This window comes from Sphaerodactylus townsendi, linkage group LG16 (assembly GCF_021028975.2).
Source record: "Sphaerodactylus townsendi isolate TG3544 linkage group LG16, MPM_Stown_v2.3, whole genome shotgun sequence".
Taxonomy (NCBI): Eukaryota; Metazoa; Chordata; class Lepidosauria; order Squamata; family Sphaerodactylidae; genus Sphaerodactylus; species Sphaerodactylus townsendi.
The window spans coordinates 2,914,127-2,986,215 of NC_059440.1; the positions used below are offsets into that span (position 1 = coordinate 2,914,127).

Sequence of the window (72,089 nt, forward strand, 5' to 3'; positions counted from 1 at the left end):
GAAATAAAACACAGTTCCATCTTCATTTAGAAACAAGATCAGAAATGGAATAAAATCACTTCTGATTCCGCTATCAGAACCACTATTCTGGGCCATATGGACAACGGATGGTGGTGTGCCCCATGAGACTGCAGCGTGCTAGGGAGGGCCCAGAAGAAAGATTGCTTGGAGCAGGTTGAGAGGCTATGGGCCCAAAGCTTATCCTGTTTCCTTAAAGGATAGCAGGAAGAAGCATCGACCCACTGGCAGAGGGCATGTACTTTCAAAAGCCTCTAGTTCCGTGGTGGCGAACCTTTGGCACTCCAGATGTTATGGACTACAATTCCCATCAGCCCCTGCCAGCATGGCCAACTGTAGTAATTTGATACTTCTATTCAGATCCATTCACCTATTGACCTTGCTATCTTCATTGTTACTCCCATGCTACAGACTTCTCTGTGACTCACATGCCAGGCTACTCTAGTCAGATGGCCTCACCTTTTGACCTCACAGTATATATACTCCACTTGCTTTCCATTCCTACCATCAGATCCTCTGAAGAGGCCAGCCACAGATGCAGGCGAAACGTCAGGAGAGAATGCTGCCAGAACACGGCCAGACAGCTCGGAAACCACACAGCACCCCAGGAATTGTAGTCCATAACATCTGGAGTGCCAAAGGTTCGCCACCACTGCCTAGGTCCTCCTTTTGAGCTCTGCCTGGAGTTCAGCTGTAGACTAGAGGGCCGGTGCCTTTTCCAGAGAGTTCGGGTCGCCTGCTTGGTGGAAAACTGGAACCAGTTTTCAGAATTTGGGTTCAGATCTTGCCTTGGGTGCAGGTGTGTTTTATGGCAAAGTTGGAACCTGTAGCCGTGCGTCATAAATAAAGCTTGGCACTGCTTTGGTCTTGGGATCCTCCCCGCTTCCCCCCCGAAAGGAATGTGCCAAGTTTATCTTCCTCACAAGGGTGTTGTAAGGCAAAAGCATCTCTCCAAACACTTTGGTGCAGGATATTAATGTCACAGATGGGAAAAAAATGAATGTTAGTTTCAGTGTAATGTCTCTCAGCCCCCCCCCCCCGCCCCCCCTCAAAGGAGACTCAGCAAATGTTTATTTTGACTCCTGACAAGTGAATGTGAAATTCAGGCTTCAAAGATAACATGCTTTTGGCCTGAAAGTACTTTTTTTTGCCGCTGATGTGCATCTCGCCTCAGACACAACTGATTGTTAATGGATCCAGAGTCTGGCAGGCTGGAAGAAAGCCCGCCTGCAAACAAGACGGCCGGCTCTTTGGCACTTGACACCCGCTGATCAGGCACAAGTTTCCTCCTAACGTCTCTGTTGCTTTTGTGTGTCTGCTTTTGAAAGCGGCCTTGATCAAACACAGGGTAGTAAAATGGGAGTCTGATGGCTCCTCCCCAGCGCTTCCTCCTCCCTTTCCTGCCGCTCTTTCCTTTTCATCTTTCCCTTCTTCAACTGCTTTTGCCCGGCGGCACCCCCAGTCTCCTGGTGAGCGTTTTTCCCCGCTCTTCACCCCAAAGGGCAGCTCTGCTTGGGAAACTTTGGCCCCATGGTGCTTCGAATGGACAAACCCCAAGCTGTGAGGAGTGGAGAGCCGAATCAGTTCCTAGTTAGGCCCAGATTATTGCCAACCTGGGGGCATCCATTGAAAATGCTGGGGGGAAGAATTAGGGCTAATAAAAGGAAACACTTCTTCATGCAACGTGTGATTGGTGTTTGGAATATGCTGCCACAGGAGGTGGTGATGGCCACTCACCTGGATAGCTTTAAAAGGGGCTTGGACAGATTGATGGAGGAGAAGTCGATCTATGGCTACCAATCTCGATCCTCTTTGATCTGAGATTGCAAATGCCTCAGCAGACCAGGTGCTCGGGAGCAACAGCCACAGAAGGCCCTTGCTTTCACATCCTGCATGTGAGCTCCCAAAGGTACCTGGTGGGCCACTGCGAGTAGCAGAGAGCTGGACTAGATGGACTCTGGTCTGATCCAGCAGGCTAGTTCTTATGTTCTTAACCTGACTCAGGAAGGAAGAGGTGGGGATGGGAATTGTCTGTACTGATAGCTGGAGAATCAGGAGGGAGGTCTGTTGGAGCTCTACCTGGAGAGAAGGTCTTACCTGGAGAGAAGAGTCCAGGGGTCCCTTGAAGACGAGCAGCATCAGCTTTATTAGGATCTTTTGTGAGTCTCATCTCACTTTGTCAGATTTGGGGATTCATTGTTTGGAGGAGATTCCAAGGGGCAGGGAAGGAGGAGCTCAGGCTGAGATGCTTGCTAGGAATCCCTCCTTGAGGCCTTCAAGTGCCAGTTGCCAATCCAAGGGGGAAAGGAGGCGTGGAAGTAGAAAAGGCTATGAGAATAAGGCTGTGAGAATAAACCGTTACCCAAAGCCCATGACGAGAGAGGTCAGAGGTTTGAACAGATGATGAAATAGGATACATGGTAAACGGCAACTATTCCGCCTGGACTCTTCATTATCAATGGAGGCCCAGGTGGCCCATGTTACCCAGGTTGCGTTCTTTCATCTTCGCCAGGCTCGGCGGCTGGCTCCCTATCTCTCCCAGTCCGACCTGGCCACAGTGATCCATGCGACGGTCACCTCGAGGTTGGACTACTGTAACTCGTTCTACGTAGGCCTTCCCTTGCGACTGATCCGGAAGCTGAAGCTGGTCCAGAATGCGGCGGCCTGGCTTTTGACAGGTGGTGATTATTCAGATCATATCACCCCTGTGCTGCGCCGCCTGCACTGGCTTCCGGTGGAGTTCCGTATCGTTTTCAAGGTGTTGGTATTGACCTTTAAGGCCTTACGCGGCATGGGGCCCACATACCTACGGGACCGCATCACCCACTACGTCCCACATAGGCCACTACAATCAACGGCGGCAGAACTACTGGTGATCCCAGGCCCTGGCGCAGGGATGTGCGGCTGGCCTCGCACCTCGTGGCCAGGGCCTTTACCGCTTGGCCCCTGCCTGGTGGAATAATGCTTTACCTCCAGCTGTCCGGGGTCTCATGCGGGACCTTGGCGAGTTCCGCAGGGCCTGTAAGACGGAGCTATTCCACTGGGCTTTTGGAGGGGCCGGCCGCGGTTCCACCGCCCCCCACTGAAACTGAAACTGAAATCAAAACTGCCTGTCTGGACCATCTTGGTTGGGCTCTGATTCCACCTTGGGCCCTGCCTATCTCCTCCACTCCCTCCCTCCCTCCCTCCCTCCCTCCCTCCCTCCCTTCCTTCCTTCCTTCCTTCCTTCCTTCCTTCCTTCCTTCCTTCCTTCCTTCCTTCCTTCCTTCCTTCCTTCCTTCCTTCCTTCCTTCCTTCCTTCCTTCCTTCCTTCCTTCCTTCCTTCCTTCCTTCCTTCTTCTTTTTTTCTTTGGCCTTTAGATCGGGCACCTGTGTGCATATGTGTATATGTATTTTACACAATCTTGCTGTTTTAATTATTTATTATTAATTGCTGCTGAGTTTTAATGGGTTATTTTTATGTTGTATTAATTTGCGGTTGAAATAGCCGTGTTGTGAGCCGCCTCGAGCCCTTCGGGGAAGAGGCGGCCTATAAATTTAATAAACAAACAGACAAACAAATAAATAAATTCAGAGAGAAGAGGGCCAAGTGAAAATTCACTGATGTTGGTACAGGGTGATATGCTGGTAGGACTTCTTAGAAACAGCTGAGGAGGATTTTTTTTAAAAAAAGTTTAATTGGAAAAAGCTGAAGAAGAACTTCGAAGTGTAGATTTACTGACATATTTATTATTTCAAATTACTTTTGTGCGCCATTCTTCTTCCATTGTGGAACTCAAGATGGCATGTGTAGAATTCCCAGACGGTGTCCTGTGCAGACACTCACCCACTCCAGACCGGCTTTGATTCAGCGAGGAGTCCTCCGGTGGCCCCCTGCGTCAGGCCTGAGCCGTGGTCCGCCCCAAGGCCGCAGCCGGGCTTGATTATCCTTGCCTGGGGCTGGGAAAGGCTCCTGTTGCTTGCTTGCAACTAGTTGAATGGGCAAAACCGCTTTTCTTATCTCCAGTTCCTGGAGGAGGGAAGTGTGTGCGAATGTCTCAAAACAATACCTCTTTCTCACCCTCCTTTGTGATGCTGATGTTTTGGGAATGCAAGGTTGGGGGGAATCTGGAATGAGCCATGTGGCCATGTTCAGGCTTAGACTGGGGTTCAGGGGTTTGGCTTCCTGATCCTTGGGCTGACACAGTTCCAATAAAGCTCTTGACACTTTCCTGAGTCTTGTTTGCTGACTGGAGTAACAGACCCTTTCACCCTGAAGCCTTCATGGTAGGTTTTCTGCAAGTCCAGGATTTTGGAGAAATGAGTTTTTCTTTGCACTTTGAAGCATCTTCTGATCTGTGAGAGTCAGCATGGTATAGTGGTTAGAGCAGATGGACTCTAATCTGGAGAACCATATTTGTTCCTCCATGCTTATGTTCCTGCTGGGTGACTTTGGGCTCCAAGACCACAAGCGATGGGGTTTTTCCCCCCATGGCAAGATTTATATCCCCCCCTTCTACCCTTACAATTCCCTTTCCCTCCCCCCCCACAACAAACACCCTGTGAGGTGGGTGATGCTGAGAGAGCTCCAATGAACTGTGACTAGCCCAAGGTCACCCAGCTGGCATGTTTTGGAGTGCACAAGCTAATCTGGTTCACCAGATAAGCCTCCACAGCTCAAGGAGTGTTGTCAAAATAACACAAGTAAAGTTGCTGCAGGATGGAATGCCTCCTGGTTTGATTTGGACTGCCTTTTGTGGGTTCTGTCGTGGATGGTAACAAATAACAAAATGGTTGCCAAATGCTGTGGTAGATTTACGACAGAAGCTTCAGAGCAGCTGCTCCCACGCAGCCCCGTCACCCTCATAGTTCTCCGAGCTGAATAACCGCATCTGTGTGGGAAGGGGAGGGAGAAGAGAGAGGCTGGGACTCAAGACAACGCATAGTGTGTGGAAGAACACAGAGAAAAGCGGGAGTTATCAGTTGCCAATTGTGCTTCTCTGACTTAACCGTTAGTTTTGAACTGTGCTGGGTAGCCCATTTTGGAGTGATGATAACAACTCTGACAAAGTGCTTCCCCACTTCTTAGGTGTAAACACTGTGATGAGAGAGAGAGAGAGAGAGAGAGAGAGAGAGAGAGAGAGAGAGAGGAATGGGACAGTTGTTAGCTTGGGCAACTTGGGAGAAAAATGGGCACATCTTTCACTTCCAAGTATAGGGAAGTTCCTTTGCGCTCGCAGTGTTTACGCTATGTCAGGACCATGCCTGTCAGTATCTTGATGTCTTGCTGTGTGTGATTTGCAATTGTTTTCCTCTTCCCTTCTTCCCTTCCTAGCAATCTCCTGGCGCCAGCCCATCTTAAAAGAGGTGTGAAAGGTTCCCAGGTTCTTTGTAGTTTTGTAGTAGAAATCGTAGTGGACATTTGGTGTGGGGCGAAACGGGGGGGATTAAAGGATATAAGTCCTGGATCTGAGCTCTCTAGCTCAGATCCTGCTTTACATAGTTACTCTTCGTATCACCTGGAATAAACTGCTTTTGTACTTTCCTACGGTCTCTGTTATTTCCACATTCGAGAGTCTGACACGCTACGGGCTGCATCCTTTTAATGCAGTGGTTCTCAACCTTCCTAATGCTGCGACCCTTTAGTACAGTTCCTCATGTTGTGGTGACCCCCAACCCTAACATTTATCCATTTTACAAATGGAGAACACTGATGCAGAGAGTCTTAGGCAACCCACTGTTTTAATTCATCTGAACGAGCTGTGATGCGTGGGTGATTCATGCCCTTGAACAAGGATGAGCATCTTGCACAGCAGTGCTTCGTATACAAAAGGTGGCCCTGATCAGGGACCATCGAGAGAGCCCAGGGTTGCTGTGCAGAGGCAGACAATAGCAAACCAACACTGTTTGTCTTTGCTCTGACCTGACTGGCCCAGGATAGTCCGGTCTCATCAGATTTCTGAAGCTAATCTGTGTTGGCTCCGGTTAATACTTGGATAGGAAACCACCAGGCAGGTAGAGGGCGAACTGCCTCTGAATGTCTCTTACCTTGGAAACTTACAGGGTCACCATAAGTTGATTGCGACTTGACTGCAGTTTTTACCAGCCCCATTATAGGAGGCTGAAGAGCCTGAAGCCCCAGCGAGGTTCCTAACTTATTCTTGGAGCTTGAGAAATGCTGCGTGAAGTGCTTCCATGGTGCTGTTAGCCCACCAAGGGAGACCCCGTGGCTCCTTGGGAAAGGCCATTCTGTGCTTGAGACCATGTAGACGGAGCCACCCCTCGTGAGAGGAGCAGCGCTGAGCGTGTGGGATCCGCAGTCTGACTCTGTGTAAAGCAGCTTCACATATATGTTCAAATTCTGACAAATCCCAGTTCATGCTCACCCCTTGGGAGTCATATTCCAGCGCTTAAGCGGGTTGCTCCCAGGAAGTTATTCCTTTATGTTTTCTCTGTCTCGCCTCCCTAGATTGGCGGGGCTTTGTTCTGGAACTGTGGAAATCTTGTTTGTTTCAGGGTTACAAGGCTGTGATCTCAGCAGAGGCGGGAGCTCTTCTATCCTTCCCACTCCAGATGTGTAGACCTTCCCCCTCAGAGATGTCTGACAACAGTCAGCGCCCCTTCACAGACCCAAGTGCAGAAGTTAGATACTGCTTTCAGAAGTGCAGCCGTCTTAGCCCCTTCCGCACACGCAAAATAGTGCGTTTTCAAACCACTTTCACAACTGTTTGCAAGTGGATTTTGCCATTCCGCACAGCTTCAAAGAGCACTGAAAGCAGTTTGAAAGTGCATTATTCTGCATGTGCGGAAGGAGCCTTAGATTGCCCTGTGGAGTATTCTTGTCTCTTTGTGTGCGGATGGCAGTCGGGTGTGCAGGACTTCCTCTCCAGGAAAGCACTCCACACACACATCAGATCGGAGTGGCTGGTGGGGAACTTTGGGAACTCGGAAGCCTGACAACTGTACTGGTTCTTTTAAAAACAGCGAACCAAATTATTTTCCGAGCACCAGCTGGTTAGCATCAAGAGTGCTCTCCCTCTCTGAGAAACTGTCATCCACAGGTGCTGTCAAAACTAATCTGCAGTCTCCAATATTGAATGAATATCCAGTTTGCTGAAGTGCATGTGACAAAAGTAATCTCACCCATTCCCCAGAAATAAATAAGTCTGAAGAGAAATCTTTCAATGTATTGTCTTTATAAATATCCTTTAAATTGAGTCGGGATGACACGGTACAAGTTGATGATATTGGAGGAGTTGCTAGAATGCATTTTGTATTCCCCTTTATCGCTGAGTTTCTCTCCCCCACTTATTTTTTAACTGCATTTCTTCAAAGATGCAGAGATGTTATCGGCCATGTTTGTTCTGCATGGCACTTTTTGAGTGTGACTGAAGTTGTTCTTGATGGATGAAGACAGAACAGGCTGTCTCCAGTGATAACTCTTTGCATTGGACACCAGGTTATTTAGCAGAATTTTGCAAATTAAGAAAAATTGAAGGCAGAGCAGAACTCCCCCCAACATGCAACTTTGTATGGATCTGTGCGAAAGTGGAGGATGTTTGTCAGAATTAATAAGTTTTGAAGAAGAAGAGTTTGGATTTATATCCCCCCTTTCTCTCCTGCAGGAGACTCAAAGGGGCTGACAATCTCCTTGCCCTTCCCCCCTCACAACAAACACTCTTTGAGGTAGGTGGGGCTGAGAGAGCTTCGAGAAGCTGTGACTAGCCCAAGGTCACCCAGCTGGCGTGAGTGGGAGTGTACAGGTTAATCTGAATTCCCCAGATAAGCCTCCACAGCTCAGGCAGCAGAGCTGGAAATCAAACCCGGTTCCTCCAGATTAGATACACGAGCTCTTAACCTCCTACGCCACTGCTGCTTGAGCAGTCTGTTTTGAATTAATGTAGGTTCCTAGTTGTGCTTGGCTCCAGATAATACCTGAGGTCCTACCATGGCAGTTCCTGGGATCTTTCTCTGTTTTCTTCTTTCTCCAGGACTTGCTATGATTTTGGGAAAGCTGGGTGGTAGTCCTGAGGATTGCTGGGGGTTTGAATCAAGCCAAAAGGTCACCAGAGGTTCTGCATCTGACCCACAATGGATTCAAAACGCCCCCCCCCCCCCCCCGGTACCTTTTCTAGTGTTTATATTACAGGTATAAAAGGCCCCTTCCGCACACACAAAATAATGCGTTTTCAAACCACTTTCACAACTGTTTGCAAGTGGATTTTGCCATTCCGCACAGCTTCAAAGAGCACTGAAAGCAGCTTGAAAGTGCATTATTCTGCATGTGCGGAATGAGCCAAAGGGACAAGTTTGTGTGCTTTCAATGCAGTGTTCACTGTATGAGCTCCACCTTCCCCACACTTCTGGCTTCCGAAGCAGTTGTGTTATTGAAGCAGCTGCAACCCCTTCCTCTTTATTTCTGTTTGAATTTCTGCCTCTGTTTTTTGTTCCTTTGGTTTTAGGCTGGGATCCTGTAAAATTTAAGAATATTTCGCAGTGGGACTGGCTGTTTTTACTATGGGACAGCTGTAGCTCAGATCTTTTCAGCAGCATTGGCTATCTGGATAGATAGGTGTGGTTGGTGTTGTGCGTATGTATGCGAAACCTGTATTCTTCCCTCAGTTAACTCTTGGAGGAAGGGTGGGATAACTGTAGTTATCTAATAGTGTATCAGAAAACAAGTTCTGTGCAGAATAAATATGACAGTGGGATGTTTTGGTCAGAGTAACACACCTGGGAGACCATGTTCAAATACCCTCTCTTCCACAAAATTCACTGGATGAAATGTAGCCCAGACTTCTCTCAGCTTGACCTACCTTATAAGATTGTCATAAGGGTAAAATGGTGTGGGGGGGTGTGGGGGGGAGAGCACAATATACAATGCTTGGAGGAAGGGCTAGATAAAGGTGGGTAGGTAAATAGCTGAGATGAAGGAGGGATTTGCGTATGGTAGTAGAAGGATGCTATGGAACTTAAACAAAACTCTCCCACAATCTATTCAGGCTGATGGGAACTGATGCTTGGTGAACAGCACTTCACAATCACATCAATTTGTCCTTTATTCGTGTTTTTATCTGCTTGCAAGGCTTTCCCTCCACTGATGACCTCCGTGATTGCGCCCCTCCTCCCCCCATAGATACTGAGTAGTTAAGATGGGATATAAAAAGATAATGGAATTATGAAATACAAGTTTTCATGCAATCAATAAATGCATTCACCTCCCAGTCTTTTCCTTGTGTTAATTTTGGTGTTGCCATGGTACCTCAACATGGAGGACTAGAGGTCATGCTACGACACAGAGGACTGGCACAAGATGTGCGGATCCTCATGGAAGACAGATAATGTGTTACGCACAACCTTCAGCTGAACGATAAATTGCCTCTTTATCTGGTGTTATCCAGGGAGATCTGTGTTAGGTCTCAGAACCTTAAGCCAATAAATGGACTCTGAAGTATTGATCAGTAGCGTTTATTGAAGAGGTATCGAAACACCATACTTGGCAAAGGCAGTTCTGACAAAGCTGGCGTTCACAGCCCCCTTTATCCCCCGAAGAGACCCCCACTCCCGTTTTCCCAAGAGTTTGTGAAAAACAGTCTTTGGGACTAAGGCTTCTCAAGGTTGGCGGCAGATAGCAAGAGAGCCACCTGGCTTCCTGCCCTACGAGATAACACAGTTCCCATGGGACAGGAGTATCAGGAAAAGCCTAGTTGTCTACAAGCATGTGAAGCCATAAAGTAAAGATCAAGGAAAGAATGTGCAGATGGCAGTGGATACATATAGCAGGCTGGTTACATATATCTTTGTAGCAGCAGCAATTTGTTATTTTAAGCAGTTGCACGGTTCCGGGAATGTATCTCAACCACCTAGATAGCATCCCCCTGACAATCCGCTGCAGAGAACTGAAAGAGATGTTTCACACCACCAGTAACACTTTTTGGAAACAGACCAAAAATCACACATTTCATACTTGAAATATATTTAAATGTGTGCCACCGTTGTGGTTGCTGACTCAGGAAAGAGGGCAGAGGTGAAGCTAGTTGTTAAAACTGTTTTTGTGCTCAAATGCCATTAAGTGATTTCAAAGAGTCTTGTATGCACAGTCTACTTTAAGAAAAGGGCAGATTTTGTTTCTAAAGTTTGCAGGTAAGGAGGAACAGGTGTAAGAACTAGCCTTTTCCCACAAGGAAGAAAATAATAAGTAGGTTTGGGCTAAGACAGGGAAAGGTGGCTTCCAGTTCTACATGGCTATGAAGCCCGTGGGATAACCTTTCGATAATGATTCTCTACCTCACAGCGTTGTGATGAGAATGTAAAGGAAGGGAGAAGTATGTAGCTGCTCTGAGCTTCTTAGAGGATGACCAGGATAAAATCTTTAAAATAAATACCCTTTGGGGGCATCTTCTTACATTTAGCATGCTGTGTTTCGGCTTATTTGATTATATTGTTTCATGAAGCTTATTTCTTTATAGCATTCGTACCCTACCTTTTGATTGGGGGCCCTGAAGGCAACTTCTAGACAAAGGTTCTACCAGCACCAGAAAATAGAAAAAAATCAACAATAAAACTGTAATCCTTTTAAAAATCCAGATAAGAAGGTAATAAAAACGGCAGCAGAAACAGCTAAAAGGCTCATAAACATGGTTTAAAGGATGTCTGGATTTATGTTCTCTTTTTCCTTAGTGTTCGTAAGCCTGCCAGTGTCGGGTTGGATGTGGATCTTCATATTCCTACTTGTGGGGTGGGTTTAGAAAACAGCTCAGACATAAGCCAGGGTGGTCCAAGGGAGAGGGGAGTACTTGTTGCCTGCCAGTATTGCACAAGGTGGAGATGGGGATGTTCTTGTGGCATGATGTTTCCCTCAGCTAAAGATTCTGGGCTGTCTGGTTTACACTGTATTGATTGCATGGGAAATACACAGGACGAACTTGAATTCTTAGCATGGCAGAGCAAATACGATATCATAGGCATCACTGAAACCTGGTGGGATGAGTCTCATAGCTAGAATGCAATATTGAGGAGTATCACCTATTTCAGTGCAGCCGTGGCATGGTGGCTAAGAGCAGCAGTGGCGTAGTGGCTAAGAGCGGGTGCATTCTGATCTGGAGGAACCGGGTTTGATTCCCAGCTCTGCTGCTTGAGTTGTGGAGGTTTACCTGGGGAATTCAGATTAGCCTGTGCACTCCAACACATGCCAGCTGGGTGACCTTGGGCTAGTCACAGCTTCTCGAAGCTCTCTCAGCCCCACCCACCTCACAGGGTGTTTGTTGTGAGGGGGGAAGGGCAAGTCTCGGACAGTCAAGAATAATGTGAGCAAGAGTCTCCACTTGATTTTTACAGTGTGGACAAACCCGATCCTGGAGAGGGATGGATAAGTAACGACCCTTTGTAACGGCCGATGGGAAGGTAATGGATCTGGCCCTTGTGATAATCCATGTCTGTTGGGGTTCAGTTAATAATTCAAGATATTTGGCTATGTGCCCCTGTTCCGGTATTATTCCGACAGAGAGGGGTGAGCAAGATTTATTTGCTTACCCCAACAAGATATGATATTCCTGTTCTAGAAGTCTACTTTTTAAGGTTCGGAAAATCTCTCTGGGTGTCAGAAGTAGTTGATGTGAAAGGCCAGACTCTGGAGAGCCACTGCTAATTGGTGTAGAGTGGTAGACAATGATAATGACCTAGATTGGACTGATAGTTTGATTCACTATATGGCAGCATCGGGTGTTCGTGTGTTCAAGAGGCGAATTCCAGTCAGTTCCCCGTCTTCCGTGCCCTCTTTCATCCTGTGCTGATTCTTTTCAACAGAGCCGGCTCTGCAACTGCATATGATTTGGAGAGGAATAAATTCTCTGTGGGGCACTCATGTTTTTCACATTTGGGCTGGAAACAATTTCTGTGCTTTGTAGAATTAGTGCAGGACATCTGCCAATTCTCCCTCGGCATCTGCCAGGCTTCATCAAAACGACATGAAAAATGTAAACTGCGTGTAATTAAAATGTTTGGATTAAGCCTGAGTCTCCTGCATCAGAGAGATTTCCCCGGCAGCCCTGCATGCTGAACAAGTGGTGCAGCCTGATCGGTGTAAGTTTGCAGCGTCCAATTGCACGGGAGTGAACTGTGACTAGGCTTGCAAGCTGTCTGCTGAGCAATAAGACGTGTGGTTTTCTTCATGTTTATATCCCACTCTTCCTCTCAAGAGCTTGGCTGTGCTCGTTTCCCTTCCCTCTCACAAGAGAATGACTGCCCTGAAGTTATCCAGTGACTTTTGTGGTCTCATCAAGGATCTGAACCCAAGCCTCCCAATGTTCAGAACTTTCTGTTGCACCACACTGGCTGTCCTGGCATATGTGCAGAGGTGGGATCCAGCAGGTTCTCACAGGTTCCAGAGAGTAGGTTACTAACTATTTGTGTGTGCCGAGAGGCGGTTACTAATTGGTGATTTTGTCACGTGATTTTTGCCTTAGTTATGCCCCTCCTCTCAGCAGTAGCGCGCAGAACTTGAAGCAGTCTAGCAGGAGGTGCACCGGCGTGCGTGGCAGCCTGCGCCTGCGTGCATTCGTTTCCCGCCCAAGGACCGGCGCAGCGGCTGCGTCCTTGCCACAGCCCCGCCCAGGAATGCCCCGCCCCCAGAATGCCCAGCCACGCCCCATTGGTGTTGCGCCACAGTTTGAATCCCACCACCATGGGAACCTGTTACTAAAATGTTTCGATCCCACCACTGCATATGTGTGCATATACTCACATGCATGTACATGTCATCATGTCACTAGATGGAAATCAAAATTATCTCATGTACAAAGAGCCGTCCCATTCTCACATCAACGGAATCAGTTCTTTATTCCAGTTTATACTCCATGGGTCTGTGTGTTCTCACACATGTGTTGCATGTTTGCCTGCATCTAACAGTGTATTTCCTCTTCTTGTCATCACCCCAAGATATAAAACCCAGCCTCTCTGTAACCAGCGCCTTTGAGTACAGTGATAGGGCTGCCTCTGAGTAAGTACAAAGGACAGAGCTTACTGTGGATTCATAGCCTTAGACTGTATGAGCTGTCTCAGTAGGTAGGTGGGATTTCAGACAGAGTCTGCTTTCTTAAATAGGAAAGAATCTTTAATGCAAACGATTAAACTTGAGCACAGACATGAAAGTAGCCATCAAATCTGGAGGATACAAATATCTAAGGAAGTAAAAGGAAAACATTTACCTAACTGGGTTGCATCATGCTTGTTACCTTCGGAGGGAGCAAACACATTCCCCAGTCAAGTGTTTGAACCCAGAACAAAGAAAGGTTTCACCTTTTAACACTTCTGCCTGCTTAGGTGAATATCCCCCCCAGCCCCCACCCCACAAATCCAGAGTCAGGAATCCTGCCCGTCCTGGTGACTTCTCTGCTCTAGAACTACCACCACTGTTGCACTCTGGCTATAACCAATATTTCAAATACGTATATTTACAAGTTTATATACATGAGTTTATATCACTGTTCATACTTTTTACATATTTCATTGGTTGTAAATACAATCATTTCTTGTCGACTACATCCAACCGGTAAGTTCAACTTATTTTTTAACAATAATAACAAATAAATTCAGGGTCATCCGTATTAATTCAGGTAGGTATTTAGTTCATACTCTCCCATCAATTCAGCATCCTTAAGGTAAGTCTGTATGTAATTATATTGGCTTCATATAGGTACTTTTCTCTCAATCTGAGCTGACATTTCCCATCATGCCATGGGATTCATATAAAATGTTGATGAACCAAGATGGACTGAATATATTTACGTATATACATGTTTTCGCATTGATTGAATACTTACCTTAAGGATGTTGAACTGATGGGAGAGTATGAACTAAATACTTCCCTGAATTAATACGGATGACCCTGAATCTATTTGTTATAATCGTTAAAAATAAGTTGAACTTACCGGTTGGATGTAGTCGACAAGAAATGATTGTATTTATAACGAATGAAATATATAAAAAATATGAACAATGATATAAACTCATGTATATAGATATACGTATTTGAAATATTAGTTATAGCCAGAGTGCAACAGTAGTAGTAGTTCTAGAGCAGAGAAGTCACCAGGACGGATTGAGAGAAAAGTACCCATATGAAGCCAATATAATTACATCTACAACGTGTGAGGTTGATGAAGCCATTGAAAAACGCGGATTAGGCGCAATGCGTTTTCCTCCTAGTGTTTAAAAGTGTTTAAAAGAATTTGGACTTCTGTCTGTGTACTATTTTGGACTTATCATTTAATACATACAGACTTACCTTAAGGATGCTGAATTGATGGGAGAGTATGAACTAAATACCTACCTGAATTAATACGGATGACCCTGAATTTATTTGTTATTATTGTTAAAAAATAAGTTGAACTTACCGGTTGGATGTAGTCGACAAGAAATGATTGTATTTACAACCAGTGAAATATGTAAAAAGTATGAACAGTGATATAAACTCATGTATATAAACTTGTAAATATACGTATTTGAAATATTGGTTATAGCCAGAGGTAAGGGGAACAGTGAAAGGTAGTTCTAAGTTGATTGATGTTGACTGTTGCACCCCCCCCCTTTTCTTATGTGACTTCTCTGCTCTGCCAATCGGACCGCAAGACAGGAAACCCTCATCGTTGCCTCTCTCTGTACATTTTACAAGGTCATCACTCATCAGAAGGTGATGTGGAAATCCCACTGTCCGCTGGCATCATCAGAGTGCGACCGGGTGCATCGACCTGCCCATTGGGGCCACCAGCTCTTCCATAGGGTTGGCCACGGTGTCCCCCGTATTACTGCCCACATCACTTTCCTTTGCCTGAAAGCAACGGAAGTGTGACTTGAGGGACCGAAGTTGGCCTGCTTTGTCTAGGAACAGGAGGCATCCTTTGGAATCGAGACCCGAGTGACCGGTACTGACGATCAAGCAGCAGATCTGCCTATTGGTGCCGGTCTGGCTCACCACTCTCGCCTTGGTGCTGGTGTTCAGTGTTGGGCTGTTCTTCCAACTGCTGACTGTGGGACAATCTACCTGAAGACTGTGCTCCTCCTTGTCGCCTCATCGGCACCAATGGTCTGTCTTACTTCAGAACTGACTGTCCTTGTTGCCACGGAAACACTGCCTGTCTACCTCTCGTGCCGCAGTGACAACCTCAGCGTAAAAACACCACCATTCACCACCATCATATCCTCAACAGAGGCATTCCTCAAAGTTGACTTGCTCCCCAGAACACACCCAGACTGCCTCTTCACATCTCTTGAGGGACTCCCAAACAGGGGCACAGTCCAGATCTACTATCTCAGTTCCGGAGGAGTGCACTGAGGTCCCAGCAATGACACTCCTTGGAGCTGAGCCACTCACACTGTAAGGAGCGCTCAACTCCGCGGGATTTATTGTACTCACCTGAGCATTCGTAGTCCAACAAGGACTCTGACTCGATGCTTTTCTCCCATGAGGACATCATTGGGAAACCCTCTGCGGTGACAATCTTCGGCTGTTCTCTGAACAGCTCCATCCATACGGGCGAGCCGTTCAACCTGTCATATCGAGCAGCCCCTCAATAGGCCATGGATTTGATTACTGATGTTCTGTTTGCACCCGACAATGCACCCATAGCTACCTGACTGACTGCATAATGTAAGGAACCTCGAAGGACCCGAAATTTAGTAACTTTGAATAGTTCTTTATTTCATAAACTTCAGGAGTCACAATACACGGAATGCAGATTCTGACCTTCCCCAGATCAGGTCGCCTCTTTTACGGGCAAAACGGCTCCTCCCCAAACTCCCCAATACAGTTCCCACGAAAGAAAAAGACAAGCTTCAACCATATATGATAAGCGCAGACAGCAAGGTTAACTCCAGCAGCCACCCTGGGCATACAGCCCAGACCGTGGAATGTTCCAAGGCCAGGCTGGCTGAACAGAAACACACATCAGACCACAACCTTACAGTTGCCCATGATGAAAAACTTTCTGGACATGACCACACTGAACTGGGCAAAGCCTGCTATGGGGTTGGGTTCCAACAACAACAACAACAAGAGGAGTTTGGATTTATATCCCCCCTTTCTCTCCTGCAGGAGACTCAAAGGGGCTGACAATCTCCTTGCCCTTCCCTCCTCACAACAAACACCCTGTGAGGTGGATGGGGCTGAGAGAGCACCGAGAAGCTGTGACTAGCCCAAGGTCACCCAGCTGGCATGTGTGGGAGTGTACAAGCTAATCTGAATTCCCCAGAGAAGCCTCCACAGCTCAGGCGGCAGAGCTGGGAATCAAAGCCGGTTCCTCCAGATTAGATACACGAGCTCTTAACCTCCTATGCCACTGCTGCTCCAGAAACTGGAGAATTTGTACAGGGTGCAAATGGAGAGCTACAAAGCTGTATTTAATCATCCTCAGCCCAATTCTATGATAATGGAAGCTGCTCCTTCTAGGAATACCCCCCTCCCCCCCACGAACAGTATTCTCTGGGTTCATTTGAGATTTATTTATTTATTTATTTGATTAAGCTTTTATACCGCCCCATCCCCGAAGGGCTCTGGGCGGTGCACAGCAGATAAAAATAGTAATAAAAACAATCAACAGTTAAGGCAGCGGTAAAAGCTACAAATTTAAATTATGTAGTACATCACAATAAATGGCATAGTTGGCGTCCAATATTCCAGATTAAAATTCCCCCTCCCCCGAAAAAGGGAGGCATGGTGAGTCACAGTAGATGGTAAGTGGCCTAGATGGCTGGCCATAAAAAGATAAAATCGCTAGCGGTTGGAAGTTACCTCCAAAGGCCCGGGCGGAACAGCTTCGCCTTACAGGTTTCCTGCGGACCGAACCAAGAAATCCTACTGTGCTGGAGGGAGAGTGTTCCACCAGGCCGGGGCCAGGGCTGTAAAGGCCCTGGCCCCCGTGGAGGCCAACCGCATCGCTGAGGGGCCAGGGACCACCAGTAAATTGGCCTCCAATGACCGGAGAGGCCGTGTAGGGACATATGGGGTGATGCGGTCTCGAAGGTACGATGAGAATAAACTTAGTGACTATAGTGTCCTGCTACGAAATTCATCTCTGGGACAGAATGAGTCCTTGCATTGACCTACAAGAGGAGCACAGGCTTGCAACCGAGGCCCCCCAGCAAGAAGGAGTTAAGCCAGGCAAACTGCAGTTCTGTGATGGAGTGATTAAGTCTGTTGCTAGCAAGAAGGAGTTAAGCTGAGCTAACTTAGGTCAGTGGTGCTCGCCACGTAACTGTTGCAGCGACTAAGTGTGTTGCTAGCTCCATAGCCTTCTGATAGCATGCTTGACTAGGGACGTTGGGACTGCCAATCGATAATAGAAATTGTATTGAAGATTTCCCGTTCGATAAGACCAATTTGTTTAACAAGGGCTCGAGCTGATCAGATGATCACCTTACACTGGATCAAGACAATCAATGCAACAGCCACGTCATTGGGGCTAGTCCCCTCTCACAGCACAGTCATATAGACCCAGGTATTTCTTTAAGTACTCCTCCTCCAATGGCTCATTTCAGCTGTAATATTTGTGAGCCCCCCCATTAACCTCAGGGCCAGGCCGGTTTTAATCCTCCCCAACACCCCAATAAAAGGGGCACAGGAATACACATCCCCCCAATAGGGGACAAGCTAAGAACAAATTGGTAACCACTTGACTACTTTCCTACAAACAAAGAACAGCACCATTTGGGAAGGATAGTCAAATATCATCACCCCCGAGGTCCTGAAATCACATGTCGATTGGTGGGCCCCTCTCCTAGCCACTGTGTTCACACGAATTAACAACTCTGGTATAATTCCCAAATCCTGGTTATCGGCGATAGTGGTACCCATCTACAAAAAGGGAGCTACCTCTGACCCCTCCAACTTCCGCCCCATCAGTCTTCTATCTGTTATTGGAGCAGCAGTGGCGTAGGAGGGTAAGAGCTCGTGTATCTAATCTGGAGGAACCGGGTTTGATTCCCAGCTCTGCTGCCTGAGCTGTGGAGGCTTACCTGGGGAATTCAGATTAGCCTGTACACTCCCACACACGCCAGCTGGGTGACCTTGGGCTAGTCACAGCTTCTCGGAGCTCTCTCAGCCCCACCTACCTTACAGGGTGTTTGTTGTGAGGGGGGAAGGGCAAGGAGATTGTCAGCCCCCTTGAGTCTCCTGCAGGAGATAAAGGGGGGATATAAATCCAAACTCTTCTTCTTCTTCATCTATGCGACGCTCCTTTTACAGAAACTCCAGAAATGGGCTCAACAAATATGAACCATCGGGTTCGAACAAATTGGCTTTACCAAAGAGAAATCCCCGCTCGATCATGTGATAGTTCTAGCCCACCTAGCAGCCAAATATGCAAGCAGGCCACGTTGCAAACTCTGCTTTTTTAAATCATCGATTTTAAGGCAGCTTTTGACACAGTTCCTAAAAGACTTCTCTGAGCCAAGCTTGCTGCTCTTGGTATTGAGGACAGACTGCTCTTCCTCATAATGCACATCTATTCGGGCACCAGCTGTCATATTAGTTTCAAGGGGGCCCATAAAGGTAGCAAGGTTACCTCATAGACACTCTCTAGACGGGTTACCAAGACCATCACTGAAGCGTGCGACTTTGCTTGTGTGCAGTGCCCGTTTGGAGTCCACTCTTACGCTTCTAGAGTTCAAGCCGCGTCTGCCATGTGGACTGCTAATATCAACATTTTGGACATTTATGGAGCACCTACTTGTTCCTCTCTGATGACATTCATCAGACACTATTCAGTGGATGTCGATTCCTGCAGAGGCTGTTGGGAGAGTGGTTTCACGAGTGTTGTTTCCGTGGACAGCCCCAGGGCCACCTCGGAAGTGATTGAGGTTGCGACTCTCTCAATGTGGGGCTGCACAGAATACTCACAGAGATAAAATGCAGCGTTGCACTTATGTGTAACTGCAATTCATCCAGTTGGTTTCTGTGAAAGCGCACATCCCTCCCTCCTGCCCCATTATGGACTTCTTCTTGGCATAACTGTTCAGCATATTCAAGGACATCTTTCGTCCGTGGCAGTGGTGAAGGACTGAGGGAATGGTGGGAGCAGCAGTGGCATAGTGGTTAAGAGCAGGTGTACTCTAATCTGGAGGAACCAGGTTTGATTCCCCACTCTGCCGCTTGAGCTGTGGAGGCTTATCTGGGGAATTCAGATTAGCCTGTGCAATAATACCAGCTGGGTGATCTTGGGCTAGTCACAGCTCTTCGGAGCTCTCTCAACCCCACCCACCTCACAGGGTGTTTGTTGTGTGGGAGGAAGGGAAAGGAGTTTGTAAGCCCCTTTGAGTCTCCTTACAGGAGAGAAAGGGGGGATATAAATCCAACTCTTCTTCTTCTTCTTCCTTTTCCTCCCCTTCCCCTCACATGACTGTTTGGGTGGGAAGGGGGGGCAGGCACAACAGATAGCGGCCATTAAGATGGTGTGTGTGTGTGTGTGTGTGTGTGTGTGTGTGTGTGTGTGTGTGTGTGTGTGTGTACACACACACCATCTTAATGGCCGATATCTGTTGTGCCTGCCTCCACCCAGTGGGTTTGAGATTTTCCAGGTTGCCATCCGATGTTAGGTCTTTGCTCTGCTGGTTTACTGTTTGTGTTTTAAATTGCTTATTGTTTTTAATTGTTAATTATTATTTTAATTGTTCTACTCTTGTACGCTGCCCAGAACCCTTCGGGGGCAGGCAGCATAGTAAACAAACAAACAGAAAGAAAGAAAGAAAGAAAGAAAGAAAGAAAGAAAGAAAGAAAGAAAGAAAGAAAGAAAGAAAGAAAGAAAGAAAGAAAGAAAGAAAGACTCAGAAATGGTCAGTGAACTAGGTGAGTGTCATGGCCAGTATGAACCATCTTAATCCTGTGCGCTAACCACTACACAACTCTGTCTGTCTGAGGAACCAGTGCAGATTAAAGGATTGGCGGCCTGTGCTCCATGGGGCTTATCCCAGCCAGCAGCTGAGAGCCCCACACAGAGCTCCTTGTAGTAATCAAATCACGAGTAACCTACTCCTGTGGAGTGTGTGGGGACCCAGGACAGTCCCTCAACTGTGCCTTCATATAATGTCTGGGACCTGGTGTAAATGTGTAGCTCCGACACGAGAACAGCCTGAAACTTTGTGACTGATCAGCATATGCTGCGTCTCTGCTTCTGCACAGATCCAAAAAGTTTTATTTTTGCTAGAAATGAGGGAGCTTCAGCTTTCAAAGTGGTGGCTCCATATGGGAGCCCCTTCATATGCGTACCGCCATGGAAATTTACCATCATCTAAAGATCAGACTGTACAACCAGGAATCCCAATTTCTCCTGAGTGCTGCACAAAGCTCCTGTTCCCCTCTATACTTTGGGATCATCCCCACCCCCCCACCCCGAAATCTAGCCCTGCTGTATACTTAGAACAGCTTGTTAATTATAAGTGCAGATGGGTCATGACCAGAGCAAGGTGCAACTCATTCCCCTCTGTCTATCTTCAAGGTCGTTTCCTTAAAATCTCACAAAGTGAGCATTGTTGTCGGCACTGTCCCAACGCTATGGACTCAATCCCTCATATCCTGCTTTACTGTTCGAGGTATAATGATATTAGAACCGATCTGGGAGCTTTACTACCTCTAGCATTTATGTTTCTCTCAGACAAACTAAAAATGTCTAAGCTATTGAACAGCCCTAATGTAGAAATTTCTGAAGCAGTTGCTACATTTTTAATCCATGTTCCACATCAGGGGTCTTCAAACTATGGCCCTCCAGATGTTCATGGACTACAATTCCCATCAGCCCCTGCCAGCATGGCCAAGTGGCAGGGCTGATGGGAATTGTAGTTCTTGAACATCTGGGAGGCCATAGTTTGAAGATCCCTGTTCTACATATATGTAGCAATGATCCTGTTTTTGTATTTGGAATGTATGGTACTTCTGGTTTATGCCTAATAAAGGTTTTTGGATTGGATTGGATTGGATCAGCCTCTGTTTTCTTTCTGAAATAACATCAGCAGTCTTCTTGGACTGGGCTATGGGGCTGTAATTGCCACCTAGCACTGAGGCAACATAAACAGCAATGAGATAAAGGTAACTGTTCCATCCCTTGACATTTTTACCTCATTTATACTTTAGCAGGCAGAGGCCCAATCCATGCGGAGGGACAGACATAAGGGGAGGAAGCCAAATATGTCCCCGTTTGGTTTCTGGCCTGCTTTTGTTTCTGTAGAGAATCCACAGGCATCCGAGAACTACGGGGCGGGGGGGGGGGGGGGGGGGGGGGGGGGGGGGGAGGCTGTAAAGATCAAACATGCATGACTTGAGTGTCAGGAAATTTCAAAAACAACTCCTTAAACTATGTTGACTCTAATTACAAGGAATGTTGCAAATACTTCCTGCAGTAAATCCAGTCATCGTAAAACAAGAACACGGCTTACTGGGAACAGGTTTCGTTATTTGGCACGAACTAGCCTTATACAACAGCAGATTTCACCAGATCTGGTTAGACAAAACTCAGAAGATTGAAACGGAACGGGCCAAGCGGCAGGGGAGATGGCTTGGTACTTTGGGAGAACCAAACCGCATCCAATTAGAATGGGCACGTATTACGGTGGTTTCTTCATTCTAGAGGAGGCGCTGATGTAAAATCAGGGCAAAACCACAACACAAATGTCAAATTCTAGAAGTCATAGATGTTTGTTTATTAAGTGATGTATGAACCTTTTTGAGACCCGAAAGCGCCCAAAATTGCAAACTCTAAAGCCCACTTATTTATTGCAAAGTGCCAACACGGAAATTTAGCCTGAATACTGAGGTTTTAGTTTAGAAAAAACGGTTGGCTCCGAAGCGTGCGTTACTCGGGAGTAAGCTTGGTGGTAGTTGTTGGCATTGCTTTGAAGCAACTATGCAACTCTTTGAACAGGTGAATCATGACCCTAGGAGGGTTTACTCGGAAGCAAGCCCCATTGCCAGCAACCGAGCTTATTCCCAGGGAAAGGATCATGCTTTAGTTCTTTGAATGAAAATCAGTGGGGTTTAACAGCGCTTAACAGGGTTGCCTACACTGCTTCCCCAAAACTAGGTCTTAGGTTTAATGCTAATAATCGAGCCCAGCGGCCCAGGCTAGCCTCAGGGGGCATTTCAACCCCACATGATCTAACTTCTGTTTGTGCGCGCCCACAGAGAGTGGCTCTGAGTGCCACTTCAAGTAACCGTGCGTTAAGTTGCGCCAACACTGGCTTGGTGGCAAACCGAACAGTGGTTAACCGAAATTTTCATTGGGGTGTGTTGGGCTAAAATCTAGGCGCCCCAGGTCCGAATGCTTCCTCTGCCGTCAAATTTGGTGGGTGATCGTGGCCCAGCCTCACACACATTCACACTCTCCCTCTCTCTCTCTTCTAAGACTACCATACAGGGCTGCTGTGAGGATGACATGGAGGGGGGGCGAGTGCAGTTTGCCCCCAACTGGGCTCTTTGGATGAAGCAGAAAAATACGCTTGTAACTTAAAACAGCCGGGGGGGGGGGGGGGTCACTGTCTTGGGAGCTCAGATTCAAGCGCCAGCTCTGTTTGTCATGAGGCCTTTTAAAAGCAACGAGTTCTTTTTGTTTTGAGCAGACAGCATCTCTTCCTACAGACGGAGCCATAAATAACGTGCATCTCCATAACTGTCCCCCAAGAACTGTGTTTATGGGGCAATTTGCTGGAATGAGCGACACCATCCCATAAGATTATAAAAGGGTATCATAAACCACAGTCTCCCTTTTGGACGTTTCAGGGCTGCTGCGTCTCCGCACCGAGTGTGTCTTTGGCTGGGTTAACAACGCATCTTTTGCTTCGCGGCAGAGCGTTTCGTGAGGAGGAATGAGAGGACTTAGTCAACTTGTCAGTATTTCTTAGCTGAGAGTCGAAGACAAATTTTCCGTGGCGTTTCAAAGTGAGCTTTTATTGCGATTAACAGGCATAAATCAGTAATGAGTAAATAATGTACAATATTCATTTTCATTAGCTGTTAGCTTAATGTCATTAATGCATCGGAAATACCCCCAGGCTCTGCAGCATGAGGACAGAAGCGCAGTTTGTGTGTGGTATTTCATGGCTGATAGCTGAACAGCCAAAGAGGATCTGGATGAAAGCAGAGATGTCAGTTCGTGGGTGCCAAGGCAGCAATTTTGAATGGGAAAAATCCCCACTGTCCCTTCTGGGGAATCGCGGCAGAATTTTTTCACCTTATATGCAAACACTTATGTTTAACCTTTGTTTGTTTGTTTGTTTGTTTGTTTTATTATTATTTGTTATTATGTATTTGATTTAATATACCGCCCTATCCCTGATGGGCTCAGGGCGGTGTACAACATAAAAACATCATAATAAAATCATCATTATTATCATAAATACAGTTTAAAAATAACAATTATTTCCCAGCACAGTGTCCCACGAAACCCTTGCTAAACCCTCCCAAGAAAAGATAGTGGGTCCTGATGATGTTAGGGACCCATATGGAGCAGGGGGCAGGGGGCACCTTCAGCGGCTGGTTTCTCCAAAGGCCCGGTGGAACAACTCGGTCTTACAGGCCCTGCGGAACTCTCCAAGGTCCCGCAGGGCCCGGACAGCTGGAGGGAGAGTGTTCCACCAGGCCGGCACCAGAGCTGTAAAGGCCCTGGCCCGAGTGGAGGCCAGCTGCGTCATTGAGGGGCCAGGGACCTCCAGTAAATTGGCCTCTGCTGAGCGCAGAGGTTGTGCCGGGACATATGGGGTAATGCGGTCTCGAAGGTACGAGGGTCCCAGGCCGCGTAACACCTTAAGTTTTACTCCATGAATTGACTATTTCAAGAGTTTCACATATATCATCCCAGTAAATTTTTACAGTAACCCTGCAAGGTGGTCCAGTGCTGTTATCCTGGTCAGCCTGGTCAGCTTTGGAGGGGGGACTGAGGCCCTCTTAGGGCTGCTCACCCATTTGCAGCTGAGTTGAGGTGTAAACGTGCCAGCCCACGGTTCAGGGTTGTTTTGCCAGGAGGCCACAGCAGCCACAACACTTCATCATGGCTGAGATTCATGCATGCCATTGGGGCCACCTTTTCTTCTTGCAAAGAGTGTTGGGATATCTCTGGTAGCGTAGCGATCTGGCTGTTCTCTCCTTGACCTGTCTTAGTACTGAGATGTATCACATGAACACATGAAACTGTGTTGAATTCAGTGGGGGTCCCAGGCCCAAAAAGTGTCCAGCTATAGAGCCAGTGTAAGGAATTCCATAGAAGCAGAAATAAAAGGCTTTTGGGAGTAAAAGTCCATTTATTAAGACATCTTAGAAAGCTCAAGTACACGCAGTGGCAGGAATGGCACTTCCCGCCAGAAGCACAGGTTATAACACCACTCACCCCATCCCCCCTTCCTGCTTCCCATGGGAACGGAGTCTTCATCTCCCGCGCAAAGATAAAGTCTCCGCCGATGCATCTGGCCCATCGCCCGGGCTGTGGAATGCACTCAAGGTTACTTCAATTATCAACACCATTGAATCCTTAATATCCTGCCTCCCTTAAAGTTGTCTCTTTCCCCCCAGTGGTTATGCGGAAACGCGCTGTGCAAAGCAGAAATATGGGTGGGGGCTTCAATATTTTCGGAATATACCCATTGATTATACCCAGAGGAATATCCCAACAAGAGACTAAACATTGTAGCCGCTATGATTAAAGCTAGAAAGTCCAGGATAGCGTCATTCTCGTGAAAAGCTTGTGGCCATCAATAAGGATCGGTAGCCTCTCCGGCTGGTCGTAAGCAGGCATCGGAAGCGGGAGCCTCCTTGAGCAAGCTGGAAATGGAAGACATGATGGATGTTACCAGAGAAAGTTAGGCAAACCCAAGCGGGCAGTGACATCATTAATCACTTTAGTAATCTCGAAAGGTCCCACAAATCTCTTGCCAAGTTTGGAATATTGGCGATCGCCCCTGAGATTTTTTGTAGATAAATACACCCAAGAGCCCACAACGCAGAGTGAAAGTGACCGAAGCGAAGCGATCCGCTATAGTTTTTGGGAGTCCTTTGTTTGTTGTGGGCGGTCTCGACCGGACTTCCATCCCTCGGCTAGGGATGAAATCCATTGTTGAAATTCTGGGGGGTCCAAAGCTGCCGCTGGTAGTGTTGTGGCAACGGGCGGAAGGAGCGACCAGACTTAATACCAAGTTGGGTTTTCTTTGTACCACTATGAACCGGTGATTGTTGTAGGCGCACTTCGCGAACGGAAATGCCTTAAGCTCTTACCAATTGTCTTGGTGTGGTAGGTTGGTGTAAACAACGTGAAATACCGTTTCTAGGGTTCTGTTCGCTTCTCCTCGCCTTCGCCGCCACTTTGAACTTGGTAGGGGGCGGCGACGGCCGGGGCGGCCCCCTACAACCCGTTTAATCTGTCCAGAACTCCTGGAGATGAATTGGGGTCAGCGGTCGGAGACCACCCTTTAACGGGGGCGGAATGGAGACGGTAAACATGTTGAATAAACAGCCGTGCCAACTTAGGAGCGGAGGGGATGGCAGCACATGGAATGTAGTCGGGCTTGCTTAGAGAAGGTGCCTACCACCACCATATAAAACCGTGTTGCCATGACTTTCGTGGCAAATTCAGTAATAAAATCCATGGAGATGTGACTTCCTGCTACGGAGGCCAATACCGGGAGAGGTTTCAATAGCTCCATGGGGCTTTTCCCCGATGGTTTTGGCTTCTGCACAAAACCGAAAGTAGCCTTTTAATGTATGCTCTCACAGAAGCATTATGCGCGCCACCAGAACTGCCGGCGCGATAAATGCAGAGTTTTCAAAAAGCCAAAATGTCCAGTCGAACGGGCACCGTGGCAAGCTTCAACAACCTGCTTGCGGTGGGGGGGACGCACTTACCAACACTCCCCCCCCCTCCAAACTCCATTCTCCAAATCCACTTGGGAGTCACCTTCGGCCGCTGGTTGCTCGTGCAGCCCCTCGCTTCCCTCCAGTTCCCCGCAGGAAAGGAGCAGACCAGACTGGGAATGGGGGGGGTGGAGGAGAAGTGGACGCTGAGATCGGGTGACAGCCAACCCCAACTGGGAGGGGGAAAGAATACAGTGCGTGGAATGTCTCGTGGCGGCAGTTCCACCCCCCTCCCTGGTAGTAGGCGCTGAGCGCGTCAGCCTGATTGTTGGTTTTCCCAGGGAAAAAATGGACTGTAAAAGAGAAACGAGAAAAGAAATCGGCTCAACGAAGTTGTTTTTAAGCGGACATCTTCTGAGGGGGGTGGAAAGAGCTGCCAGGCTTGGCGATCCGGAATCAAACTTGAAAGGGGTGCTTAGCCCCCTCCAGCCAGCGGCGCCAAGCAGAAAGTGCAAGCACTTTGATGGTCGCAGGGCCTTGTCTCCCACAGTTCAGTTGAGTTCGGCACCAGAGAATTTTTTAATGTCGCTAAGCATCGGAACTGAAGCCTACCATCTCTTTATTTTTCTGCAACAGGGCTGCCCCTGCAAGTGCTTTGGTCCCGAGGCATCCACGCGAACCACAAACGGGAGATCTAATCAGTGCGCTTTAGGATAGGTTCGGTGGTGTTCGCAGATTTTAATAGCTGAAAGGCCGTTTGACATTCCCTCGCATCCGGTGGTGCTAGCCTCGGCCATGGCGGACAGTGGATCTTCACCCTTAGTGCGTAAGAGGTCTGTGAGAGGGAGAGTCAGTTCAGCGACTAGTATGTAAAGTCACGATAGAAATTAAAGCAAAACCAAGAAAACGACTGGAGTTCTTTGGCGTTGGTAAGGGCAGGCCTATTGGAGGACCGCGCCATTCTTAGTAGGATCCATTTTTAAGCCCCTCGGGCGAGATCCGGGTAACCCAAATAGTCAATGGGAGGTCTGATGAAAACAGTATTTGGAGAGTTTGGCATAAAGAGAGTTGTCATGCTGCGTTTCAATACCTCTCGAACCAATATTTCATGCTCTTCTATGGTTTGTAGAGTAAATTAAAAACGCTTTCATCTAAGTATACAACAACTCCCTTTGTACAGTAAATCATGGAGAACTTCGGCGATAAGGGCCATAAAAGTTCAGTCTCCACTTAACCCGGAATGGCATTATTAAATATTCAAACCGTCCAAACTTTGTGTTAAACGTAGGTCAGGTGTTCATAGCCTTCAGCAATTCTGACTCTGTAGTAAGCTTTTCTCAAGTCCACTAGTAAAAATGCTACCTCTTGTCGAAGTGCATCCAAAAGGTCCTTGATCAAAGGCAAAGGATATTTTATTGGACAGGGAGAATCGGGCATTGAGACCCTCGACACCCAGTGCAAAGTCAGAAAGACCCATCTTTCTTTTTGACAAACAAAACGTGGAGCATGTTGTGTGTGTTTATAGCCCGCCGCATGAACCCACGAGCAAGGTTCTTTGTCCAAGAAGGCACGAAGTTCCTTCCCCACATTGGGACCTTTCATATGCGGTAGATTCTACCTTTGGGTACAGTTGTGCCCCAGGTTGTGCTTTAATACTTACAGTCAGTGTCTCTGTGGGGTGGCAACCGATCGCGATTCCTTGCTCCTGAAAAACTCTGGCTACAACATGATATGCAGGTGGGATGCCAATAGAATCGGGAGCAATCACTGATAGCCAGGGAGGGGGGTGTGTCAGGAGACGCAGCTCTCCCCACCATGTGTTCACCGCAGGGGAGGGTCAGCAATTCTAGGATCCGCTCTTTCCAAATGAACTTTGGTTCATGTAACAATAACCAAGGCATGCCCAATTCCGCGGGAGTGTTTATTAATTGGCTCAAAATAAAACCAATTTTCTCCCGAATGGTCGGGCGCAACGGAGTGGAGAACCGGCTGTGTTTTGTACTGGGTCGGTCCTTCGTTCTCGAGGGGGTTGCCGCCCATTTGGGTGAATGTAGAAGGGCTTTCAGCCAGGGGGAATTCGGTCCAGACCTAGCTCCTCTGCCACCTGGGGCCGCATTAAGCAGTGGGAGCAGCCGGAATCCACAAGGGCCGCAGGCTATATTACGAGTAGCTTAGCTGGGTTACAGAAATGCTTGAACAGTAATGGGAGCGCTGTTTCACTCAATCGCTGCCAGGAGTCGGGCCCATATTCATGGGGGCTAAAGAAAGGTGAAACAGCTGCTTCCCCCTCCTCTGGGTCGCCTTTGGTAACCGCTTTAGACGCAGTCTTCGTGGGAGGCTGCTCCTGACCTTGCGCGTGGTGGTTTGGCAGACGGAGTGCGCCGAGCTGGAGCGTAAGTTGGTTTTTGTTTCTTGGGATAGTGTTACGTTGTAGATGACCTGCTGGCCCTCCGCAGTAAAGCCATCAATAATCCTTAGTCGGGCGCACGGCGTTCAGAGGTGGTTTCAGAAGGGGCGGCTTGGCTTGACCCTGTGGACACAGTAGTGGTTTTTACGCATGGGCGGCCTCTTCTTGACGAAATGAGTTCCAAACGAGACGCCACTTTGGGGACCCCAACTGGATCCAACCCGTAATAGTAACGAGAAAATCGAACCAAAAACAATCAGTGTTATCGAAGTTTGCCGGCCCACAGCATCCGGGAAGTATTCGATTTTCATGCGTTCAGGCCACTTCCAGGAGGAAGTCGAAAGGTACGCCGCACGAAATTAATGGGCAAATTCTGCAAAATGGCGGTTGCCTTCTGCTGGATGATTTTGATGGTGCGGATAGTTTCATTCTCGGCGCCTGGACTTTGAAAGCGCGCCGTTTGCCAGCTTGGAGGACAAGTGGCACTGTGCGAGAGTCCTCATCCTGCAAATCCAAAAGAGTCAAATTTTAACCAGTCGGGTTGCCGCCCCATCCAGGACTGAGCCGAGCGTCCCGTATTTTTTCAAGCTCAGACCGGCATATAAATTCATCATAGTCTTCCAAGTGGGCATTGAGTTGCGCGATGAAGTAGGGAAGTTTGGAAGCGGTCCCATCAAAACCGGTTGGTATCAAATGCCGATAGTGCAGCCCCGCCGACGCCTCTTGGCGCCTGTTGGGGAGGTGGGTCATGTTTCGGCTGAGCAGGTTGGTGCAGGCAGCTGTTGTATGGAATCGGGGGCGCTGATGGTGAAGACGCTATGCGTTTAAGTGGCAGGACCCAGGCACGCATTCCCTCTGGTACCGGCATGATCAGTAACAGCATAGATTCCAACTTGGGGCTTCCTCGAATTGCTGCCTCCTTAGTTCCCCTCTCCAACGCAGCTAGCTCCCTCTCCTTGCGAGTCATCGCATCCTGGTGCGCATGCGAAAGCAAAGCTTTTTTCTCGTTCCAACGCAGCCAGTTCGTCCCGCTTAAGGGCTTCAGTGTATTTCACTTTGCGCATGCGCAGTTCCTGAACGCTGTCGCGTTGCCGTTGTAAATCCAGTCTGGAATAATTCCAGGACTTTATCATGGACTGGCTATTCCGCATATTATCGTTGGAGCTGCGTCTATAACGGTCCAACCGGTGCTGGACTTCTTTGCGCCGTTGTTCCCGGTCCCTCTGCAGGTTTTTCGCTTCTTGCTGCAACTGTGCCTCGTTCCTCCTCCCATAGCTGGATGCTCAATGTTCCACGCCGCTTGGGCATCTCGGTAGTCGCCTTCCACTTCCTCATCCCAGTCCTCTCTCGATGGGAGAGGAAACCGGTCCGGCTTGAATGCAGGTATTTTCTTCGGACTCTTCGCCGTCTGGAAGCGAAGACATCGGAGACACCGTGAAATGCCGTGAAGCCACTGGTGGTTCTCGGTGGCAACCTCAGGTGCGGTCGCTAACTGATTAACCGATTGGGAAGCGGTACGGATACCCCTCCCAATTCCAGGGTTAGTCCCGGTGTCCTTTGGACGGGCCCCAGTCCAAGGACACAATGCCACAATGCCAGAATGTAAGGAATTCCATAGAAGCAGAAATAAAAGGCTTTTGGGAGTAAATTTAGCTTCTTTGCAATGAATGCAAGCAAAGGGGAAAACAAGAAGTATTACTAAAACTTACTAGCAGAGCTTTATGACTTGAAAAAATACTTAACAGGCAGGGACATCAAAACGGTAACAGCAGTGAGAAGTAAGAGATGAAAAAAAGAGAAAGATAATAATAAAAGGGGTGTTGGAAAGGCAATTATACAAAAAACTACTGGTCCGGGTGGCATTAAACAGACCAATCGAAACTCTCATGGTAATTTTGCTGAAGACCAGCTTGGCAAAAGTCATTGTTGCTAACAGGTGTAAATGCTTAAGAAGATTCTTAGAGTCCCTAATTGTAAATGGAAATAATTCACAGCTGGGGTGTAACTTTTATCTGAAGCAGCAAACAGGTTGGAGAAAATTACAGGATACACCTCCACCAAGCCGCCCCAGGAGAGTGGGGGGAAAAGACTAACAGGACTCTTTTAGAATGTTGTTCTTAGTCCTACTGATTCCCACCAACTGCCTGGCATTAATCAAATGAGCAATGGGTGGGAATCTCGTCTGAGAGACATTCATGCGTAGCACCAGCTCTGGACCTAGGAGAATTCCAGGAGATTTGGGAGTGAAGTTTGGAGGAGGCTGGAGTTTGGGTATTGGGAGATTGACAGGGGATGTGATAATTTATAGGTTCTGCCCTTTGAGCCACCATTTTGTTTCCAGTGGAACTTGTCTCTGTGTTCACAAGGAGATCAGGTGCCAATTTTTTAAAATAGATTTTTTAATTAGTGTTAACTATACAACAAGAGATTGTTTGGATCAGCCACCCTACATAAGGAGAAAACAGCATAAAATACATTGGTGTCAACGTTTGCCTGTGGAAAAAAGTACCCTAAGCCCATACAATGGCAATTAATAGATAAAAGATCAGCATAAAAAGAATGGGTAGCTAATTGGCTCCCCATCCTCCTTTCACCTGATGCATATTTCTAGGCACCTAATCCCATTTATTTTTTATACCACTTCCTCTTATTATTGTTTCATCACTACTATTTTTTTCTATTTTTTCTAACTTGCATGCCCTTTTATTGTATCAAACCATTTATCAAACTGTTTCTACATTTATAATTGTTCTAGAATCCTGATTCTTTACCTGTCTCACATGTCTGAAAATTTTCTCTATCTCCTTCCTACCTCTCCTTCTAATTCTCAATTTGGTCCCTTTGGTGTTGTATTACTCTCCCCTAATCTGGCCGGAGATGGGGAGGAGAAAGAAAGGTAAGCCACACTTTCAGACTGTCTGAAGTTCTTTTGTTCTTATTAAAAAAAACTGTCCTGCATCTTGAAATCCTGTAATGTTGGGATAGGCTGCATGAAAGAGTAAAGAGCACTCAGATCTATCAATAGCCATTGAAAAGAAATGTTCTTATCTTTCAACACATCTGTTAGTAATTTGTAATCCTTTTTCATTAATTTTTCACATGGGGAGTTCTTTTCATTAAATTTAAACTCAAGCTTCACTTGGATAGAGGCGGTTCAAGCACTTGGCTGGTGTTTATTAAATCACCACAGTGTTCAGTGTAGTAGATTCAGTGCTTAGTAAACCTTCTGGCTTCTACTGCCACCATGACTCAGTAAGGGTACAGGGGTCCAGTCTTAGGCTGGCTGGCCTCATTTCTCCTGAGATTGGGGACCCAGCAGGTAACATTGGGGAGAGAACTCCCAGTGTTGCCCCCATAGTATGCAGGGGTGCCACAGGCGTCATGCCTTTAATATCCACATGAGCCCTAGGAAGTTTGGTCCATAGGTTTGGAGCTGCGGCTGCGGTGCCACTAATATGCAGATGACACCCAGCTCATTATTTACGATGGAGGGCAGTCTGTCTTTGGCCCCTGGAGCTTTCAGCGTTGTTTAGGAAAAGAGCAGTGGCTACAGTTTGGTTGAGAGCTGAGCCGGGCTGAAGTTGAATCCTCTACAAAGACAGAGGTGCTGTGGCTGGGTTGTGGGGGGGGAGCAACCGATGGACTTTGCCTGTCTACAGCTAGGCAGCGAGGCATTGCATTTGACCTCGTCTATCAAAAGCCTGGGAGTCATCCCTGGACCCGATGCTATCCTCAAGGCCCAGGTTGCACAAAGCGGCCGGGTTGCATTCCATCATTTGCAGCAGGCATGAGTATCTCTCCGTATTAACAGACTTGACCAGTTATCCATGAAAGCGGTCACCTCGGAAGGCTTGACTATTGTAATTCACTGTATGCTGGCCTGCTTTTTGACCATGATCCAGAAGCTTAGAAACTTAAACTGATCCAGAAGCTTAAACTTGTTCAATATGCAACAGCCAGACTCCTTACAAGGGACATCCAGTCCGGGACCAGATTACTCCGGTCCTGTACCATCTCCATCTGGCTGCCCATCAAATTCCAGGTCATGTTCAAGGTTGTGGTTTTTTTTAACCTTTAAGGCTATAAGCGGTTGGTTAGACCTGTATACTTGAAGGGACCCGTGTCTCCTTGGATCCTTGGGAGGAGCACCTATTGAGAGTCCATGGCCCGAAGCACGTCCGGTTGGCCTCTACTACTGGGCTTTGGGTGGGGGTGGGAGGGAAGGGTTTTTATTGCCATCTGAATTTTAAATTTTGAATTCACTTTGGTTTTATTAGAGTATTAGAATGTTGGTTTTAATATATTATTATTATTATTATTATTATTATTATTATTAATTGTTAATTACTGTGTATTTCTTATGCTGTATGCAGCCCTGAGCCCTCCAGGGGAGGGCGGGTAATAAATCTAAAGTATAAATAAAAAAATCTTGACCATGAAACTGCATCTTCTTTTTATGATGCATGGGAAGGATCTCATCTTTAAGTGATCCTCATGTCAAATACATAACACAGTCTTGAGGGAGAGTCTCAGTTTTTGCTGCCTGACCTTACACGATAGTTTGTATCCACGATAAGATTCATTTCTCCAACAGAAAGAGACATAAACTTCCCCAATTCTGGAATAAAGACTTTTCTAAGATCACCATCCTTTTCTGGCATCGCATGTATCCTTAATGCACATTCCCTCTGTTTCACATGCAGCAAAAGAACTTTCTCTGCTTGATGCATCTCTTTCTGGTTTACTCCAGCCATCGTCTCCAAGGTCCTCTGTGAATTTTTTTAAAGACAGTAGCTAGTCCTTTAATGTCGTTCTTTATTTCTGTTATCTTGCCAACCACTTTGTATACGTGTTCCATTTTTTATTTCACCTTCAATATGTCCATTTGCATAGAGATTGAAAAATATACAACTGGCAAGGTAGCATCGTATATATTACCTTTTATTGATCTCCAATCTGCCTTTGACTCACAATTTCTAGGGGAAAACTACTTAAGCAGAAAACTAGAAGAGACTTAACATAGATAGAAGATTGTACTCCTAATCAGTCTTCTGTATGGAGCAGTACCTTGAGAGTTCGTTTGCAGCTTACACAAAGGGACTGACCAAATATGGACCTATAAAGGGAATCAGACAGGGGTGTATATTATCTCCAGCTTTATTTAATTTCTATATAAATGGTATAATAGCACATATGAAAACTGTAGACTCACATCCACCTAAATTAAATACACGATCCCTCCCGATTCTATTATACACAGATGATGCTGTTCTAGTATCGAGAACTCCAGTTGGGATCGCGAGGAGGGCATTAGCTGCATTCTCAACTTATTGTGAAAAAGAAGAACTGACAATTAGCATAAATAAAACAAAAGTGATGGCATGTGGAAAGCGATCCTCCCAAAGATCTTGGTCAATAAATGGAAACAGACTAGGAACAACTTGACAAATTTAAATTATTTAGGTGTGATGGTTCAAGCTTCAGGGAACCATGTTACTCACTGTAATATATTAACTGAGCATGTAGAAAAGACACTATATACAGTGCTGAAGTTCTTCCTCGTTACTAAAGGGGGGGGGGGTTTTCTGAAGTGTACCAGCAGCATTAAAATTACATCAAGCTGAAATATTTGGCACAACTTCTATCACTGTGTCTATTTGGGGATTGCACTGTCCAGGTATGATATTACAGCTAGAAAGGCTACAGTCCAAATTTTTAAGAGCAATCCCTCAGCTTCCTCCAGGAAGTCCTGCAAATACATTTATTAGGCTTGAAACAGGAATTGTGAGCCTGAAGGATAAGATAATAATAACAACGGGCATATAAAATGGATGAAGTTACACACTGATTCAAATGGTCTCTGGCCTTTTTTCTAGCAAAAGATCATATAAACCTAGGTGGGCTTCAAAGGATGGGAGAAGTTGCCTTAATAAATGCTTGGCCTTCCATATAACATCTATATGATCAAAAATTGGGATCATTTTAAGAAGTGAACTTACACAAGAATCAAAGATGTATCACGACAGTCTGATCTGGCAAGATATTCAGATTTTCCCTCTTATACTATACACAGAAATATATCACTGCTCCTGCTCCTTATTTGTATCTGGATAATAAAGATCTAAGGAGAGCTTTTACTCTTGCACGAAGTGCACATTTACCTTCTGCTGTCTTAGAAGGGGAATATCAAAAGATACCTTTATGCTGCATAGGTTATGTTCCTTGCTCTCTGAATTCTGTAGAAACTATAGAGCCATATGTTGTATTAAAAGTGTCCCTTTATGATGAGGCAAGGAAAAAAGTACCTGTCAAGCATCTACTACTGCAAGAGATGACATATTGTTCTTGATAAAGGTTTGTTTGTGAAAACTATTACAAGATAAGAAGCGAGGGAATATTACTAAATGGGCAGCCAAAGGAATCTCTGTCTATTCATTTATGAAAAGAAAAAATGATCTGAATATGGCATCCCCCTTAGATATTTTTGTTTTGCCTAGTAATTTTATGCTGTTTGGTGTGTCTACAAAGTATAATGAATAATAGATGGATAGTGCTGGAATACGGGAGAGATCTGCATTCTTGTTTTGTTGTAGATATTTTGGAGATTTGTAATATATTTGGTCATTGACTGTAAATAAAGTCTTCTTCTTCTAGAGATTAGCAACAAATCTACTCTTTGAATTTGGTCTGATTTCGGGGTATCGGAAGCTGTTTAGAACCTCCTCTTTTTACATACCCCAGGTGTTTCTATGGTTTCTCTCCTGTGTGAATTTTTTGGTGGTAAGTAAACTGCTTAGGCCATCTAAAGCTTTTTCCACATTCCAAGCATTTATATGGCTTCTCCCCTGTGTGAATTCTTTGATGAAAAGTAAGGCTTCTAGGATGACTGAAACTTTTCCCACACTCCAGGCATTTATATGGTTTCTCCCCTGTGTGAATTCTTTGATGGTAGATAAGGTTTGAACAATGACCAAAGGTTTTCCCACACTCTTGGCATTTAAATGGTTTGTCCCCAGTGTGAATCCTTTGATGAGAAGTCAGTCTTTGATGAACAGCAAAGCTTTTCCCACAGTCAAGACATGTGTATGGTTTCTCCCCAGTGTGTGTCCTCTGATGGGAAGTAAAACTGGAAATGTGGGTAAAGCTTTTCCCACAGTCCGGACATTTATAAGGTTTCTCCCCAGTGTGAATTCTTTGATGGGAAGTAAGGCTTCCATGAACAGCAAAGCTTTTTCCACACTCCAGGCATGTATACGGTTTCTCCCCAGTATGAATCCTTTGATGGGAAGTAAAATTGGAACGCTGAGCAAAGCTTTTTCCACAGTCCAGGCATTTAAATGGTTTCTCCCCAGTGTGAGTTTTTTGGTGGGAAGTTAGACACTCTCTCCAACTGAAGCTTTTCCCACACTCCTGACATTTATATGGTTTCTCCCCTGTGTGAATTCTTTGATGGGAAATAAGTTTGTCTCTCTGAATGAAGCTTTTTCCACACTCCAGGCATGTATATGGTTTCTCCCCTGTGTGGATTTTTTTATGGGAAGTTAAAGTGGGACTCTGAGCAAAGCTTTTTCCACAGTCCAGGCATTTATATGGTTTCTCCCCTGTGTGAATCACTTGATGGGACATAAAATTGGACCTCTGAGCAAAACTTTTCCCACAGTCCAGACATGTATATGGTTTCTCCCCAGTGTGTGTCCTCTGATGGGAAATAAAACTGGTACTGTAGGTAAAGGTTCTTCCACAGTCTAGGCATTTATAAGGTTTCTCCCCAGTGTGAATTCTTTGATGGGAAATTAGACTCTCTTTCCATCCAAATCTTTTCCCACATTGGCATTCATATAGTTTCTCCCCTGTGTGGACTGTTTGATGGGAAATAAGTTTCATTCGCCGAGTGAAGCTTTTACCACACTCCAGACATTTATATGGTTTCTTCCCTATGTGAATTCTTTGATGGGATATTATGTTGTGTTTGTCCCCAAAGACATTCCCACAGTCCACTCGTTTATATAATTGCTTTTTGTTAGATGTGTTTTGTTGAGTATTAATAACTGAGGTTTTGGGAACATTTCCCCTGCTTGCAGTGCACTCGTTCCTCTTCTTTCCTTGGTATATGTCTTGCAGTACAGCGTTCTCATCCTGTAAAAAGCTGGAATTTTTCTTTCTGTAAGGTGGACCTTCTCCATCCTGCTTCCTCATTACATGGAAATAGTCAAATTTCTCTTTCACATCTGAAGATGCATCCTCTTTCTTTCTCAGTGGAGGTCTTTTTGTTTCATTCGCTGACTCCTGCACACCTCCTATCAAAAGAAAAAGAAATTGGTTGTGATTGGAGGACACTTTCCCAGATATCTGGAGTGTAGGGATTTAAACTTTGCTTTAGTAGCGGGTTATTAAATTGAAATGGAAATGCTCAGGTGTTAAGATGAAGCTGTCTTTAGAGAGCTCTCTTTCTCCCTTCCTTTCTTTATTCTTTGAAAATTCCAAGCTAAGTACAGTGGCAAAGTTGCCAGTACAAACATTGACAAAGAGAACAAAAGAGAAAGTATATGCAATGGACATCCATTCATGTCCGAAGCTCCGCCCACCCGTTTGTGGGTTTTAAAAACATTTTACTGTTTTTCGGTTTTTGACCTGCAGGGGCGCATTGTTTGGGCTAGCAGCACCAAACTTTCAGGGAGATTGTTTGGGGACTCTCCTGAGTAATTACTACCTGGGTTTGAGTGAGGTTTGGTTCAGGGGTCCCAAAGTTATGGACTCCCAAAGGGGTGCCCCCATCCTCCATTGTTTCCTAAATGGGAACTAATAGAAGATGGGGACTACACCTTTGAGAGGGTCCCATAACCTTGAGACCCCCCTGGTCCAGACTTCACCAAACCTGAGATGCATTATCAGGAGAGTCTCTTAATGATACCACTCCAGGTTTTGTGAAGTTTGGGTCCAGGGGGGGGTCCCAAAGCTATGGACTCTCCAAAGGGAGTGCCCCCCCATTCTCCATTGTTTTCAATGGGAGCTAATAGAAGATGAAGGCTACATCTTTGAGGGTCCATAACTTTGGACATCCTTGAACCAAACTTCCTGACCAACCTGGGTGTTATCATTAGAACTCCTTGCAAAAGATACCCTTGAAAGTTTGGTGCTTCTGGCTTTCAACTACTTCACCCCTGACAGCAGCAAACTCCCAAATTTCCCCCAGATTCTCCTTTTAAATCCACACCTTAGGCATGGATTTAAAGGGAGAATTCTAGGTCCCTAGTTTAGAAGAAAAGAAGAGTTTGGATTTATATCCCCCTTTCTCTCCTGTAGGAGACCTCAGGGAGCTTACAATCTCTCCTTGCCCTTGCTCTCACAACAAACACCCTGTGAGGTGGGTGGAGCTTTGAGAGAGTCTCCAGCTGTGACTAGCCCAAGGTCACTTGGCTGGAAGTGTGTGGGGTACAGCCAGGCTAATCTGGAATTCCCCCCCCCAGATAAGCCTCCCACAGCTCAAGTGTGGCAGAGCAGGGAGTCAAACCTGGACCTCCAGATTAGAATGCACCTGCTCTTAACCACTATGCCACATTGGAAAGTGATGCTGTTTCCAGGGATGGGGATCCAGTCACCCCAAACATCACTTTCAATGTTGACCCCAACAGGGGCATCCAGATTCTCCCTTTAAAGGTGTGATCTAGTTTAAACACAATTGAAAGTGATGCTATTTGGGGGTGGATTCCATCATCCCTAGCCAGCTACTTGATTGGAGTATAAAGGCACTCAGATTTTGGGCACCAGGCTCCATTACTTTCCCTCTATGTCTCAGCCCAGAGGGGAGGGGCAGGGAGTCTGCCATCCCCGACCTCAGAGAGCTGCTTTTATAAGCCGCTAGGCCAGTGAGGGGGCTTGGGAGGCGTGAAGCCACCATGCCCTGGGAGGCGTGGGGGTGTGGCCCCACCAGACCATAAAAAAAATCTGCTCGTCCCTGCTGTCTGGGGAGGCAGAAGTATAATATAGCCACCAGCATTTTGACCTCTGAGGTGTGGGCACTGTTGAACATCAGGCTAGGAGTAGCCCTAAGTTGTTTCACCATGGGTACCCTTTCCCAAATATTTTATTGGTCGGCTCAGAGAATGGGCCTATTGACAAGGGAAGTGCTGAAATGCTAACAGGTCGTCACAGGGTCTTGGAAGCCTTTGGAAAGAGATCCCTGCATGGGGGTTGATTTTCCCCGAGTGTTCATTTCCCCTTCCAATGCTGAAGTGATTGTGACGCATTATTTAATTTGCATCGCCAACTAGGGATCTGCACTGAGCTCAGCTCTTGGGAAAGTAAAAACCCTATTAGCTGAACTCAAGGGCAGAATCCTCAGTAAACATAAGCTCAAACATAAGCATAAGCATTTTTTATTGTCATTGTGCACCTGTGAGAATTTACAGCAACATTCCCTCGTGATGCACACAATTACAGACTCATACATCATCCTCACTTTCCCCTTCCTCCACCCATCCCTACACAGCCCCAAATACATCAATATGAAGCAGCGGGGTTTAGCATAGCCACAGCTCTAGAGTAGAAGCTGTCTCTAAGCCTCTTTGTCCTAGTTCTGAGGGCCCTGTATGATCTGCCAGATGGTAACAGTTTAAAAGAGAAAGGTGTGCTGGATGGGGCCGGGTCCCTCAGAATATTTTGGGCTTTATTTGGGCTTGAGGGCATTATAGATTTCTTCCAAAGGAGAGGGCAGCCGATAATCCCTTTGTGCAGTAGTGATCACCCTTTGGAGCGCCTTCCTATTCGCCACTGTGCAACTGGAGAACCATACACAGATGCAGTAGGTTAGAACACTCTCTATAGCACAGCTATTAGGGCCTCACTTGGAATTGCCAACCTCCAGGTGGGGGCTGGAGTTTTGTTGTATTACAGTTGATTCCCAAGAGACAGATCGCTTCACCTGGAGAAAACGGCCAATTTAAAAGGTGAACTCTATGGCAAGGCATGATACCCCATTGAAGTCCCACCCTTCCCCTACTGCATCTCCCCCCCACCCCCACCCCATCCTGTGCATTTTACCAGCCAGGAACGAACAGTCTTTCTTCATTATCTCTTTGTCTTCATCGTTCTGCATTGCTTTTCCATGTTAGCCGTGTTTCTCCTTGCAGGCGAGGAGAAGAGCAGACAGCATCCTTATCTATACTGGATGCTTAACACTTCCAGTTTGTTATCCTGGGACTGTCAGCAATGTTGTATACCTGCAAAGGCCAGTATGATGAATCACTGTTGTTAAAAGTAGCTCACAGACTAGAACCTCATGCTAGGCTGATATTGTAAAGCGAAGCTGTGCTCCTTGACCGAGAAGAGGCCCCATCTGTTGTCATACTTTGCAATTCCGGACAGCTGACAGGACATAAGGATTTTCTTTTTCTTGACTTTTCTGTAGCAGACTACTTCTGTAGCAGACTTTTCTTCAGCAGACTATTTTAGTGGCAGTGGAAGGTGACAACAAATCGTAGTCAAACCTCTGGGGTTTTCAAGGAAAAAAGATGTTCAGAGGTGGTTTGCCACTGAATACCTCTGGCCGCTTCCGCTACCGGGACGGAAGTGGCTGGAATTCGGCGATGCTTCGGCACGCCCGACCTCGATGGCGCTAAGGACCGCCTTAAGCCATGAACGGTCCCAGAAAGAAACAAAACGGCCATACCACAGGAAGCGCCCGTCGCCCGACTGACGCTGGCATGTCCCAGAGCATGTTCCCGGGCCTCGGCTGGCGTCGCCGAAGCCTGAGGACCGCTTGACCCTCGTGCCTGCTCACCGATAAAGGCCGCATGTCTGATAGTCGCGGTAGGCAATGACAGCGCCCGGCTCGAGAACAATTTCATTCAAAATCGGCCGAGGGGAGGAAGGGGAGCGCCGATGAAGCTGCTGCGTTCGTTCGCCACGGCAAGCGGCTGGCGGCGTTCCCGCAAAGATGCGCTTCCCAGCGCGCACTCGAGAGCGCCGACTTGGCGCCCGGTCAGCAGGCGACGCGAAGCGGCCCAGCGGCTCGCGATGCAGCTGCACCCCCCTGTCTTGAATAGCAGCCTGGGGGCGGCGTTTGCCGTCCCCAGGCCTCATAATAAGCACGCCAAATCGCGAGGAAGGGGCCTCTGTGTAGCAACACTGGACATCCTTAGTGGTCTCCTATCTAAGGAATAATCAGGACTTAGCATCTTACACCTGATGAGATCATGTTAGCCTCAGCCATCCTGGCAGGGTGTAGCCTACTTTAGGCTATTTAGGTACATTAACTTCCTTTCACAAAGTGTATTCTTTCTTTCCATAGCACTTGGGCTCCCAGCACTTATCTCCCCAACCACTTTGTATATGTGTTCCATTTTTTATTTCATCTCCATCATGTCCATTTGTTTAGAGATTAGCAGCTATTCTACTCTTTGAATTTGGTCTGACTTTGGAGTATCTGTAGCTGTTTGGCTCCCGCTCTTTTTACATACCCCAGGTTTTTCTATGATTTCTCCTCTGTGTAAATTTTTTGGTGGTAAGTAACCTGATTATCCCATCAAAAGCTTTTCCCACACTCCAGGCATTTATATGATTTTTCCCCAGTATAAATTCTTTGATGAGATGTAAGGTTTCTATGATCCTGCGCGAAACTTTTTCCCTACACTCCAGGCATTTGGGCTTCTCCCCAGTATGAATTCTTTAATGGGAAGTAAGTTTGTTACTCTGAGTAAAGCTTTTCCCACACTCCAGACATTTATACGGTTTCTCCTCAGTGTGAATTCTTTAATGAGAAATGAGAGTAATGAGAAGAATACAATCACTGAAACTTTCCCCACACCTCAGGCATATATAGCTTTTTTTCCCCTGTGTAAATTCTTTGATGTGAAGTAAAAGTGGAACTCTGAGAGGTTTTTCCACCTCCAGGCATTTACTCACGGTTTCTCCCCTGTGTGAATTGCTTTCATTGGAAGTACTGTGCTCCACTCATACTGAAGCTTTTTTCCACCTTGTAGACATGATTGAGGAGTTTATTCTCACTGTGAACTCTTTGGTGGTATTTATAGGTTTAATATAGTAACTTTGAAGCCTTTCCACACATTTCCTGACACATATTTGCTGTCTTCCCTATATAAATTCTGTGATGAGAAGTAAAGAGTTCTGTGAGTACCAAGGCTTTCCCCATACTCCAGGAACGCATTATACTAGATTTCTCTCCTGTGTGAATTATTTGATGATGAGAAGTAAAGGGTTCTACAACTACTGGGGCTTTCCCCATACTCAGGCATTTAAATGGTTCCTCACCTGTGTGAATTCCTTGATGGTAGATAATGCATGAACAATAACTAGAAGCTTTTCTCCCACGCCTCTTGCCATTCTATACCAAATGAACAGAGGCATGGGAAATAAACAAGATGTGAACTCTAACTCTTTCACACAGCAAAACAAATATGATATTATAGGTATCACTGAAACCTGGTAGGATGAGTCTCATGATTGGAACATAAGAATTGAAGGGTATAACCTATTTCAGAGAAACAGATCAAATAGGAAAGGAGGAGGAGATAGCATTATGACACAAAATTAGGAGGGGTAGCTAATACCCCAGACGACAGAGTCAGAATTCAAAATGACCTGGACAGATTAGAGAGCTGGGCCAAAACAAACGAAATGAGCTTTTCAACAGAGATAAATCTAAGATACTACTCTTGGGCAGAAAAAATGGAAATGCACAGATATAGTATGGGTGACACCACTGGCTTGACAACTACTACTTGTGAAAGGGATCTGGGAGTGTATTTTGTAGACCACAAACTGAACAAGGAAGTCAGTAGTGTGATCTGCGGCTTGACCAAGAAAGCGAATGCAATTCTGGGATGCATCAATAGGAGTACAGTGTCTAGATCGAGGGGATGTAATTGTACCTCTCTATTCTGCATTGGTTAGACCTCACCTGGAATCATTATTGTATTGCAGTTCTGGGCACCACATGATTCAAGAGAAGGATATTGACAAGCTAAAATATGTGTGTCCAGAGGAGGGCAACCAAATTTGTAAAGGTCTACAATCCATGCCCCTCCGAGGAGAGACTTAAGGGAGCTGGGTATGTTTAGCTTGGTGAACAGAAGGTTAAGAGGTGACATGATAGCCATGTTTAGTTATTTGAAGGGATGTCATGTCAGTGAGGGAACAAGTGAAGTCGTGCCTTAGGGGTCGCTAATGAAAATTAAAGGAAGGCGAGGCGGTGATATCATCCGGTGGAGAGAGCCAGCAGCAGGAAAGCGCGGTCCGTGAACCTGGCAACTCTGCAGGTGTGCTAGTCCCTGGCACCTTTTATTAGGGTTTCTCACCTGAAGTGTAAAGGGGGGGGGAGATTTGAAGATAGGCCGGAGGCGGAGAGCGGGGAGAGATCATCATGTGATGCATGATCTCCATCGGGCTGCAAGCTACGTGCAGGAGGAAGCGTCCGTGTCTGGGTCTAATCCCACACCTGGGGGCAAGAGCCCTTTTGTCCCCTTTGTCTGGGACACCTGAGTGACCCGTGAGTCCAGGTAGTTCATGACCACCTGTGACTCCGCGGGGGGCGGAGCGAGGGGGGGGAGTGTATGCGCCCAGAAGGCCGCAGCTGGCACAGGAGCATTCCATGCGCTCTATCTGCGGTTCCTACTGGGTTGTAGGCTCACCCTACAAACAAGTCTTGTTTTCTGCTGCTCCAGAGACTAGGACCAGGAATAATGGGTTTAAAGGTGTGAAGGAAAAGAGATTCCACCTAAACATCAGGAAAAAAAAACTTCCTGACAGTAAGAGGCTATTCAACAGTGGAATGCATGACAACTTGCAGCATGGTGAGAGTCTCCTTCTTTGGAGGTTTTAAAAAAAAAAAGAGGCTGGATGGCCATCTGTCAGGAGTGCTTTGATTGTGTATTCCTGCATGGCAGGCGGTTGGACTTGATGACCCTTGATGGTCTCTTCCAACTCTATGATTCTAAGAAATGGTTTGTCCCCTGTGTGAGTCCTTTGATGAGAAGTAAGACTTTCATGAACAGCAAAGCTTTTTCCACACTCCAGGCACGTATATGGTTTCTTCCCAGTATGAATCCATTGATGGGAAGTAAGACTCACTCTCCATCTGAAGCTTTTCCCACACTCCAGGCATCTATATGGTTTCTCCCCTGTGTGAATTCTTCGATGGTAGAGAAGACTTGTACGATAACCGAAGCTTTTCCCACACTCTTGGCATTTAAATGGTTTCTCCTCTGTGTGAATCCTTTGATGAGAAGTAAGGCTTTCATGAACAGCAAAGCTTTTTCCACAATTCAGGCATGTAAATGGTTTCTCCCCAGTATGAATCCATTGATGGGAAGTAAGACTCGCTCTGCACCTGAAGCTTTTCCCACACTCCAGGCATTTATATGATTTCTCCCTTGTGTGGCTTCTTTGATGGGAAATCAGACTCTCTCTCCAACTGAAGCTTTTCCCACACTCTTGGCATTTATATGGTTTCTCCCCAGTATGAATCCATTGATGGGAAGTAAGACTCACTCTCCATCTGAAGCTTTTCCCACACTCCAGGCATTTATATGGCTTCTTTCCTGTGTGAATTCTTTGATGGTAGATAAGGCTTGTACGATAACCGAAGCTTTTCCCGCACTGTTGACATTTAAATGGTTTGTCCCCTGTGTGAATCCTTTGGTGAGAAGTAAGGCTTTCAAAAACAGCAAAGCTTTTTCCACACTCCAGGCATGTATACGGTTTCTTCCCAGTATGAATCCATTGATGGGAAGTAAGACTCACTCTCCATCTGAAGCCTTTCCCACACTCCAGACATTTAAATGGTTTCTCCCCTGTGTGGATTCTTTGATGGCAAGTTAGATACTCTCTCCAACTAAAGCTTTTCCCACACTCCAGGCATTTATATGGTTTCTCCCCTGTGTGGATTCTTTGATGGGAAATAAGTTTGTCTGTCCGAGGGAAGCTTTTTCCACACTCCAGGCATGTATATGGTTTCTCCCCAGTGTGAGTCCTTCGATGGAAAGTAAGATTGGAACTCTGAGCAAAGCTTTTTCCACAGTCCAGGCATTTAAATGGTTTCTCCCCAGTGTGAATTCTTTGATGGGATGTTAGACTCTCTCTCCAACTGAAGCTTTTTCCACACTCCAGACATTTATAAGGTTTCTCCCCAGTGTGGCTCCCTTGATGGGAAATAAGTTTATCTCTCCGAGTGAAGCTTTTCCCGCACTCCAGACATGTATATGGTTTCTCCCCTGTGTGGACTCTTTGATGGGAAATAAGTTTGTCTCGCCGACTGAAGCTTTTTCCACACTCCAGACATTTATATGGTTTCTCCCCTGTGTGGATTCTTTGATGGGATATAAGTTTGTCTGTCCGAGAAGCTTTTCCCACACTCCAGGCATGTATATGGTTTCTCCCCAGTGTGAATCCTTCGATGGGAAGTAAAATTGGAACTCTGAGCAAAGCTTTTTCCACAGTCCAAGCATTTAAATGGTTTCTCCCCAGTGTGAGTTTTTTGGTGGGAAGTTAGACTTTCTCTCCAACTGAAGCTTTTTCCACAGTCCAGACATGTGTATGGTTTCTCCCCATTGTGAATCCCTTGATGGGAAATAAAATTAGAACTCTGAGCAAAGCCTTTCCCACAATCCAGACATGTATATGGTTTCTGCTCTGTATGAATTCTTCGGTGGGAGGTTAAACTGTCTTTCCGAGTGAAGCTTTTCCCGCACTCCAGGCATTTGTATGGTTTCTCTCCTGTGTGGATTCTTGAATGGGAAGTAAGTTTGTTACTCTGAGTGAAGCTTTTCCCACACTCTAGACATTTATATGGTTTCTTCCCTGTGTGAATTATTTGATGAGTTGTTATGCTGTTTTTGTCCCCAAAGCCTTTTCCACACTCCTGACATTTATATAGTTGCTTTTTGTTAGAAGTGACTGAGTTTTGGGGAACATCTTCCCTGCTTGCAGTGCGCTCGTTCCTCTTCTTTCCTTGATATATGTCTTGCAGTACAAAGGTCTCATCCTGTAAAAAGCTGGAATTTTCCCCTTCGTTAAGTGGACCTTCTCTTTCCTGCATCCTCAGTTCATGGAAATAGTCAAAATTCTCTCTCACATCTGAAGATGTATCCTCTTTCTTTGTCAGTGGGAGCTGTCTCATTTCATTCGCTGATTCCCGCACACCCCCTACCAAAAAAGAAAAGAAATTTCACTCTTAGTTTACCTTGAGTCCCACTATCTCTCACTAGTCAATTCTTGCTGAAGGGAGAGACGCTACTGTTTTTCATTAAGGGCAGCGATACACCCATAGCCTGTGGCATATCCTCCTCAGCCCTAGGTCAGCCTAGCCAGTCTTCTGGACTAAGGTTCACCACCCTTTCTTCACTGCCCAGAGCCCTTGGGAGATGGGGCGGTATATCAAGACTGACAAGTAAGTAAGTAAGTAAGTAAGTAAGTAAGTATGTTCTTATGTTCTTAAGTAAGTAAGTAAGTAAGTAAGTAAGTAAGTAAGTAAGTAAGTAAGTAAGGAAGGAAGGAAGGAAGGAAGGAAGGAAGGAAGGAAGGAAGGAAGGAAGGAAGGAAGGAAGGAAGGAAGGAAGGAAGGAAGGAAGGAAGGAAGGAAGGAAGGAAGGAAGGAAGGAAGGAAGGAAGGAAGGAAGGAAGGAAGGAAGAAGAAGGAGGGAAGGAAGAGAGGAAGAGAGAGAAGGAAGGAAGGAAGGGAAGAGGAAGAAGGAAGGAAGGAAGGAAGGAAGGAAGGAAGGAAGGAAGGAAGGAAGGAAGGAAGGAAGGTTGTTCTGTTCACATCATTCTCTGCCCATCTGAGGGCCATCCCCCTGCTAAGGAGGCAGCGGGCACAGTTCTTGGAGTATGAAATCAGCTTCCTGAGAGGCTTAATCTGACCATCATCCAATCATCTGTTAATCAGAAGGAACCAATCCTGAGTAGGGTTTGAAATATGTGGGGAAAGCCAGGATTTCCTCTCCAAGTTGCTGGACTTAGCACTGGCACACTGTATATGCAAAAACCCCTCTTAGATGAAGACTTTAGCATGGTAAGAAGGTTTGTTATTGCCAACCAAGCTGAGAGCGATTCCGTACTGCGCCTAGACCAGGGGTAGGGAACCTGCAGCTCTCCAGATGTTCAGGAACTACAATTCCCATCAGCCCCTACCAGCATGGCCAATTCAGAAGCTGAACTCCTAGCAGAGTCACTCAAGGCGGAAGGGTCACAGCTGAGAAACCAAACTAAGATGCATCCACCTCCTTCCAGGATCAAAGGTCACACTGGCAGAGGAAAATGGAGAGTTCCAGTGGTGATGGGGACTAAGGAATCCTGGAAGAGTAGCTACTGGGCAGCAGCAGATGTGGAAGTTAACCCTGACAAAGGATCTTTCATATCAATGAGAGTCCAGCAGCTTCCCATTGCAAAACAAACAAAAAATGAATTTCAACAGGAATAAATCTGAGATACTACACTTAGACAGAAAAAAAATGAAATGCATAGATATAGGATGGGTGACACCTGAAGCGACAACACTACATATGAAAGGGATCTGGGGAGTCTCAGAGAAGACCACAAACTGAACATGGCAGCAGCAGTGATGTGGCAGCCAAAAAAGCCAATGCTCGATTCTGGGCTGTATCAATAAAAAACTTTATAGTGTCTAGGTGAGGATATAATTGGCCTGCCTATTCTGTACTGGTTAAGACCTCACCTGGGAATACTGCATTATGTTCAGTTCTGGGCACTGCAATTCAAAGAAGATATTGACAAGCTGAAAGCGTGTCCAGAGGGGGGCAACCAACATGGTAAAAGGTCTGGAATCCATGCCCTATGAGGAGACTTAGGGAGCTGGGTATGTTTAATTTGGTGAAGCGAAGGTTTAGAGGAAGTGACATGATAGCCATGTTTAGATATTTTGAAGGGATGTCATGTTGGTGAGGTGAGCAAACTTGACTGCTGCTCCAGAGACTAGGACCAGGAGTAATGGGTTCAAGATAAAGGGAAAAGAAATTCCACCTAAACATCAGGAAAAAACTTCCGTGTATTAAGGGCCTATAAAGGCAGTGGAATGCACTACTTTAAAGGTGTGTGGATTCTCCTCCTTTGGAGGATTTTAAAGAGAGGCTTGGTGGTCATCTGTCAAAGAATGCTTTGGATTATGTGTGCATTGCAGGGGTTGGACTTGATGGCCACTTGAAGGGTCTCTTCCAATTCCTATGATTCTATGATAAAAGAAGCCATCTTTGGATCCTGTGGATCTATTCTAATATGCCCATTTTCAAATTTATTTGTTACTGGACAAAGTAGTTAGTTGAGAGAGTGATATCAGAACAGCTGCATGTATTTCTGGATGACTTTCATCAGCTTTTGGAATCTGATATCCAGTATGACCTCAATGAGTCATGTGGCCTCTGAAACCTCAACTGGTATGGAGTTTGGGCTTAGGTGTTACCAATTTGTAGCTGATGTTATACCCAGCTCATTCCTACAGTGGTGGGCCTAGAGGTAGGCGCCGCCTCTGAGAGCTCCTCCAGCATTATGTTTAATGGCTGTGGCAGGTTGGTTAAGCAGCAAGCAGACTGAAACTGAATACAGTAGAAAATGGAGATTCTCTGGCTTGGTGGGTGGTGAGGAGACACCTCTGGATTTTCTTCCCAGCTGAAAACCCTGAGTGGATGCAGGATCTTAAACTGTCTGCCATCAGCCAAGACTGTCACGGGTGTGACCTTGGACTCTAGCCATGGCTTCGGAGGAACAGGAGCCCACACTACAGAAAAGAGTGCAACAGTCAATATTAATAATAATAGAACTACCACTACTATTTGCACTCTGGCTATAACTGTATTTCAAATAAATGATATTTATGAGTTTTATATACATGAGTTTATATCATTGTTCATATTTTTTTTATATATTTCTCATTGGTTGTAAATACAATCATCTTCTTTGGTCGACTTTTTTGGACTTATCATTGAATACATACAGACTCTTACCTTAAGGATATGAATTGATGGGAGAGTGTGAACTAAATATATACCTGGAATTAATCCTGGATGACCCTGAATTTATTTGTTATAATTGTTAAAATAAGTTGAACTTTACAGTTGGATGTAGTAAAACCAAGAAATGATTGTATTTACAACCAATGAGAAATATATAAAAAATATGAACAATGATATAAACTCATGTATATAAACTCATAAACTCATAAAGAACTAAGCTTGGCTGCCAGTCAAGTTCCAGGTCATTTTCAAAGTACTGGTATTGACCTTTAAGGTCGTGGAGTAGTATTGGATCTACATATCTTCGGAGACCACATCTCCCCCCATGTGCCCTCAAAGCCCCTCCGGTCATCGGAGGAAACCTTTGTGAGTCCCAACCTGAGAGTCATCTGGCTGGCATCGACCAAGAGCCAGGGCCTTTTCAGCCCTGGCTCCAGGCTGGTGGAACAAGCTTCTGAGTGATGTCAGAGCAGTTCCATGAGGGCTTACAAGACCTAGCTGTTCCACCAGGCTTTTCCAGCTAGCCAGGGGTAGGGAACCTAAGCGACTCGAGAGGCCGACAAGCGCCTCTTGACTCTGCTCCTTGCACTGTGGCTCCGCGAGGCGAGTCAGCCGGCCCCATCCTTGCCCGCCCTGCAGACAGGTTGGCTGGGCGGCGCCCGGCAGCCCCTCTCAGCCCGCCCCGTTGGGCCGAGGCTGGCCGAAGCTTTCCCCGGGCGACGGCCGAGGCCGAGCCGCCGGCTTCATCGCTTACCGCCTCTGCAGGTGGCAGGATAAGGCGCATCCCATGCGCTTCTCAGAATGGCCCGATGGAGTAAAAGGTTAAAAAACCCTATATATATTGTTATCTTTATTTTAAATGTCAAAAAATTATTTAGCGGCTCAAGTGTGTTTCTTTTCCCATGGAAAAGCGGGTCCAAACTGACTCTTTGAGTGTTAAAGGTTGTCCCTACCTAAGAGCTAGCCAGGCAGTTTTTTGAATAATATAAGACCATCTCCTTTCAGCTTGGAGGGTGGAAGTAGGGTGATGATTGGGGATGTCCATTACCTACAGCCATCTGAATTCTATTTATTGAATGTTAGAGTTGTGTTTAAATATTTGTATTGTTCTTTTCAATGATTTTATTGGTGTTTTATGTTATAACTCCACCCTGAGCTCCTACGGGGATAGGCGAGGATATAAATTTAATAAAACAAATAAATAATTCCTAGCCCTGGGACAGAGACTGTGCTGGTCACCATCACAGATGAGTGCTCTGACTGCAGCTGGACCCGAGGGCTGATGTTTTGGATCTCTCTGCAGCTTTTGACATTGTGCGACAATGACCCCTCTTGACTATTCTGACTGACACGATAATGACTCCTTCTCTTTGACCCACCCACCATTGCTCCACAATGGTGGTGGGTCAAGAGGTCATTGCCTAATAATGTCAAAAGCTGCAGAGAGATCCAAAATGACCTCTTGACTCCACCACCATTGTCGACAATGACCCTTTTGACCCAAATTAGATGCTAGGGTCTGAGTACCTCCCTTGAAATTGCTGGACCTTGTTTTTTCCAGGACTGGGGACTGCAGGTGAAATTTGTGGCGGTGTGTGTGTGTGGGGGGGGTGTCCCAGCAGCATCCACTAGAAGAATTTGGATTTATACACAGCCTTTCTCTCCTGTAAGGAGACCCAGAGGGGCTTCCAAACTCCTTTCCCTTCCACTCCCCACAACCGACACCTTGTGTGGTAGGTGGGGCTGAGAATGCTGAAGAACTGTGACCAGCCTCAGGTCATCCAGCAGGAACATAGGAGTGGATGAACAAATCTGGTTCACCAGGTAAGAGTGCACCAGTCATGTGGAGGAGTGGGGAATCAAACCCAGTTCTCCAAATTAGAGTCCATCTGCTCTCAGAGACTACACCACCTTGGCTATCGACCACCCTGATGGACGCCCTCAGCCACAGGGCTCATGTTAAAATTAGAGTTATCTGGAGCTGCTTTTTTTGATGTCTCTGCAGGAAGGCACCTTGTTGTGTATGAGAGCCAGAGGGGCAAGAGATGCTGTAAGAGTTATGGTGATGGAAGAACACATTGGTATTTCTGTGACTCTACGGGCAGAGAATGCCATTCCCAATTCAAGGGGAAAACATGCTAGCCAGACCTATTGACAGGCAGTATTGATTTGCCGGAGTAGAGCACCAGGGATTGGCATCCATGTTGGCTCAGAATCCAAGTCCATGTGGGGAGGGTTCTGAAAAGGGAAACTGTCCTGTTATTTGGGGCTCTCTGCAGATAGCAGCTGCACACTCGATCTTGCAGAAGCAGTGAAGGAGGACAGAAGGACGGGTTCATAAAGACATCTGCAACCAGCAAATACAAGGTATGCCAAGGATCGTGAGGTGATTGGTGAAAGGAAAAGGGAGAGGAAGACAGCCCCTGTCAGCCCCTGCTTTTCATCATAGCTCATTTTTCTTTGGTTTATTCCGCTTTGTATATCTAGTACCCTGAGTTTGTGCATAGTAGAAACAGAAAAGGCTGGCCATCTCCATGTCAAGGGACCTGAGGAGAAACAGGGCTGGGAAACACCCTGGCCCGAAAGCCTCTGCCTCTCAGAGAGGACAATTCTTGGCTCAACTTAGCAGAAATTATGTGGGTTGGTAGAAGGAAGTTGCCTTTTTTCATAGGTCCCAGGTCTACAGGGGCCATTTCAGGATTTAGCTTTTTAGAGGAGAATTTCACACTGGGAAGACAAAGAAGGACCACTGGGAAGACAAAGAAGACTGGGAAGACAAAGAAGTCCATCAGCCATTCAAAGAAAGTACAGACAACACAAAATCCCACAACAGACCTAAGCTGCTACTCCGCCAGTCCCTGCTCTTCATCACAGCCCACTCTAGAAACAGCTCTTCTCCTCTTCTTCCAGCCTGTGAAATGAGATCAGGTTTTACATCTGAGGTCCCTCCATCCTAGAAAAAAAAGACAAACACAAACAATTCTAAATCTCTTCATGCACACATCAATTTAGTAGTGAACCAAGACAGATTAACTCTTCTGTCCCTCCAGAAAATACAAAAGAAGTTAAGAAATAGGGGTGGGATGGAGAGCCTTAAGGGGTATTCACTCATCTGACACTGGCTGTTCTCTGCTTATACTCCTGACTCGTGACAGTGGGAAATGTCAGCTGACAACAGAACAGTCCCAGAGACAGCACCTGAGTTCCCTCCACAGCCACATCTCAGCCTGCATGTCGTTTAGATTGGAGGGAAGTCCCTCCTTCCACTGCTCCACCTTTCTCCCAAGTGTAGGGCATCTGAACTCCTCTTCTGATGACCTTCTCACATTAAATGTAGACACACAGGACTGCTAGTCAGTGGTCCCCTTGCTCTGCAAGGAGAGCCCAGAACCCTCCCATGTCACAGGAAGGACTTTCATGGAGGATGGCAGAGATCAGCCTTGGGGCTCCAGGGCAGACAGTTTCCTTACCATGGCTTTCTCAACTTCTGTGGACTCTCTTCCCAACAAGAGAGAGAGACAATCCAGGAGAAAAGCATCCTCACCCAGAGAGGCCACGTTCCCAAAATTTTCCAGCATGACTTCCTTGTAGAGAGCTCTTTGGGCAGGGCGCAACAGAGTCCACTCCTCCTGAGTGAAATAGACAGCCAGCTCTTCAAAGGACACCATACCCTGCAAGAAGAGGGAAGATGCCACAGATAGCTATATGGAAAGGACCAACATGTGTTCTTTGAGAAAACCATGGTCCAGTATTATTTCCATAGTCCCAGCATGTCCCATCCTAGATAGGGGTGACCACTTCCCAGCCTCTCCAGTGGGCAGACTTGGCGTCTTCAGTGCCAGATTCAAGGAACCAGATCCTGTGAGCCATGCAACCAAGAAGGAAGCAATCCTGCCCCACTTTGAACATTTCCCTCATGACATCCCCATACCTCAGTTGGTTGCATGATGGCTCTTGTCCCTTTATCACCCCTAGAAGATGGCAGAGGAATCTTCCAGGAAGTTTGTCTGCTGCTTCCTGGGAGGGAAAGAAAGAAAGACCTTTCTTCTATTGCCACATTTTCTGGGCTCGTCCCAGGAGTGAACTATTCCCTGGATTGGATCTGGGGCGCAGGTCAAGAGCCTGTTTTCAAGTCTAGTTGAACAAGCAGTGGGAAAATATGTGAAAAAAAGGTCTTAAATATAAATTTGAAAGAGATTATTTAAACAGTGATGTAAAAATGGTATATGATGCCAGATAAATGAGGGAAAATATTAATTTTTGATGTGTGAGCTCTGTGAAAGGACGTTGTATTGTCTATGGTGGACTTGTGATAAGGCTAGAGAATTCTGGCGAATAATACATTCAACCATCCAAAAGATTTTAAAGACAAATGTTCCAATGAGAGAAAAGGCCTTTTTCTTGGGACTTATGGATGGAAATTTGGAGCGGAAACTAGATTTTTTGTTTTTCTCTACGACAACAGCAGCAAGAATAATATATGCGCAGAAATGGAAAACTTCAGCTATTCCTACAATTGGAGAAATGGTGGGTGAAGATATTAGGAATTGACAAGAAAATTTGGCAGAGCTTACTTCATTGCTGTAAAGAAGGGACCTTGGAATAAATTTTGGGGTAATTGGAAACCCATGATAGAATATATAAAAAAGATAAAAAATGGCTAGTAGTTTTGAAGCTCATAATATTTTTAAAATTCAGATTAAATAGAGAGAATAATAAAAGTGCTGTTTATCAATTTATCTATTTTTTTTAATTAGTAAATTAAATATTTCTTTTAAATTAGTACCCTGATGCAGATGAAATTGGGAGTCCATATGATCTAAATTTTCTGTAATAATATTTTTAACTTTGTTGTTAAATTGTTTCTAGCTGAAAAAATTAAAACACATTGTGCATTCTAGGATCCAATTAATGAATGCCTGAGGGGTTTCGACTCCAGGAACTCTCTCTCTCTGCTCAGACAGCCATTATGTGAAGGGGAGCAGGGGATCCTGACATTATGGGAGGGAGAGAGCCCCCTCCCCTCCCTCAAAATGCCTCCTAACTTCTCACCAAATCCATTCCAGGGAGCATCTTAGTCCCCTGACTTGTTTGAAGCCATCACTGCCTCCTCCTATCCCTCTGGAGGGGAATCCAAGACTCGCCGGCCTGGTTCACCCCACAAGGACAATGTCCTGGGAATGTGGCTGCAGATCTTGGAAATCAGAGGTTTTATTGATCAGGAGGGAATTTGGCTGCAGCAGCCAGGATGGAACACCTGATTTGGAGCTGGGGCCAGGAAACGCCAGCTAGGAACACCTATCTCCCTGCACAGAGAAAACTAGTCATCCTGGGAAATGGTTCCTGCTTTCTCTGCCTGCGCTGTCCACAATGTTTTTCTGTGGAAGGGTCATTTAGCCCAGATGGAATGTGTGTCCCTCCAACCACAGTCTCAAGTGAAGCTGCCTTCAATCCACCCATCCACAAAGCAGGAGAAAAGGGCCTACTCAGGTATTGCCCAAGCTACCCCCTCAGGCCTCTGCTGGCTCTTCCTCCTGGCTACGTGGACCAGGTCTGACACTCAGGCTGAAGCACGTGCCTGACAGGGTCAATGTCTCTTCCCTGGTGACACTGATGATCTCCGGAAATTGTGGTTAATAATCCATTGGGGCTGGGGGGAAAACACCCCTTCCCCCTTGTCTGAAAGTCTCTGGCTCCCAGAGTGGGCAATACGTGGCTAGACTAAGAAGCCCACAGGACTTGAGAAAAGAAAGTTGTCCCATTTTCATAGGCTTAAGATCTACAGGGACCATTCCAGCACCCACAACTCATCTAAGCTCCTTTGAGGATAAACTCAAACTGCGAGGATAAAGAAGGCGACAGAAATCCTCCTGCTCTTGGAAGAAAGTGCAGCAAATAGGCAGTCCCAGGACAGACCGATGCTGCTACCTGCCAATCCCTCGTGTTCAACAAAGATCAGGAGAAATAGCTCTGATTCCTGTTCCAGTCAGGAGATGAGGTCAGGCTTGGAAATCAGAGGTTTTATTTATCAGGAGGAAAAACAACAAACAACAACAACTAAATGATACTCTCTTGGTAAGCACATAAATTTAGCAGTTCCAAGTGATCTTGATTGTCCTCCCAGACTTACACAATAGACAACTAACTTCTTCTTTGCTTTGCTTCTTCCCTTCTTCCCCCACTTCAGACTCTCACTCTTTCTCTTTCCTGCCAGACTTTTTCTGACTCTTTCTCTCCTCCAGGCCTGACATTTCTGTTTCCGCCCCTCACTGCCTTCCCAGTTGCCCACGGGCTTCTGCCTCCACACACAGCAACAGTACTGGCAGTGGCTACACTGTTATTACAACAGATCTCTCATTCACATAGAACAATTCCCCCTAAGGGATGCCAGCTCCAGGTTGGGAAATCATCTATACCTACAACAGAAAAATGCCTTGCGAAGTTTCTGCAGTTGGCAGAGATGGCTAAACTGACTTCTTTGGTTTTTGTACTTGTATTTCAATTTATACCCTGCTTTATCCCCATAGGACTCAGGGCAACTTGGATGAAAGAAAAAAAACTTATCTAAATTCTTGAATAATTGGAAACCTCTGATAGACTTTTTGTGTAGAACGGAAAAGAACGAGTTGATGATTTCTAGATTTGAGGATGAGAAGATTAAGATATAACTGAGAAAGTGTGAAACTTGCTAGTGACAATAATTAAGAATTAATTGTATTAAGATAATTAGAGAGCAAGCAACAATTTTGAAGTGTGTTAATACTTGGTAAAAACAAAATTGGGAGTCTTTTGTTTAATACATTATTTATGGCACAGCATTGAGCCAAACTTATGGAATTCTTTAGCAAGATAATCCGTACAATTCAATAAGAAAACCTTAGGGGATAATGGCACCTCTTTCTTAATGCTTTGATTATGTGTTCCTGCATTGTAGAGGGTTGGACTTGATGGCCCTCGGGGTTTCTTCCAACTCTATGATTCTATGACACCCTGAGAGATCACTGTGGCAATCTTATTACTGCAACCTATTGCTCTGCTGCATTCTCACTTATGCATATAAAAGCTTCCTTGACACCTTCCACATATCCAACAATCTCTTTGATAAATTTGGGGCCGTTTGAAGGCCGTCAGGTGCCACAAGTACAGAATTTGTATCCAGTTTTCTTTGGCAGAGAGGTTTACTGAACATTTTAAGCCACTCTGTAATACAGATGCTCACAGATTTACAGGCACTTTACGCGTACTTTTTCAAAACTTGTACATTGGATTCTTTCCTATCTCCTCTTTACTGAATAGCATTTGCAAGAGATGTTTAACCTGTAATTACTGGAGCCGAGGAGTCAGTTCCTTGCATAAAGATGATATGTCTGCAAAAGTGATAATTGTTTGTCCAGTAGGTATTAAAGACTTAGGGTCAAATACCTCCAGATCTTCTCCAACTATAAAATTCTCTTCCTTTGCAGGCTTAGTAAAACGTCTTTTGATGTTATAACAAATGCCAATGCTGATATTCCCAAAGCTAATTGGGTTCTCACATTTGTCCAGACATTTTGTAGGGCATTAATTCCAAAACTGTCCTTGGCACAATATCAATATTCCCTCGCTTATTTTCTCTCAATGGAATTGGTACAACCGGGTAAATTTAGGTTGTGGTCTTGATCCTCCCCTTCTCTTCCATTTAGGTAATCCAACTTACTCTAGCTGGAACACCAATGCTTTTGCAGATATGGGGGGTTCCTAGAGCCCCTCTCTTTATCACAGCCATCTTATTCTGAGTGTCCTGAGGGATCATCTTCGGTCTCTGGGAAGGCCACATAAAATGAGGTAAAACATTCTGGCATGTTTTTTTTTAGCTCCTCCTCTTTGTATTGCTATGAGAACATTCCAACACACAAGAAGATCCATCTAGGCAATATATCTACATTTTAAGCAAACTTATTTTTGGCTCTCTAATTCCTTTGATGCAGACCTAAGCATCCCTTGACACCCAATCCAATGCCCCTCCTCAGGCGTTTCACACACAGGGACTGGCTTAGGCAGGCGCCATCCCTGCAAGGAGAGAGCCCAGGACCTCCTCCCAGGTCAGGAGGAAGGATCATAAAGGGGAGCCAGGGCTCAGCTCTGGGCCGCCGGGGGCACATGTCCCTCCTTCGAAGGGATTTGCTCCCAGCAAGAGGGAGACACCCCCCCTTCCCAGCTCCCTCACTCCTTTCTTTGGCACCCCTCCCACATCTACTACACCAATCTCCCCCCCAGACCCCCATTTCTTCCCCACTTTCTGCATCGGCTCCATCTTCCTCGCACGCAAATTTCTCCACCATCGCCCCCACCCCTCCTGCATCTGGTCCTTCCTTCCTTCTCTCACCCCCCCCCTTCCCCGGCCCCTCCTTCCTCCAGGAGTCTCTGCAACCTGCGGCCACTTGAGCCCCCTCCAGCCTCCCAGGGCGCCGCCTGCGGGTCTCGCTCTCCGTCCCGCTGCAGGGACCTCCTGGCTCCGCCCAAGGGGTCCGGGGGGGGGGGACTCATTGGGGGGGCTTCCTCCCCCTCTGGCCACGTGGTGCACCCCTCCTCCTCCTCCTCTCTCCCTTGCACTGCAGCCCTCCCTCCCCCCAGACTCACCGGCTGCATTGGGGGCCGGGGGCACCGCAGAGACCCCCAAGATCTCCGGGGCCGGAGCCTGGAGAGCCTCTCCCGGGAAACTGCCTGGGAGCTCCGCCGATTCTCGCCCAGCCATTGAGGAGGAAGCTCCGGAAATGCGGCTGGGGGAGGGGGGGAGGGGGGGAGAGGAAACGAAGATCTGGGGGGGGGGGGCTGTCGGCTGCCTCATTGATGATCAACGAGGCGGGGCTGCACTTTCTTTCTGCATGCTTTTCTTCTCCCCAGTGTGATCCTAATTCGTTTGTTTGGTTTCGAGTTCTGAGAAAGAAGAACCCTTCAGAGCGAGTTACAGCAGCTGTGTTGAAAAACCGCAACTCGCGGGATTCAAAAGCCCTGGGCGGAAGGTCTGCAGCACGGAGTTCGTCCTTTCTGCAAAAAAAACAACCACATATGAATCAACTTCATTTGTTATATGTTGCAAGCTTGTATTTTTATGCGATGTAGATGTGATTTTGTACTGTTTATGCCAAATAAAGGCTAAAGAAAAAAAGGAAAAGAAAACACCCCACAGTCCTACTACATGTACGGTTGCCAACCTCCAGGTGGGACCTGGAGATCCCCTGGAATCACAGCTCATCCCCACACTACGAAGATGGGTTCCCCTGGAGAAAATGGCAGCTTTGGAAGGTGCGCTCTATGACATTGCACCCTGCTGAGGTGTTCGTGTCCTTCCCAGGCTCCACACCCAATTCCACTGGTTTATTTATTCATTCATTTAGATGTATTCCATGCCCTGCACTGCAGTCTTGGGGTGGGTTACAATAAAAATCACAATAAGGTCTCACCTATATGAAATGCATGTGTTGACTTGTGTACTTTTTCTAAAAATGACTTATGAATGGGTTGTCAAAGGGCCAGCTTGGCTTTGAATTCTTTGGTTGTTCTGAAAGAAACTGGGTTGTTCTCTGAACCAAATTAAAACCTTCTTTCACAGGAACCATACATTGCCTTAATCACTGTTCAGATTGTCATGCCCCCACAGAGGCTTTGGGTATTTTCCCTTTAAACTTCAGTTTCCCCATAGTTAGTATGGTTTTACTTTATTGTTAAGTCTTCTATGGGAGGGTATTTTAGTTAGCCCCTGCCCCTTTATGACATTTCCCAGTAGTCAGTTTCCTTTTTACCCAGCAATCCCCTGTTTTAGTCTTAGCCAGTCAGTCAGAATGAGGTGCTAAGGGTAGCTGGTGACCAGAATATTTGTGATGTCCATATAAGTATATGGTGGTCCAAAGAGCACAAGTCAAGTTTAACAACAGTTAGAGCAAAGACTAACAGAGCTGAAAGGAAGCAAGACACAGTGGACTATCTTGAAAGCAGCCAAGAGAAGGCACAGTCTGCAGCTTCAAACCTCCTCAAGACAAGCAAGTCGATTAGATTAGATAGACCCAAGGGAGGAGTTAAGAACATAAGAACTAGCCTGCTGGATCAGACCAGAGTCCATCTATTCCAGCACTCTGCTACTCGCAGTGGCCCACCAGGTGCCTTTGGGAGCTCACATGCAGGATGTGAAAGCAATGGCCTGCTGCTGCTGCTGCTCCTGGGCACCTGGTCTGCTAAGGCATTTGCAATCTGAGATCAAGGCAGATCAAGATTGGTAGCCATAGATCAACTTGTCCTCCATAAATCTGTCCAAGCCCTTTTTAAAGCTATCCAGGTTAGTGGCCATCACCACCTCCTGTGGCAGCATATTCCAAACACCAATCAATAATGCCAGTGAAGAAGTGTTTCTTATTAGTCCTAATTTCCCCAGCATTTTCTAACAATGTATGCCCCTGTTCTAGTATTGTGAGAAAGAGAGAGAAAAAATTCTCTGTCAACGCTTACCCCATGCATAATTTTATAGGACTTCTAATCATATCCCCCCTCAGACGTCTCCTCTCCAAACTAAAGAGTCCCAAACGCTGCAGCCTCTCCTCATAAGGAAGGTACTCCAGTCCCTCAATCATCCTCGTTGCCCTTCTCTGCACTGTTTCTATCTCTTTGATATCCTTTTTGAGATGTGGCGACCAGAACTGAACACAGTACTCCAAGTGTGGTCGCACCACTGCTTTATATAAGGGCATGACAATCTTTGCAGTTTTATTATCAACTCCTTTCCCAATTATCCCCAGCATAGAGTTTGCCTTTTTCACAGCTGACATGCATTGAGTTGACATTCCCATGGAACTATCAACTAAGATGCCCAAATCCCTTTCCTGGTCTGTGACTGATAGCACTGACCCTTGTAGCGTGTATGTGAAGTTTGGATTTTTTGCCCCTATGTGCATCACTTTACATTTTGCTACATTGAACTGCATTTGCCATTTCTTAGCCCACTCACCTAATTTATCAAGGTCCGCTTGGAGCTCTTCACAATTCTTTGTGGTTCTCACCACCCTACATAATTTGGTATCATCTGCAAACTTGGCCACCACGCTACAGTTAGGGTCTTGTTTCTCTCCAGTAATAAACCCATTGTAGGAACTGTTGAACCTGGCTTGTGTCTCCCCTATTCTGTCCTAACCAAGAATAGGGCACCTCAAACAGAGTCACTTGGGGGGCAGAACAAGATAGTATATATACCTATTGCAAATGGTCATCAAAAATCACAGGCTGTTTTCCATCTTATCCTTGTGAGATTTTCCCTCATCACCTACATATCCTTTCAGGGGCAGAACCACAAGGGCAGTCACTATGAAAGGTCTGGTCTGAGGGGGGACATGCATGCAATTACAAATGGGGGTAGATCTCAGGATCTGACACGGGGTCCTTGGCACAGTTGGAATCTGATAAGCCATATATCTTGGAGGGTATGTAACCCAAATGGGATGTTTTGATGAGTAAGGGGGCCACTGGCAAGTATTAGCCCTTAAGAGTGCAGTACACAGGGCTTTTGAAGGGACACATCAGCCCAAATCTTGGAAGCCTCTCTGTTACCTGGGCCATCCCCTCCCCCTTCTGCCTTTTGCAGGGCCTGACTCTGCCGCCTCCTCTTGAGTGGACTGAACTAGGGCCCCCTGTTGTGCTATCCCAGTACCTGTCCACTGGCCAAATTCATTTTTGCAAGGTCCTCAGACCTGGTGGTGCTGCTAAATGATCTGTGCTGGGTGGTAAGGGCACTGGGTAGCAGGAGGAGATTGACAGGGATGTAATGTCATAGGTTCTGCCCTTTGAGCCACCATTTGTTCCAGTGGAACTTGTCTCTGTGTTGTGGAGATCAAGTGTAATTTTTATTTTTTAAATAGATTTTTAATTAGTGTTAACTATACAACAAGATTGGTGGATTAGCCACCCTACATAAGGAGAAAACAGCATAAAATACATGGTGTCAACCTTTGCCTGTGGAAAAAAGTACCCTAAGCCCATACAATGGCGATTAATAGTTAAAAGATCAGCATAAAAGAATAGGTAGCTAATTGGCTCCCATCCTCCTTTCACCTGATGCATATTTCTAGGCACCTAATCCCATTTATTTTTATACCACTTCCTCTTATTATTATTCATCACTACTATTTTTTTCTATTTTTCTAACTTGCATGCCCTTTTATTGTATCAAACCATTATCAAACTGTTTCTACATTTATAATTGTTCTAGAATCCTGATTCTTTACCTGTCTCACACATCTAATTTTTCTATCTCCCTTCCTACCTCTCCTAATTCTCAATTTGATCCCTTGGTGTTGTATTACTCTCCCCTAATCTGACGAAGATGGGAGAAAAAGAAAGTAAGCCACACTTTCAGACTGTCTGAAGTTCTTTTTTGTTCTTATTTAAAAAAAACTGTCCTGCATCTTGAAATCTGTAATGTTTGGATAGGCTGCATAAAAAGTAAAACTCAATCTATCAATAGCCATTGAAAAGAAATGTTCTTATCTTTCAACACATCTGTTAGTAATTTGTAATCCTTTTTCATTAATTTTTCACATGGGAGTTCTCTCATTAAAATTAAACTCCAGCTTCACTTGGATAGAGGCGGTTCAGCGCAGCTGGTGTTGTTAAATCTCACCACAGTGTTCAGTGTAGTAGATTCAGTGTAGTAAACCTTCTAATTTCATCACTGGCTGATATTAGGGGTACAGGGTCAGTCTTGAGCTGGCTGGCCCCATTTCCTCCTAGATTGGGGACAGCAGGTAGCATTGGGGGGAGAGAACTCCCAGTGTCTCCCCATAGGGGTGCCAGGTGCTTATCACGCCTTTAATATCCACATGAGCCCCTGGGAAGTTTAGGTCCAGAGGTTTGGCTGTGCCGCGGTGCCACCAATATGCAGATGACACTCCAGCCTCAGATTTACGATGGAGGGCAGCCCGTCTTTGGCCCCAGGAGCTCTCCAGTGATGTTTGGAAGCCGTCGCTGGTTGGTTGAGAGCGAGCTGGCTGAAGTTAAATCCTATGAAGACAGAGGTGTGCTGTGGCTGGGTTATGGGAGCAACCGATGGACTTTGCCTGCCTACTTAGATCTATGCAGGGCATTGCATTTGACTCGCCTATCAGTGTCTGGGAGTCATCCTGACCCCGTATATCACCAAGGCCCAGGTTGCAATAAACGCTCCGGCTGTATTCCATCATTTGCAGCAGGCATGGTATCTCTCCCGCATATGACTTGGACTAGTTATCCATGAAACGTCAAATTCCAGGCTTGACTATTGTAATTCACTGTATATGCTGGCCTGCTTTTGACCATGATCCAGAAGCTTAAACTTGTTCAATCATGCAGCAGCCAGACTCCTACAGGGGACATCCAGTCGGGACCAGATTACTCCGTCCTGTACCATCTCCATTGGCTGCCCATCAAATTCCAGGTCATGTCTAAGGTTGTGGTTTTAACCTTAAGGCTATACGGGCGCTAGCCTGTATACTTGAGGGACTGCGGTTCCCCATATTGCCCCGCTTAGGACCCTTCTCGGGATCCTGAGGAGCACCTATTGAGAGTCCATGGGTCTCTAAGCACGTCCGGCTGGCCTCTACTACTGGGCTTTGGGTGGGGTGGAGGGAAGGGCTTTATTGCCATCTGAATTTTAAATTTGAATTCACTTTGGTTTTATTAGAGTATTAGAATGTTGGTTTTAATATATTATTATTACATATACATATATATTAATTGTTAATTACTGCATTTCTGTGCTGTATGCAGCCCTGAGCCCTCCAGGGGAGGGCGGGTAATAAATCTAAAGTATAAATAAAAAAATCTTGACCATGAAACTGCATCTTCTTTTTATGATGCATGGGAAGGATCTCATCTTTAAGTGATCCTCATGTCAAATACATAACACAGTCTTGAGGGAGAGTCTCAGTTTTTGCTGCCTGACCTTACACGATAGTTTGTATCCACGATAAGATTCATTTCTCCAACAGAAAGAGACATAAACTTCCCCCCCAATTCTAAATAAAGACTTTCTAAGATCACCATCCTTTTCTGGCATCGCATGTATCCTTAATGCACATTCCCTCTGCTTCACATGCAGCAAAAGAACTTTCTCTGCTTGATGCATCTCTTTCTGGTTTACTCCAGCCATCGTCTCCAAGGTCCTCTGTGAATTTTTTTAAAGACAGTAGCTAGTCCTTTAATGTCGTTCTTTATTTCTGTTATCTTGCCAACCACTTTGTATACGTGTTCCATTTTTTATTTCACCTTCAATATGTCCATTTGCATAGAGATTGAAAAATATACAACTGGCAAGGTAACATCATTATATATTGCCTTTATTGATCTCCAATCTGCCTTTGACTCAATTTCTAGGGGAAAACTATGGCAGAAACTAGAAGAGACTAACATAGATAGAAGATTGTACTCCCTAATCCGTCTTCTATATGAGCAATCTGCCTTGAGAGTTCGTTGCAACACACAAGGACTGACCAAATATGGACCTATAGGGGAATCAGACAGGGGTGTATATTATCTCCAGCTTTATTTAATTTCTATATAAATGGTATAATAGCACATATGAAAACTGTAGACTCACATCCACCTAAATTAAATACACGATCCCTCCCGATTCTATTATACACAGATGATGCTGTTCTAGTATCGAACTCCAGTTGGGATGCGAGGCATTAGCTGCATTCTCAACTATTGGTGAAAAAAGAAGAACTGACAATTAACATAAATGAAACAAAAGTGATGGCATGTGGAAAGCGCCCTCCCAAAAGATCTTGGTCAATAAATGGAAACAGACTAGAACAACTTGACAAATTTGACAGGCCCACAGGCCTTTCCCCACAGGCAGCAAAGAGGTGACAAGCGTGGGAGTGGAAAGCGACCAGGGGCACCTTGATGTTAAACTCGAGGGCTTGGTTTCTCTTGTTTAGGGAGTGGAGATCCCCCCCCCCAGGGGATTGATGAATGCCCTTGAGACAGAGTTCAGGGACTTCCTGTTGGCGCTTTTTCCTCACCTGCCGCTGTCCACAAGTGCAGCTGCAGCAGCTTTCCTGCTCCCTCTATCCACAGAGCGTCGTGGTTCGTCTTCCTGCAAAGATCTCTAATGGTGTTGTGGGTGGAATGAGGCTGTTGCTACCTGAGCCCTGGACTTCCAAGCAGCTGAGCTCCAGGCAGATGGTGACGTGCTTGGGAGCCTGGCTGCTTGCGAAGCCGTTGGGATCTCTTTGCCAAATCCATTCTGGGGCAAAGAAGCCAATCAATCAACTTGCGCTGATTGACAGCAAGGGATAGCCATATGACATCACACACACACACCCCTTTGCTTTCTCAAGAATCAAAGATGTATCACGACAGTCTGATCTGGCAAGATATTCAGATTTTCCTCTATGCTATACACAGAAATATATCACTGCCCCTGCTACTTATTTAACTTATCCGGATAATAAAGATCTAAGGAGAGCTTTTACTCTTGCAAGAAGTGCACTTTTACCTTCTGCTGTCTTAGAAGGGAAATATCAAAAGATACCTTACGCTGCAAGGTTATGTTCTTGCTCTGTAGACACTATAGAGCACATGTTATTAAAGTGTCCCCTTTATGAGGCAAGGAAAAATGCCTGTCACATCTACTACACAAGATGACATATTGTTCTGATAAAGTTTGTTGTGAAAAACTATTACAAGATACGAAGGAGAATATTACTAAATGGGTAGCAAAATTCTGTCTATTCATTATGAAAAAGAAAAAATGATCTGAATATGGTATCCCCCTTAGATATTTTTGTTTTGTTTAGTATTTTTATGCTGTTTGGTGTGTTTACAAAGTATAATGATATATAGATGGATAGTGCTGGATTACGGGAGAGAGTTCTGCATTCTTGTTTTGTTGTAGATATTTTGGAGATTTGTAATATATCTGGTCATTGACTGTAAATAAAGTCTTCTTCTTCTTCTTTGCTTTCTCCCTCTTCGCATCAAATTGGGGGGGGGGGAGTGGACTCTGCAGAGGAGGAGGGGTTGCTGGGTTAGCCCAGAACTTGGACAGAACTGCTGCTTTCAGTTTTAGCTAGAAAGGTAGGGATTCTTGACAAGGTTTGACAAACTGCTGTTGGAGATAATCAACATCAAATTGAAAACACTTTTTAAATACCCCAGAATACCTGTAGTAATGCTATTGAAATAAAACCGCCATCTTGCTTGCGAAGGGATTTGTGTCTTTGGCATGGACGGTTCTGGTCATAGTCCTGTTTAATGGCTATTTGTGGGTTTTCTGGCTGTGTGGCCGTGGTCTGGTAGGTTCCGCTCCTATTTGATGGTTTGATCTGTAATCATGTGCAGAACTAGTGAGCTGGCTGGAAGGATCTGAGCTCCGGAGAAGCAATGGCTCATGGCCGGAAACCATGCGTGAGAACAGCTGTGCAACAGACTCCCTGATATTCCTGACGTTTTGTTCACATTGTGTGGAGCGGCTTGAATGGGTGTTACTCTGGAAAAAAATACGAGGACTGGACCAGCTTGGGTGCTGGACTTAAGTCTCGATTGCATGCAGTGGGTGCTGGACTTGGGTGCTGGACTTAAGTCTCGGGCAGCAGTGGCGTAGCGGCTAAGAGCAGGTGCACTCTGATCTGGAGGAACCAGGTTTGATTCCCCGCTCTGCCGCCTGAGCTGTGGAGGCTTCTCTGGGGAATTCAGATTAGCCTGGGCACTCCCACACATGCCAGCTGGGTGACCTTGGGCTAGTCACAGCTTCTCGGAGCTCTCTCAGCCCCACCTACCTCACAGGGTGTTTGTTGTGAGGGGAGAAGGGCAAGGAGATTGTCTGCCCCTTTGAGTCTCCTGCAGGAGAGAAAGGGGGGATATAAATCCAAACTCTTCTTCTTCTTCTTAGTTGCGCACCAGTGTTCAGCTTATGCTCAGTGTTTTGCTGCACAGTGTGGACCTCACTGGTCCTGGGCTCATCCTGTGGTTCAACCCATGTGCGTATTGGTCCCTGTTCTGTCTTGGAAGAAAGATGACAAAACAGAGCCTTGTTTTTCGGGTGGTTTTCAGAAACCTCTTTGCAATAATCTCTTTGCAATAAATCCTTGTGGCCCAGGCTTGCAAGCAGAGAAGAGAGACTGCAGGAGGGTCAGATAGTTGAACCATGTGGTCTTTGGCTGACCTGCCTTGCACATTGTGATCCTACCAGCCTTGTCACTGGCTGATTTGGTATGCGGTGCAAGTCAGCCAAAGCCCATGGAGATCAGTTACCTGACCAAGTGAGCACTGGCTTCCATCAGGCCTTCTGGTGATCATCTTACATTGCAAGCGGAGCCTCCCTTTTGTGGGTGCTGTGCGAACTGGCCCAGGGAGCTCTGTGTGGATGGCTCTGCATGTTTCCAGCTCAGGAAGAAGAAGAAGAAGAAGAAGAAGAAGAAGAAGAAGAAGAAGAAGAAGAAGAAGAAGAAGAAGAAGAAGAAGAAGAAGAAGAAGAAGAAGAAGAAGAGGAGGAGGAGGAGGAGGAGGAGGAGGAGGAGGAGGAGGAGGAAGAGGAAGGAGAGGAAGGGGAGGAGGAGGAGGAGGAGGAGGAGGAGTTTGGATTTATATCCCCCCTTTCTCTCCTGCAGGAGACTCAAAGGGGCTGACAATCTCCTTGCCCTTCCCCCCTCACAACAAACACCCTGTGAGGTAGGGGGAGCTGAGAGAGCTCCGAGAAGCTGTGACTAGCCCAAGGTCACCCAGCTGGCGTGTGTGGGAGTGCACAGGCTAATCTGAATTCCCCAGAGAAGCCTCCACAGCTCAGGCGGCAGAGCTGGGAATCAAACCCGGTTCCTCCAGATTAGATACATGAGCTCTTAACCTCCTTTACCACTGCTGCTCCTGGAGAGGGAAAACCCAAGGGGAAAGGGTCGTCCTGCTGCCCCCCCCTCGCATCCCCCGCAGCATCGCATTGTTGGTGTTCTTTTATTTGATTTTAAGACCAAAACTGCTCCCATAGATCCTTCACCCGGCATCCTCCAGAGGAAGGTGAGATGCTGTGTTTTGGAAACGTGGTGTTATCGGGTGTGGGCGTGAGTGGCAAGACCTCGCAGGGCAGATTCTCCTGTCAGTACATCTTTCCTGTTATCTTTTCTGGAGCAGAGTCAACAACTTCCCATTAGGGCCTCGTGTGCGGAGGGACCCCTTTGACTTCATCTGGGACCCGAAAAGCAAACCAGCAAAAGCATTTTCCTTGGGCTTGGAGGACTTTTTATTGGCTCCAGTTTGTTTTTATAGTCTCTGTTTTACGTGCAGTCTCCACAGTCTCTCTCTGCGTGTTTAGCCTCGCGGCTGCGAGCGTCATGAAAGATGTCTAGAATCGACAGCAAGTGATTCGTTGAGGAATGCTAAAAATGTGATGGTTCTTAAGCTGCTGGTAAATAAGGAACACACAGAGTCCTTCGGCACAGGTGGGCTTGCTAGCTAAACCGAGCAGGCCAGAGAGTCTGGGAAGAAGACGAGGAGTGCTGCCTAGCTGGGGCAGGATCCCCCTGGAGACCCAGCCTCCTTATCAAGCTGTTGCCCAGGGAACCATCTTGCTTCCATTCCACAACATCTTATCAGCAGGGCCGGCTACACCACCCTGTCAAGATGCAGGCGACAGACGGGTCCCAGTGGGTGTTTGTCACAGACACACGTCCCTTCTGTCTGGGGCTCAATTTAAGCTAAATGTAAGTCCCTGGTGCTCGTTGGGGGGGGGGGCAGGGGGCAGGGTTATCCACACCCTGGGAAAGACAGATCATTGCTTAGTGGGACCCACTCACCCCTCTTGCTCCCCTCACCCCCACTAACAAAGCACATTTCTCTTGCTCGCATGAAGAGCTCTCAGGTCAGGGGGATAGACTGGGAAGGGCCCGTCGTTTTGTCTTTGTAAGACTTTTTAAACATTCCTGTGGGAAATTGGAGATTCTGAGGAACTCTTTTGGAATTAGTAGTACGCTTTGTAAGATAAGGTTTTACTTGCTCAAAATGTGTAGCATGAAGATTTTTTTTAACTGTAAGACCACCACAGCAGTACGTAATGATTTCTCAGTATAGCAGTGGCGTAGTGGCTAAGAGCAGGTGCACTCTGATCTGGAGGAACCGGGTTTGATTCCCCGCTCTGCCGCTTGAGTTGTGGAGGCTGATCTGGGGAATTCAGATTAGCCTGTGCACACCCACATACGCCAGCTGGGTGACCTTGGGCTAGTCACAGCTTCTGGGAGCTCTCTCAGCCCCACCTACCTCCCAGGGTGTTTGTTGTGAGGGGGGAAGGGCAAAAAGATTGTCAGCCCCTTTGAGTCTCCTGCAGGAGGGAAAGGGATTTATAAATCCAAACTCCTCCTCCTCCTCCTCCTCCTCCTCCTCCTCCTCCTCCTCCTCCTCCTCCTCTTCTTCTTCTTCTTCTTCTTCTTCTTCTTCTTCTTCTTCCCCTCCTCCTCCTCCTCCTTCTCCTTCTCCTTCTCCTTCTCCTTCTCCTTCTCCTTCTCCTTCTTCTCCTTCTCCTTCTCCTTCTTCTTCATAGTAGAGCAGTATACCACATATTTTCAAACGTTTTGGGTTTTTTATGTGACAACATTTGCCTATTGTTAGTATGCTATAAGGTGAATTATGATACACTGTTGAAGAACTCCGTGTTTTCCATGTTATGACGATTAGCTCTGTGCCCAAATATGCTGCTACTTCCGTTATGACTCTTTCTATTCAAATAACGTTTTTTTTTCTTTACTGCAAATGCTCTGTGTGTCGTTTTCCACTATTTTTTTCCCAGTCTCCCAGATCCAAGATATGTTTGCCAATATAGCAAGCTCATTTTTTAGTACTGGGTATATTTGCTATTTGCTTGTAGAATTAAGGCATGTATAATTTTAAATTTCATAAATATTCCAAACAGTTTTATGTTGTTAAAGCAATAAAATAAGTTTATGCTTGCTAAGAAAATTAGCATTGCAGATACTTCAATTTAAACAAAAAATTCTGAGGAAAACAAGGGTTAAAATGGCTCAAGATTTCAAAAAAAAATGTGTATTCTGTAATCCACACTCCACCACACCAGCTCTCCTCCTGGCTTTCTTCCTTTCTCAGTTTGCATGTTGACCTTGAAAGCGTCTCAGCTGACCAAGGTTCCGTCTCCCTCCCTTCCCTATGCAGATTGAGCTCAGTGGAAACGGCCAATTTTCTCTCAAGGAGATATTAGTCAGAAAGTGAGTGAATCCAGTTCAGTGATGGCGAACCTATGGCACAGGTGTGGGCACACACAAACAGAGTTCGTCATGTGGGGGGCAGAAAATCACACACACCCCACACAATCACATCTAGGCTGGCTTGGGCCACTGAGCACGACATGCATGCGCTGTGGTGAGAAGGGAGGACTCGGCTAGCAGTCCTGGTGCCTGTGCTCCGGGTGGCTGCTGCACGAGGGGCGGGTGCAGAGGAGGCAGAGATGCTAGAGCGGCACAGAGCGGTGCGCACGCGGGACTTGCTGGAGGCTAGAGCAGGCTGGCCCCTGCTTGAGTGGGTGTGGTGGAGGAAGAGGGAGCCAACCGGTTTTTATAAACTAAAACCTCAGCATTCAGGTTAAATTGCCGGGTTGGCCCTTTGCGATAAATAAGTGGGGTTTGGGTTGCAATTTGGGCACTCGGTCTCAAAAAGGTTCTCCATCACTGATCTAGTTGATACCAAACCTCCCTTTCTGCATAGGTAGAAGTGAAGTTTTAGCCTCTCATCTGGGCAACAGGTGGAAGAGGATTCCTGGAATATGGGGATGTTTCTGTGGCCATGTTCAAGAGCACAGTCCCTTTTAGTCACGCTGGCGACTGGCCCCTGCCTGCGGGCTTTCGCCTCCTTCGTGAGCTGCGTGGACTCTGGTCATAATCCACCAAGCAGTTCCTCTGCACTCATGTCAGTGGGCCACAAGAGACGATGCAGAGGTCTAATGAACATGGCGTCTTGGTTTGCTTAAAAGATTTCTAACTCACCTCTCAGACACCTTTTCCCAATTTGGGTGGCAACAAAATGAAAATGTCATTAACCAGCGGATTCAGGTTTTGGATTAAGGCTGGGGAGAAATGGTCAGGATCCAGACAACCTCGAGTGGGGGATCTCGGGCAAGTCACTTGATCGCAATCTAACCTGATGGTTGTGAGGACCTGAAAGAGAGGACCTGTATGCAAAAGAGAAGTCACAGGCAACAACCAACTGATTTAAATTGTGAATTTAACACATTCAAGGCTTCAAGGAGCAGCAGTGGCGTAGGAGGTTAAGAGCTCGTGTATCTAATCTGGAGGAACCGGGTTTGATTCCCCGGGGCTTCTGTCCTAAGTCAGCTTCTTGAGCTGGGAGGGAGGCTTTATCTGGGGAATTCAGATTAGCCTGTGCACTCCCACACACGCCAGCTGGGTGACCTTGGGCTAGTCACAGCTTCTGGGAGCTCTCTCAGCCCCACTTACCTCACAGGGTGTTTGTTGTGAGGGGGGAAGGGCAAGGAGATTGTAAACCCCCTTTGAGTCTCCTACAGAAGAGAAAGGGGGGATATAAATCCAAACTCCTCCTCCTCCTCCCTCCCTCCCTCCCTCCCTCCCTCCCTCCCTCCCTCCTCCCTCCCTCCCTCCCTTCTCTTCTTCTTCTCTTCTCTCTTTCTCCTTCTTCTCTCTTCTCTTCTTCTTCTCCTTCTCTTCTCTCTTCTCTCTTCTTCTTCTTCTTCTTCTTCTTCTTCTTCTTCTTCTTCTTCTTCTTCTTCTTCTTCTTCTTCTTCTTCTTCTTCTTCTTCTTCTTCTTCTTCTTCTTCTTCTTCTTCTTCTTCTTCTTCCCCCCTTCAGGCACTGCTTGTGGGCTTCTTGAAAGTGTCATACCGACCACTGTGGGAAATGAGATGCAGGGCTAGGTGGAGCTTGGTCTGATCCAGCTGGGCTCTCCTTAGGCGGTCATAGGAATCGTTGTGATAGGAATAGAATCTCCAGGTTAGAAGACTGAGTAATGTCTTAAGTACTGGGAGGCAGAAAAGACTCTCACTGGTGAACTCCCTGTCCAGCCACTGCTAAAAGAGGGATGCTGGACTGAAATGGATCTTTGTTCTGGTCGCCCAGGGCAGGTCTTCGGTGCGGGGCATTGCCCTTGAAACATTTTAGTCTGGGAGTTCAACAGGTAGTGAGTCTGTTCAAGAAGCTTGCTGGTTTACTGCTGAAGCTACCCATGCCCAGATAAATGAATGGAGGCAGAATACTGTGATAAAATAAAGTATATCTGAGGCTGCTGTTTTTTAAACTCACCCCTGCCCCAAAGAAACGGACTGGGACGGGTTTAAACAGCGTGCCATGAGAGTTACCTCGACTCTATCAAAGTTGGTAGCCCTCACTTTTTGAAAGAAATCAATCCTGAAAGGATTAAGTAATTGGAAGGGGGGGAGTTATTTTGTTATCCTTGCAGCCTCCTCGATAAGATCTGAAACTCAGCAGTGGCATATTGATCTTGCAGGCTAGAAAGGATCTCTCAAGATGATGTCCTTCTAACTTCATTAGGTAAGAGAGCTCTGAAGGCACACCAGTCCTTGCCACGCATGCCAAGCAGGTCTGCTGGACCGGCGCCAGTCGCGGGTAGCGTTGACCTTTTCCACTGCGCCAACTGCCACCATTCACATTTGGCGCCCACCACCTCAGGCTGCTCTTATGTTGGCATGAAAGTTCCTTTTGTGCAAACAGGCGCCCGTGTGTTGTTTTGTCTGCCTTAGGCAAACTTGGAGGTCACCTTGGATATGAAGAGTGATCCAAGAGCAACAGGACCTGGGTTAGGTTGGCACACTGCATCGGAATTTGACCCAGGGCTCCAAAAGGTGCCCCCCCCCGTTGGGTCTTTACATCTGGGCCTTTTCCATCTAATGGGACTTGCCGTCCCTCCCTCTTGGGGAGGATTTTAAAAAATGGGGTTTGTTGGACGCCTCTTATTATTCTTATTGCTGTTTTAAAGGTTTTAGCAACTTTATTTATAACTGTATTTTATGTTGTACACCACCCAGAGCCCCTCGGGGATGGGGCAGTATAAAAGTCCAAATAATGAATGAAAGAAAGAAAGAAAGAAAGAAAGAAAGAAAGAAAGAAAGAAAGAAAGAAAGAAAGAAAGAAAGAAAGAAAGAAAGAAAGAAAGAAAGAAAGAAAAATGGCCAAACCTGAGTCCCAAAGCTGGTGCCTGTTCTGCAATCCCAAAGCCTAGCTCTGTGCTATGGCCCTGATGGTGAGAAGACTCACCCTCCCCCAAGGATCACTGTGTCATTTCATCAGTTGGCGAGGCAGCTGGTGCATGCTTGGCCGTATCTCCAGGTCATCAGACATCCCATCTCCAGGAATCTTGAGAATCCCCAGTGTCATCAGGCATTTCAGTTCCTGTTGGTAGAGTTATGGTGCCCAAGGAAGCAGTAAAACAGAAGGGAAAGACATTCTTCCTTTCCCATGGCCTCCAGTCACAACCATCAGGATATTTGGAAACAGAGAGGGAGCACCATTCTGCCGCCTAGACCTGTGGTGTCTGTCTGTTCCCAAAAGTGTCTCTGCATCAAAGCAAAGTGCCAGTCCAGGTTAATGGAGGTGCTTCATAAGAACCCAGGAGGTATCACCTTTGCCTGCAGGGATCAGCCCTTTGGCATAAGCATAAGAAGAAGAGTTTGGATTTATATCCCCCCTTTCTCTCCTGTAGGAGACTCAAAGGGGCAGACAATCTCCTTGCCCTTCCCCCCTCACTACAAACACCCTGTGAGGTGGGTGGGGCTGAGAGAGCTCCGAGAAGCTGTGACTAGCCCAAGGTCACCCAGCTGGCGTGTGTGGGAGTGCACAGGCTAATCTGAATTCCCCAGAGAAGCCTCCACAGCTCAGGCGGCAGAGCGGGGAATCAA

At 46.3% G+C, this 72,089-nt stretch overlaps 1 protein-coding gene across 1 annotated transcript; it reads right to left on the reverse strand.

The window, feature by feature from the left end:
* Positions 1-32,363: 32,363 nt before the first annotated feature.
* On the reverse strand, positions 32,364-51,092 carry LOC125445653 (zinc finger protein 208-like). The gene is given in 5 exon segments (XM_048518843.1): positions 32,364-33,121; positions 34,883-36,025; positions 43,223-44,574; positions 44,576-45,383; positions 51,038-51,092. Coding segments are annotated over 4 exon segments (3,249 nt in total). The 5' UTR covers positions 51,072-51,092; the 3' UTR covers positions 32,364-33,121; positions 34,883-34,970.
* Positions 51,093-72,089: the final 20,997 nt, after the last annotated feature.